Source organism: Sturnus vulgaris, chromosome 3, assembly GCF_052056855.1.
Source record: "Sturnus vulgaris isolate bStuVul1 chromosome 3, bStuVul1.hap1, whole genome shotgun sequence".
In the NCBI taxonomy this organism is placed as follows: domain Eukaryota; kingdom Metazoa; phylum Chordata; class Aves; order Passeriformes; family Sturnidae; genus Sturnus; species Sturnus vulgaris.
The window spans coordinates 76,676,935-76,749,023 of record NC_142245.1 but is presented as its reverse complement, the minus strand read 5'-3'; the positions used below and the strand labels follow the sequence as shown (position 1 = coordinate 76,749,023).

Genomic DNA, 72,089 nt, shown 5'->3' with positions numbered 1-72,089 from the left:
TCACCCAAATACAACTAAATGGACTGATGTGTACTTTGTTGTTTTTGGGGGGTTTTTTTTACCCTGGTTCTTGTCCTGAGGCAGCCAAGGAAACTACATGGAACAGCTGGATTTTTTCAGTACTTTTTCAATAACATAAAGTGCATTTTGTCTGTGATTGTTTTGGCACTGTGGGGATTACCAGTGCTATCTTTATGCTGAGTCAGAGTTCATTCTTCGGAGGCCTTCGAACTGTCTAGTGCTTCAGGGCTGCTGTTGCATGTATTAATTTTTAGTGAACCCTTCCTCTAATTATAGCACAGCCACACAGCAGCTCTCTGGACTCTGTATTAAACTTTGTGTAAAATCCTCATTGTCTCTGTCGGAACATAGCTACCAGGAAACTCAGGGGACAACCATGTCAGACCTTTGAACATTTCAAAAATTGAAAAACAGTGTGCTCCAAGGAGCCTGCATAAAATCTTGCACTTGGATTCAGCTGATGTTACCATGTCAGCATGAATTGCTTGAGGGAGGAAAGAACAGCAGTGTTTCTCTATTTCTAAACACTCTCTTTTACATTTGTTTAGTTTATGCAGCATAATTTCATTTCAATCTATGCAGTGTTATACTGTTGGCATGTTGCTTTCACTATTCACTTAAAATAGAGAATAAAAAACAGGGAAAGTAAACTGCAGCGAGGGGGACAGATGGAATTTTTCCTCTTATATAAAAAATACTAAGTAATGAATATGTATGCAATCACTTTTTTACATGTGACATACAATGAATAGGTCTTTGTGTCTCTGTCATAGCCTCCTAAAATGCTACAACCTCACAGAGATTCTTATATGAATCAAATTATGCAGAATCTAATGTCTTCTCATTAGCAAAAGGGAAAGATGCCCCTTCTTGCAGGCAGTGGCAAAAAAAAAATCCACGGATATTTCATTAAAAATATTAAAGCTGTATATTTTAATACTAAAAAAAATGAATGCTATAATAAAAACAAGTAGCCTAGGAAGGAAACAAAGCACACTTTCAACAACTGCTCTCTTCTACCCTCTATAAGTTCTTCTGCAGCAGCCATCATCCAAATAGGGATGAAGGGCTGCTTTTAAGCCTCTGACTGCATCTCTTTTTTATCTGATTTCTGTATTAATTTACAAAACCTGTGCAAGGAAATTTAATCATACCAACTAACAGTAAGATTCACATTCTGCGATATTTTCCCAGGAATTTTGGGTCTCATTTTGTAAACAGCTGGCAGAAATTATATGCAGTAAAGTATTTGATCGAGTAGTTTGAACAATCAAATATAGTGAAAAGTTCATTAAATATATCTTAATGAATACATATGTTGTCAGAACAGAGCCTTCAAATCAGTGCATATCTTTGAATACTTCTGAAGCTCCATTGCACATTCCAACTATTTAAATTAAGAAGTAAAATATGCAAAAGTGAATTTGAGTCTAGTGAGACAAGAATCAATCCCTTTTTTTGTCTCTACATTTGGGTGATCTGAACATGAATGATTTTATTTTCTCTCTAAAAATATGTTCAGATGAAGGCAATTCCTAGACTATTGATTCAATTGAAATTCAGTAATTGAGTAAACAGTGGTTCATACTATATCCCCTGGAATATCTAAATATGGCTCAGGAGTGCTCTTGGAAAAGCTAAACTCCAAATTATTTCTGGACTGAATTCTTCCTCCTTGCTTACCTGTACTGCCTGTGAACCCACAAACCTAATGGCCAGTAGGTTACCTGAAAGCAGGTGTGGCAGGTTCTTATCTAACATTAAAATCGTGAGACTCTGACTAAATGGAGCATAGTTCTTACACTTTCTGTTCCTTGGCCATTTTCTGTTTGTCAGGTTACTGTATATATGTATTTATTTTAGAACCTACTGTTCACTGTTTGGTTAAGTCATAATTGCTAAGCAAATACATCCTTTCAGTTACCATAACACTGAGCTATTGTTTTGAAAATTTGTGCCGCCTAATTTATAAATCCAAGATTATTTCATCTGCTGTCTTTTCCAGCAGCACAATAGGCTTTGCCAATCATTACACTAAATTTGCTTAGGAGATAAGAGTTAATATGAGCTCATTCAGCTTTGCCATCTATCATGCAGCAGCATTGAGTATCCTCTTTAGTGTGCAATATAATTAAATGTTGTCCTTGAGGAGTTGGCATATTGCTTATTTTCATTCTCCTGTCATAATGGGAAAATTGCTTCACCTTTTAAGCTTGAAATAAGAAAGATGTGTTTATTTACTGTGTTTTAAAATAGAAGAGATATATGCCAGGGGGTAAAGACCTTGTAAATATATTTGCTTTTAATTGAACAAAAGAGGTGGTACCATCATACATACCTGAGGGTGCTCCAAATGCTGGGAGTGCCCAGTGGGTCAGACCAACCCTGGAGAACTGGCTCCTGCACGGCCCTGCTCCTGTTCAGCTGCTGCAGTGTGCTGAGGCACCTCCGAGGCCAAGCCAAGAAATGAAGCATCAGCAGGGTCCATGGCCAGGTACAATCCTTGGTTTGTCCTCAGTGCAGCTAAAGGCACAGGCTCCAACTCCAGCATAGCTCCCGAGTGGAGGGACCTTGGCTTCCCACTGCTCTTGGTCACACAGCCCAGCCAAATCATCTCAGAGCTGGTCTGAGCACCCACAGCCAGAGCTCCAGGAAGAGCAGACACTGCAGAGCCTGTTGGTGCTCTCAGGGCCCCAGCAAAGAGTAGAAGCAAAGACTGCTGAAGCTTCCATAAAGTGCTGGAATGGTCCTGTATTTTGCAGCATCTCAGAATCATTCCCACAATGTTTCCATAGGAAAGTAGAGTGGATACTAAAGAAATATCATGCTCTTCAGCTTTTCCTGAATAAGGCTGTAAAGCCAATGATGATGATGTTAAACTCTACCTGTATATAGAGCTAAGAATGTCTATAATTGTTTCCAAGACCGCATTTCAGAAAATCATGGAGTCATAGGATCATAGAATGATGGAATCATAAAATCACAGAATCATAGAATGACTTAAGTTGTAAAGGATTTTAAAGATAATCTAGTTCTAATCCCTCTGCTGTGGCAGGGACAGCTTGTACCGAAACAGATTACTCAAAGCCTCATCCAACCTGGCCTTGAACACTTTCAGGGATGGGACATCCACAACTTCTCTGGCAAACCTGTTCCAGCACCTGACCACCCTCACAGAAAAGAATTCCTAATATCTAATCCATACCTGACGTCTTTCAGTTTCAAGCCAGTTCAGTTTTAAGGACACCTAGAGGTAGCCTTAACCTATAACTACATGCTCTTGTAAACAGTCCCTCTCCAGCTTTCTTGTAAAACTCCTTTGAGTACTGGAAAATTTCCATAAGTTCTCCCTGGCACCTTCTCTTCTCCTGGCTGAACAGCCCCAACTCTCTCAGCCTGTCTCCATAGGAGAGGATTGATCATTGTTGTGGCCCTCCTCTGTACTCAGTACAGTAGCTCCACATCTTTCCTATGCTGGGGACATCAGGACTGGATGTGATTGTTATTTTTAAAGTTCATTGACTGTTTGAGTTGCTTTGCTTTTAGAAAACCAGGATTAAATATGCACTGTACTTTGTTGTTTTTGCAAGCACAACCCATGTAGGACTAATACACTGCAAATACAAATTACTTACAGCCCGATTTTAAAGTATTCTTCATCTTGTGTCAATACTGAGGTCTGTCCGTATTTTTTACACAGGCAGATTTGTATAAATATATATAATTTATTGTAGTTTCATACAACATGAATGTCCTGATTAAAAGCAGGGGGAAAATGAGCAGAGAATTGCTCAATCATTAGTTTATTGAATGCTTTGAGAAGAATTACTATTATAGGGAATGATGTAGAAATACGAGGAAGTGTTTGCAGGAAAAACAAACAAAACCACACAAACAAAAGATCTGAAAAGCAACAAGAGAATCAATATGAAGTCACAAATCCATGATGTAAGAAAACTTCTGGTTCTCTGAGTGAAAAAACAAAAAGGGCAGAGCTTCCATACATGAAGACAATTCCATTGCAATGCCCTATTCAATACTGTTTGCTACCTCTTAAGAGAGAATTTGGTGTCTTCACAAAGGTGCTCATTGAGCATCACCCTCTATTAGGAGAAATATGTATAATGTGCCATCAAATAGCAGGAACATAAACATGTAAGGAAAAAAACCCTGCATTTTAAATTTTAATAGATTTTCTTCCTCCTTTGTACTTCTTTATTAACTAGGTAGAGAATTTTAAGTGTCGTGGAATATTTAGGGTCAATTTTTCTTTTAATGTTTGTCTAGGTTGCCGAGCAGATTCCCTGGTCTACAATATTTAGAGGCTGCTACTGGAATTTAGCCCCTGACACACCTGTGTCAAACCAGTATGACAAAAAACATGAAAATCTAAGTGCTGAAGCAATCTACAAGGATGTGCCATAGCGTCCTGGTCACTCTCAGATAATATTCAAGTCACATGTCTTTAAGTAATAAGGGCAACAATGAAAGTAATTTCTAGAGCTTTACAAAGTCTTTCAAGTAAACACATATCGTTGAATTTTCTTGATAAAAGGTTTTCACTCTCTTTACAAAAAAGGGGGGTAAAAGTATTAGTTGCTTCTGCTGCCTGGCCCAAAGAAGTAGGAAGGTTACAGACAAAGCTACAAGAGAAATTTCACAAAACTGGAGTCAGCTTTTTCAGGTATTGAACAGGGAGTTACAGAATTGCCATTCATATCACACAGCCTAGGCCAAGAGAGGAACCTGTTTCCTTTAGTCATTCTCTGTTTGGTCTTGTTCAAACCTGTCCTTTGAAGCCATAATTTTGAGAACTGTTTCACACATATCACCTTCTGTCAGTAGGTGGGACAGAAGTGACACGAGGAGCTCTGCTTTCCTTGATGGCTGAGCTGGCAGGATGCTAATGGGGCTGCTGCTTTCCACCACCTCCTCAAAATAGAAGCAGATTTGCAATTAATTATCAATAATTTGTTTTCTGTCGTTCCAGAACAGTGCAGCTGAGCAGTGGTTTTTTTTACTACAGATCTACTCTTCCTCAGCATTCAGGAGTGTCCAGAATTAAAGTCCATATGGAACCAGCTTTATGAGCATTCTTCTGAGAATATCTGTTTAAAGGGCTCACCATTTTTAGGTGTTGTTAGTCAACTCAGACCTTCACACACGGTTAGATTAATAAAATTTGCTGAATTACATATGTTAAAGATTTAGACAGAGATCCCCTCAAAACTGACAGGAAAATACATTGACAGCCTATTCTTTAGACCTGTTAATTGTGTTTTCTCCATATGATGTCAACACAGAGTTGCTGTCCCTCAGAATGGTCTGCTTCACTTTTAGGCCACCCTTTTTATAGATACCCTAACCACAGCCCCCCGCCAGGGTCAAAGTCTAACAGTAATTTAATTTATATGTCCTTTTTCACCTTCCTTATATATCGCCTTGTTTTTGAAGGGATGTGTTTACACTGGAGACAGAAGAGAATGCTCCTTCAAAATTTTAAGAAAATTTCTAATCATTTCTTTGATTTAAATGCTGCAGTTTTACCCTGACTTGAAATCTGAAGATTTCCATGAGGTTTGTTTGGGCTTTTTATTTCTTTTTTTTTTTTTAATTTTTCCTTATTGCCTCAATACCTTCTTGCTGACAGCTTTGCACAAACTTTAGATCTCCCAGGACTCTTAGACACTAGCCATGTTTTTGAAACAAATTCCCCACTTCGATAATTTCTTCAGGGGAATTTTTTGAGGTCACTGTGAGAACTCATTAAATAATAATTTCTTGTATATCAGGAATTTAATTGAGGGTTACCATCAACTTTGCTATATTGTCTTGCTGTTTTATTTCATGGGCAAAATTGATGGAGGATCACCATTAATTGTGGACTAGACAGCTTCTGTGCAGCTTCTTAAAAAAAAAAAACAAACCAACAAACAAAAAAGCCTCAAAAGCTCACAGACTAAATCTTGCTTTTCACCTCCCAAGAATGTAATTAGTGGGGTTGAGCCAAGAATAGTTAATTTTCTTTCTCAAGGATGATAGATCTATGATATGAACCAGAATCACAGTTGGCAATTGTACCTGGCTAGTTCTGTAGGTATCTATTTTTTCAGGTATAATGGCAGACTGTTTCTCAGGGTTTACAACAGCACTGAGAAGCAATGGCAGTGTCTGCATGAGAGAGGAAATGTCCTCTCAAAGTGGGGCTGACATTGATTCAAAAAAATTTTTGTGAGACTAAGATTACGAAAAACAGTGATTTCTTTCTCCTGATAGAAGAAATGAAATCATTGCTAATTTCTTCTGTCAAGGAATGTTGTTATCACATGACAGTGTCCATACACCATTCTAAAGAATAACAAACTGGTTTTAGATTGGACTGATCATTTCTTTCTGAATCCTATATCCTAGTTTGTACGTAATTAAGTCAAGGACAACCTAAATGTGTCTGTTGTAGGTGGGCTCAGATTCCATTGACCTAATAATCATTACTATATACCTATCCATACTGCTAGACAGAGAAAATTCATAAAGGTTTCTTCAGATTGGAGAGCCAAATTTCATCCATTTCCATAAGGTCCAATGACAAATCTCAGGCCCATAAAATAAACTGGGAACCATAACACCAAGGGGATTTATAAAACTATCAAGGTGAAGTGATCATTAATGGTAGTTTTTTGGTAAAATACAGGTACTATCTGAATGTAATTTATAGACAATATGTCATATGAAAAGGTATATTAACACAATTCAAATCTAGTTAATTACGATTCAGGTTCATTAAACTATAATTACTCAAATAGATTAACATAACTGGGACCTGAAATTAATGAGGATTGCTTCTGTCATGTGTTTGTTACCCTCAGCTGGAGCTACTTCAGCTGCAGAGGAAAGCATCTGGGATTTCAGGTTATGTTTTCAAAATATTCACCTTCTGCTGACTCCATGAGAATTATTGCTATATTTTCCTTACATTTATAATGTTATTTCTCAGAGATATCTGTGTATTTCTGTGTGGTTGATGTGATCTCATCAGCAGTCAGAGCTCATCTGTGCATTTTTTCGTGTTTTCAAAGCTAAAATTCAGTTCTCTCTCCTTTCCATTAATCCTTCTAAATTTATGAATACACTGAGGCAGTAGCGGCTGTTGTAGAATTGCCTTCAGCATTGCTGGATATTCAACATTTCCAAGATATTTCATCTAGGTGCTTAAAAAGGGACGGAGGCTTTGTTAGTTTTGCCCTCTGTCTATTTCGTAGCCTGACCAGTGTCAATGACATTCCCTTGCCAGAAACACAGGAACGGTACATCTTCTGTCAACAGATGTTTGTATTTAAAATATTTAACTGTTTTATGTAAAAGAAACTTATTGGTTTCTTTCATTTCAGCAGAAATAAAAACAGAACCAAAAAAAGTTTATTTGAACATCTTTGTTAGTTTTACCAAATTCCATTCGTATGGAGAAATAGAGAAGTTTATAGCTGTTTCCCAGTCAGACAAATGCTAAGTTATTATTCATAAACCACCTAGGTTGGATTAGTCACCTTTTTAGCCTCAGGCATATTTTTTCCAATGGCATAAGACTCAGAAGAAATCTGAATATAAGCAACTTTGCTTTGATCAGTCTTTGCATAAATGGGCAAAGTGATAAGGATTATGAGGTGAGATTCTTTTAGTTTCATGGTTGAGTCCATAACCCCTGTTATCACAGGCAAGCACAATAAATTTGACAAGGTAGATAAAACCAGTGACGGGGTTTTCATTGTTTTTTCCACCTCCACAGCATCCACAGTCACTCTCATCAGGGCTATAAGTGTTCCCTACCTAGCTACAATCCTTGCCTTCCAACAGGACAGAGGCTGGACAAAACACTGATAAGAATATAATACACATCATTCCACCTTAGGCACAGATGTGGACTACACATTCAAGCAGTCTTTTCTATCTCCAATATTCATTAAACAGATTATAATTAAAAGCATCAGCTAATAAATTAGGAACCCAGTACCTTGCCTTACCTTGCTAGTTTTATACACCTTATGCCTCCATGGATTATCTAGTACAGGTTAGGATATAAATTTCAAATAAGAGAAAGCACTGTCTCTTAATATACTTCCAGCCTTCAAAATAAAGTTTTAGCATGGAAGGAGACTATCAAAGTATAGATCTGAGCTGGGCATCATTAGCTTAAAGCAGAACAGCTTCTCTTGACCAAGGTACCATGAAAAGCTCTCTGTTATATACGTTGTTCATGAGCTTACTATTAATTTTCTTGGACCTTATACGTGCCGTGGAAGTTTTTCCCAAGATTCCTGCTGACAGTTTTCCATAAAAGCACAAGGGAATCAGCGGTCCAGGCTCTTCCATTATCTGTAATATGATACAAGTGCACTTCACCTTTCCAAGAATAACTATTCTCCCTGCTAAAACCAAGTAACAATAATCTTGTGGCTCATTCTCCTTGGAGATCTCCAGAAGAGGACCAGCCTTACAAATACTAAGAGTAATTGTTGGTGGATCCCTTGAATTATACAAAATAGGTAGATATTACACCCCTAAACATTTTGTTCTCCTGTAGAATGCTATGTATCAGGTTTCATTTCAACATTCTCTGCTTGTTCTACATTATATCTTCATCCTAGATAGAGAAAGTAAAGTCCAGTGCTGAAAAGATTTTTTTCATTCAAGTTTCAGCAATTGGAAGAGAAAGGAATCTTGGGGTATTGAAACTTCACTATCTCCAATAACCATTTTGTATAATAGAAAAATTCTGTGAGAATGCTTCCTCATAGCCCACTCCCAGTGTTGCATTAGCTATGTTTTCAGAGCCTTTCAGCTACCTAAATTTTTAATACACTTGCAACAGAACTTACTCTTTACAGAAGGTTCATATCCAAAAAGTAGCATTGGAGAGAATCTGCTGAAATAACAACTCTGACAAGCTGAGAGAACCTCTGACCATTTCTGTAAGATGCATTCTCCATGGGAAAGTGCTTAGAGTGCTTAGAGAGCAGAGGAATCTGGCTTGCATTCACTGTCCTTGCTTTAAAAGTTTCAAAAACACCATCATAAAAAGATACTGAACTAATATATTGGAACAGAAACATTATTAAAACACCTTTCCATTGCAATTTATTGGACGAGTTAATTTGGCTTAAATATTTAGTAAAATAAATTTATTTGCTTTATTAATAATAATAATATGAATAATAATAGGAATAACATCATCTCTTTAGTTACCTTGGTAGATAGAATTAAATCATCCTTTTCCTAACAATCATTGTCACTGAGTGAACTCATAAATGGAGGGCAACAATCAGCCTTTACATGGGATGAGCTGACGACTGTTATCAAGTCTGTTACTGAAGTAGAATTACAGAGTTCTCAGGAATGGAGGCATGTTTTTTCCATCCCAGTGAAAGGGCTGTCTGGGGGAGTGGTGACACTAAATGCAGTCTCATTAGACAATAATCTCTTCTGGAAGGCAATAATCAAAACCCTTTGGCAAGCAGCAAGAAGGATCTTTAAGAGGCTTCTGACTTGGTGAGTAAGGCTGCTCATGACTAATCTATTTCTGTACAAAAAGGTACAAGTCAAAAGTCCTCAAAAGTCAAAAGACTCAAAAGTCCTGCTTATCCTTGCTGTGTTGTCCCTCCAACACGTATTGGGGTAGTTGAAGACCCCCATTATGATCAGGGCTTGAGAACATGAGCACAGGGCTCCTGTTTGCCCATAGAGGGCTCATACACTCAGTTTTTCTGGGGAGGCAGCCTGTACAGATCCCCACTATGATGTCACCTTTCCCTGCCTTCCCTTTAATCCTGGCCAACAGCTCTCAGTCAGCTCTTCATCCATCCCCAGGTGAAGCTCCATGCACTCCAGCTGGGCAATGGCATAAAGGGCAACACCCGCTCCATGTCTCCCCTCCTGTCCTTCCTGAAGAGCCTGTATCCTTTTATTTCAACACTCCAGTCATAGGAGCCGTCCCAGGACATGTCCCTGAAGCCAACAAGATCACAGCCCTGCAGGCATGTGCATGCCTATAACTCCTGTTGCTTATTTCCCCCCCCCACCCCGTGTGTTTGCACAGAGGCCACAGTGAGGCTGAATTACTGGCTGCAGTGGTTGGCATGACCCTGAGATTGTCTCACTTGGTTAGAGCATGGTGCTAGTAATTCCAAGGGCCTGGGTTTGATTTCTCTTAAAGGCAATTCATTTAGAAGCTGGACTTGATCCTTGTGGGTCTTTTACCACTCAGAATATTTTCTGATTCTGTGAATTCCTGTACTACTCTTCAGGTGCTCTCCTGTTGATGCGTGATCTCTCTCCAGGCTCTAGGAATCTATTGCTGGCTCTGGCATCAAACTGTGGGATTAGGGATGAATTGAGATTCTGCTTCCTTAGTAACTTTAGTTGTAAGCCCTCTTAACCAGCTTGGCAAGTCTGTGACTGAAGGTAATGCTTTGCCTTCTCTGACAGATGGACCCCATCAGCCCCACAGAGAACAGGTTTCTCAAAATGAGTCCCATGATCTAAGCAGCCAAAAAAGAAAAGCCCTGGCTGTGTCACCAGTCCTGTGACACAAAAAATGGTTATTTGTTGATCTACCAGATTCAACTGGTCCTCTCAAACACATTTCCCTTTGATGGGGAGGATTGATGGAAAACCTACCTGTGTTCCAGAGTCCCTTACTGCTGCTGTCAGGGCTCTGTAATCCTGTGTACCTGTCAGGGTGCTCCTGGCAGTGTCCCCGGTGCCCACACGAAACAACAGCAGCACATAATAATCAGTGGACAGTATAAGACCTCAGTCTCAGTGACGACCCTGACACAAGCCCCTGGTAAGCAGCACTCCTCTCTAGGGGGCACACCAGGTCAGTAAATGGGCTCCTCTGCACCTCTGGCAATAAAGTTGCCTACTACTATTTCCCATTAGGTTTTCTTTGTTGTGCTCATTGTTACACAGGGAGCAGATCAGGCTGCCTTCCCAGCTCCAGCATCTCTCCTGAGTTCTGACAAGAAAGGTTGCATTATATCCTCATCCTGTGTCTCAACATAACATTCTTTGTATTTCACACTTCAGAGTGAGTTATATAACAGTTACTGTCATTAAGTAAAGCCCTTATATATGAGAGATTTAGTAGAAGGACCTTCCATTCTATATGCATACAGAAAGAATCAACTTACAGCAGCACACTTACTGCACAAAAATCCCCTTGATTAAATGTGTAGTCATAATTGCATACAGATCAAAGTGCTAATCATCCTGGCTGACAGTGCCAGTGATGCAAAGCACTAATATTCCTTCCAATATTCCCTTTGAAAAATGCCCTCTGACTATGAAATGCAGGCATGCTTTGCATTTGCTGCCTCAATGTTTTTGGAGGTTCCTAGAGCTATGTTTCTATCTTACAAGCTTTTCTTAGCAGATGTTTATCAATCAGCATCTTTTCATTAAGCTGGCAGCCACTGTAAAAACTATTAAATCTCTGAGCAGTTCTGTCCTAGGCAATCTGTCCTTCAGTGTGGGTCTTTGCAGAGGTTCTTGTACTAAAAAGGTCCTTGTAAAACTCATGGCCCAAAGCTCTAATCCTGTAATGATCTCTCTGTCTAAAGATTCCTGAACCAGTGAAGAATTTATTATTTTGGCCTCTCCCCATACGGAGGTATCAGGAAAATAGGAACTAATGATGAATTAAGGATCTGGGATTCAGAGCCACAGTCCAGGAAGGAAAGATACTAACACATGTTTTCATGTTTAGAGTGAAAAAAGAGGACTCTAGCTGCTCTGAGGTAGTTCATGTCAATTATAAGCCGGCAGGCATGCTGGCAGGGTAATGTGTTTTTTGGTACTCCATTCAGAGATCTGGTTTCTAAACAAATGTAAAAGGCACAGCACTAAATCAGGTACCAGCAAAGCTCGGGGGTGGGTGGACACTGCCATGACCAGGCTCATGGACTTTGTTAGCTTGAATTCTTGTTACAGGTATTTCATAAGAAGTTGAAAGGTGTTTCCAGAGCAAGGATCAAGCCAGGGAAAAATAAAAATATGAAAATATTAGAATATTCTGAGGATGAGAAAAATAAATAATACATTTTCTTAGACCAGCTGACAGAGCTTGTAAAAAGCATGAGCCTTTCCTCCAGATGGGAAGCAAGAGCTTCCATTGTCTGATAAGCACAAGTGGAGCAGAGCATGCAGCTTGCAAGAAAATAGGTGATAGCATCATTAGGTCTCAGTCTAGGAAAAGAGCAAGAAATATCACCTAAATCATGAGAAACATTGAGAAATTACTTCGGGATCAGAAGAGAAGGAAGAAATTTTATTTATTTTATTGACAAAACAATATCTCTTTGGGTCTGTGTTGGGTCTTTGACTTTAAGTATCTGGTAGAATTATGAGTTTTAATTCCCAGGCTGATCTTTTGAAAGTATTCTATAAGTTTCCTTTGAATATCAGGCTCAATTGTCAAAAATGAAATAGCTGGCCTGTGGAAAAGTTTTTTCCCAGTGGTAGCTTTATTTTTACATCCTGCATTGATTGCATGTGTGAATTCTTTTTAGTACACAGTGGGTGTGTTGTTTTATCCAAGTAATTTCAAGGATGCTGTTTTGTGCACTACATGAAAGTGTAGAGTGTACTTGTTTAGGTGTTTGCTGGGAGCATGAACACTGTGATCTATGTTGCTATGCATTATTAAATAGGATAACCAAAGATCAGCATACTTGCCTCAAGAAAACTCACTGCCTAAAAATAATGATTTAGATACTCCAGTGCATTTGATCTGCAAAGGGCACTCACAAAACCTCCTTCATCATTCTGAAGATGATACTCACCAAAAATCGGTGCTCTTCTAAGCAAATAAATCAGGCCTGAATATTGTCATGACTTGCTACAATATAAAGTAAACAAAATACAACAGACCCCACCGACTGTATTATTTGCACAGACCAAACATTTTGTTAAGCAAATTTCAATGTATATTGGGTTTAAAATTGAAGTATGCACTAGACTTGAGCTTTCTCTGTGCTGCATTCTGTGTAATCAAATCATTAAATATGTACAGCCTATTCTGGAAGATAACTCATCCAGAATATTCTCTGCCTCTGTCACCCCCACTACTCCCCTGAGCTTTCAAGTACTCTTCCACAGTGTATCCAACTTTATCAAAGGCAAGCTTTCCATAAACCAGCATACATCATACAAGTGAAAAAATTGACAACACTTATCCAGAGGCACCATAATAAATGTCCCACCAGACTGAACCTAGATCTCTCTACTCAGATAGCCCTGACTCCAAGTTCTCTTCCTTTCCTACGCTATTCTCCTTCCAAATAGTCCATCCATGTTTACCCTTTCCCCAAAGGCCCCATTATTGATTCTTATTTGCTACATGTATGATCATTCTCAAAATTCCTACTTTTGTCAGCATCTCTATCAAACTAGTGGCATCCTTGTGTTATCTATACTTTTCATATCAATGTCTTGTTCACAGCATCCCATGCAAGAACATAGGAGCACGAGTCAGTAGTTCTGGCTTAGCAGATCACTAAGGATATGATGAGATTAATTGGGTTTTATGCTACAATGCATAAATACTCACTGGAAGAAGTTGTCCTGGGCCATTTAATATCTTTTTGATCCAATGTTTGTGTGATTTTTTACCATGTATGATTTACCTTTAATCTCACACAACACTTGCAATGTAGCTTCTTTAGTACTGACCTTTCTTATTATAATCATTTTAACTGGAATGTTGCAGAGCACATAATTAAATAAGATAAAGAAGGTTTTTTAGCTTCAATTCAATTAGAAGCATTGGAAGGATAATAAAAACCTCAGAATCAGAGTGAAGGGAAAAATATAACAAGGTTTTTACTAGAATTGCAAATAAACTGTATTCAGGTACAATTTAGTAGATCAAAATCAAGGAAGTTGGCTGTTCAAAACATTGGAGCAAGGGGGAACATTGCCTCTAATTGTTATTGCAATGCACAGAAGACATTGAACAGGTAGGTTACCTACAGGCAACTTTATTAAACAACACAGACCAGAATGTTCCAGCAGGACATGTCCCATGCAACTCACCTTTCTCTTGTCATGCCATCTGTCCTGTCCTATACGATGTCCCTAGAGGAGCAGGAGAGCTGGTGAGGGGTCTAGAGAACAAGTGTTATGAGGAACACCTGAGGAACCTGGGGTTGTTAGAGCAGAGAAGAGGAGGCTCAAGCAGGACTTCATCTCTCTCTACCACTACGTGAAAGGATGTGATAGTGAGGTCAGGGTTGTTCTCTTATCCCAGGTCACAGCAGATGAGATAAAAAAGATCAGCCTCGTGTAGTCTCAAGAGAGGTTTAGATTGGATATTTGGGAAAATATCTTCACCAAAAGGGTGGTAAATAATTGGAACGGGCTTCCCAGGGAAATGATCTCTGGAAGTATTTAAAGAATGTTAAGGGACATGTTCTAGTGATGGACTTCAAGTCCACTAGATTAATGGCTGGATTTGATAATCTTTTCCAGCCTAAATGGATTTATGAGTCTATTGATATCAATATATCAGTGTTTAAAACCCTCCTATCACACAGAATGGTGAATAAAAAGATCTCTTTATTACACTAGCTGCAATAACCTGCTTCCTAGATATCCACTTCTGCAAATACTCTCTGTTGCAGACTAGGAAAGCATGGCCTGCTGCCCTGCCCATGCAGAGGAACTCTCTTTCCCATGTTCAGGAGGAAGTAGCACACCTTGAAATTTAGTAATAAATGCAGTGAAAGGACAATCAACAAGAGTGAAAGCTTGGAAGAAAAAGATTTTTCTTGTCTTGTTAGTCCATGCAACTGTTGCCTATTTCTGAGGCTTCTGTTGAGCAGAAAATTTCAGCTTCACAATGTACTGAAGCCCAATTAGGATATTGCTGCAATTTACAGTAAAGACACCCGCAGGAATGTGAACTTTCTGGACAGTTAGTGACATTTGTTGTTCCGGCAGCAGCTTGTCTCCCCAGAGGCATAAACATAATACAGAGAGTGTACTGCGATTGTGCTGTTACATAAGCCCTGCAGAAGGTGTGATTGAGATATCTTTATATTAAGGTTAGTAACCAGCCTTAGAAATATGAACTCCTCTCTACTCTGTCCCCAACACAAAAAGGCAAAATTAAGTATTTAGGAAAATTGTTCACTTAGTATTTCTTGTTTGTAAGTGGATAAATACAATAACTGCCACAGAAGTACTGAATTCTAGTATTTTCTGTATTTCGATCTACCTTCTGCAGCTCTCTTTTGTGCTGGATTGGAAATCCAAGAGTCACAGCTTCAGCTTACACTCTAATTATAAAGAGCAGAACATTTATAATATTATTTTTCTCATTCCAGTGCTCTTCGGAGTTTGGATTGAGTCCTTTGTCATTTGCTTGCACATGTCTATCAGAAACCATAAATAAATCTAATGTTACTGAGACCTTCTTTATTTCTGACTGTTCTGGATTTGCAATAAAAACAATCCAACACATGACATATTGACAAAGCAGAACATTTCGTTTTTCAACCAGTCCCCTTTAGGCAAATCAAAATGGGGCCTTTTTTTTTTGAGGAGGAAGCCTGTTGCCAAGCATCATTTTGTTGCAGTTTGATAAAAGCTGACCAATAACGCAAATGAGGTCAAGCAGAATCCACCTATCTAGTTATCACAATAAATGTACAATAGCTTATCATATTATTTCTACTGGAAGGCAATTCCATAACCTCTCCCCTCTAGTGGCTAGAAGTAGATCTTTTTCATTTTCAGTCTAAGTATATGGTTTATATATGCCTTGTTCTTGCACCAATATTTCCTTAGTTTAGATAACAATTTCTCCCTCAGCCCTGATAGCCTCACAAAATGTCTAGACAAAGCAACAAGTTGTGTATGGATTTTTCCTACACTCAGACTTGCTTTGAGGCCAAAGAAGCCACATTCTGACCTATTGTTGTTGTTTGTCTGAGAGGATCCTTCCATTTTTTCTTGCATCCCTTACTTTTTCCAGTTGTATCCCACATTAAAATGAGATCAGGTTTCCTACCACCCTTCATTAGTTAGTCTCTGCTACTTCTTTCCATTAAATACCAGCCTCAGAATAAATGGGAAGGTAAAGCCTGAAATTCATTTTCTCTGAACTTTTCTGATAGCTATCTACTCTCTGTTGCATATTCAATGGCAGAAGAATAAATTGTCTGGAACTGGCAAACAGAATCACAATTTTTCTGTAGAAAAGGGGAAACTGCTGCATTGTAACTAACTAGGCTTTCTGGCCTCCACAAAGTTCTTTCACACAAATTCATTTTTGCATCAATTTGTACGTACTTCTGGATACTGGTACATAGTCAAGCATGAAGTAAATCCTGAGAACAGGACCAATGCCTTATTCAGAAATTTCCAAATTCTGGGGTGTTGTTTCAAACCGAACTTTCAGTGGAGAGCAGTATTTCTTGTGGACAAAGAAACCTGATCAAATTATTGTATAATTGATTACATTTAGGCTTATTCTGCCTAAAGAATTACTCCAAATGTCATATGTAGAGATCAAGACCTGGTCTTTTGGCCATTAGGATCATGTGAGTCAAAGGATTTGCTTCTGTCTGTTTATTTCTTGATTAAAAGTTTGATTTGACTATATCATCAGACTTTGTTTTCTACATAATTTTGGCCTTCTAAATCACAAAGATTAATCAGAACTGAAGTACTAAAAAAATGGAAATTAAGATAAATAACTATCTATAAAATCTCTGTCCATGTTCCTAATACGTCTTAAAATTTTTATCTGTTGGATTATAAAATGAAATTTTTTTTAGATGAGAACAAATGGAAAAAAATTATGTATTTCTTCCCATTCTTCGTGTAGAATTAATGTCCCATTATGATATATTGCAAACAGGTTTTGAAATTTCAGCTGATACACACATTCTTCCCTACTTCACAATCTGTTCTTTCTTTTGACTTTTGTCTGTTTTAAAGGTCAACTAAATCATTTAGTCCACAAGCTGAGGAAATAAATTGTACCATTAGAAGTAGCAAAATTTGTATGATACCAGTTTACCTGTATGTCTATTGTATGTTTTATATAATGACCTTTCCACATAATCAGTTTAAAAATATGTTCTCTAAAATGAAAATTATATCCTAAAATATAATTTTCATTTTCATATCTGCTACCACTGCTCTGATTCCCATGGTGCAGGTGGGTTTTTTTACTTTTTTCTTGGTCTTCTTTACTTTTTTTTTTTTTGTTTCAGGCTTACAGTACTAATATTAAATTTGTCAGGCTAAAGAATGAAGATTGTTGGTGACTATGTATGAGATGTGATATGTTATAGAATGTTTATAATAGAAGCTGTTGGATGTTTTTATGTCAAAGATACGAAACAGCAATGGCACTGAAAAGAAAAACAAGTTTTAGAAACTCGCTGAGAGATTCCAAGCGGATCTATAACAAATGAGGCAGAAAGCGTCATCTGTCATAAGAAAAAAGTACTTGAAAGGACAAGGGTCTTGCAAAGTGCTGATTAAATGTAATATGCTACGTGACAATGCACAAATGTGAAATGCTTCAGTGAAGAAGATGAAAAACAGGTCTTCCACTGCATCAGAAAAGCAGATCATTCTTGCTGAGGTCCATTATCGTTAAAGTTGTTAGCATTTGTGTAACAAAATATTAAGAAGAAAAAAGTAGGCAAATAACACCATGAGAGGAATGATCCAGATTAAAAATGTTCTAAAAGACTAAAAGCTCTGAACTACTTGCATTCACCAAGAACAATCTCTTTTTTAGTCCTACTTACTAACAAGTCAGTGAACCCATCTCTCTCTGGGAAGTACCATGAAAGATGTTAAATAAAAGGTTCAACCATGAACCACATCCTTCACAAACTGAAGGTCAGTTTGAAGTAATGCTTCATTTTATCCATACCAACCCTGGAAAATTTATTTTCTATGCAGGATAAATTTGACATAGATTATCTAGTGCTACAAAATAAAGATTTGGAAGCAGCCAAACCAAAAGAAATGCCCACACAGTTTTGTAAGGAGCTGATTTACAGATAGGAGTTGACATTAAAGTACAGATAAGTTCTGATATTCTCTACCTTCATTTCTGAATCAGCACTCAATAAACTTTCATGATGAAGGATTAATCAAATTCATTAGCTAGGACTGGAAAATTGATAATATTATTTTGTCATGAGAGCTTCTACAGTCACTTATGAATAAAGCCATCCACAAAAGCATCTGACATTTATCCAGAAGTTAATAACTACCAGCGTGAAGTTCATTGAATACTAAAAGAGATGGAAGAGAGTGTCATTCATTGTACTGCAGCCTGAAATACCATTAGTTAATTTTATGAAGATTAAACAGAGATTAAGGAGCATCATAATGTTGTTTTTCCCAAACCAGTCTCCAGAGTTGCAGACAGTCTGTAACACCTGCCATGCAGATCTAGAAAGATCTAGAATCACAGAATATCTCTAATTAGAAGGGACCTATAAGGATCATCAAGTCCAGCTCCCTGTTTCTCACCTAAAACTAAACCCTATGTCTAAGAGCACTGTCCAGACACTCAACTCTGTTACTTCTTGTGCTGTCTCTGGTCACCAGAGAGAGGAGCTCAGCACACCTCTGCTCCACTTGCCTGTTTGAGAGAGTTAGTAACTGCAATCAGGTCACCCCTCAACCTTCTCTCCCCCAGGCTGAATAAACCAAATTACCTCCGTCACTCCTCTTAAGTCTTGTCCTCAAGATCTTTCACCATCTTTGTTGCCCTCCTCTGGAAACACTCAAATCATTTGGTGTTTTCTTTATATTGAAGAATAAAAAATTACACACAGTATTTGAGGTAGGGCTGTACCAGAGTAGTATAGAGTGGGGAGAAAGTGGAGGGAGATGATACCCTATGGATCAAAGAAGAAGTATCTTTTCAGATCTTTCCTTGCCTCTAGCAAAAATAATCCAAACTGGATTACATTTTACATTCTGATCTATTGTGTTGTCTCAGACAGACAAGATAGAACAGACTACCTGTCTGCTCTCAGTATCCCAGCACCAAAGATGCCTTTTATCCTTCTCTACTATGAACCAAAGCTACACGATGCAAATGTATGTTCAACATAGACAATGATGAAGGAATAGCATGAGACTTCTAGAATATATCTTCATTTTCCATGCTTCATTCTCAGAATTAATAGCTTGTGCAACATCAGCAATTTCATATGTGAGATGTTACTTTTTGAAAACTGTGCTAAGAATCTAGTTGAATTATCTACTCAAGGATAGTGGGCAGATGTATCAATGCTGAAGTTAGGCTTCATCAAGCCATACATGGGGCACATCTCTAGATGTATGGAAATAATTTTTCCTTGGTTACAAGATGATTACCTTGTTGATGGGTTTCATGCCTTGTAAAAGGCATTTCAATTCATCAGCAGTGATGACATATGCAAAATAAATGTAAATGTTGTAATTTAAATTTGTTTATTTTAATGAATCATGCGAATTTATGTGATTGCATGAACTACTGACAAGACAAAACATTTTAGTCTTCTTACATTTTTGTATCAGGCTGGGATTAGAGTAGTCTTGAGAGAACAAGGCTGATTACCCTATTGCATCTCTCAACTACATTGGATTTTGTATGTAAATTAAACTAAGCATATCCCGTGATAATGTAATAGTTCCTTATACCTGCTGCTCCATTTCCTAAATATAGGTGTGTCTCAATTTAGCTGGGATATTCAAGCTCTTTGTGAGAATCTCAGTGTTTCTATGAAACAGTTAATACTCAGAATCTAGGAAGCATGAAAATATTCATTTTACAGCTCTTTATGGCTAGACAGTACCAACATGGTATCTGAGATGTGATTCTCCATAGAAATCAAGAGAGAAAGATGATAAAATATTTTTATTTTAATTCAGATCTTCAGATGCTTACTGTTTAAAATACACGAAGGATATTGAAGCCTTACTTGAAATATTTTAGGGTAACTTGTTGATGTTAAAAAGTGTGTATTCTGAAGAGAGCTGTCAGGACTGTGTATTTCTTTATGTGTTTCTGCATGTGGAAATGTTCTCTGCCATGGACTTCTACCTCACAGTGATTCATGAATGACAAGTATTAAAGTAAAAATATAAAAGAAAGCAAAATACTTGTATCTTCTATGTAGAAGAAAAAACTTTAAGGGTAGCCTCAAAGTTTTCGAAACATTTTGGACTCTGGTTTGTTTCTAACATTTATGTCCAGTACACATTCCTGATTATGTGTCCATTGACTTTCAGCCTTCAATAACACGTCTCCAATCAAGCAAATTTTGCCAAGTCTCTTGCTATGTGGTACCACAAGAGTAAGACCGAGAAAATAAAATATACATTTCGGGTTTTTTGCTTGCAACAGAGTTTTTAGCTTCTAATATCGTTATAAAATGGAAAAAAAAAATTGTAAGTGATAAATCATGGCTTATAAATTTTGCTACTACCATGATGCCTAAAGCAAGACAGAAAAACAATGCATAACTGCTAGATTTTTCTGTGGGACAGACATTAGAGATTAAATTACTTGTATTAAATGAAAGTGTACAGATTCAGTCAGGGAAGAAGATTGGCATAGGGAGCAGCTGCAGCTGAAATAGTAAAAGAAAATCTGAACAAGAAAAAGCTACTGGAAAACACTCTGTCTTTTAATTAATAAGAGAATCAATCCCTTTCCACTGCAATTCTGTGGAATATCAACTTTAGAAGAGTTGTTTGAAATCCTGAGGGGGAAAAAGATGTGAGTAATCAATACACAAAATATGTTTTTTTCTTCTTTAATATTATATAAAATGGAAATACCAGTATTTTCATTCTCATATTGGACATTGATCTAGTGACACAAAGGGAGCCAGCAGAGAATCACGGTAGTTTCTAAAGGCTCAGATGTAGCTGATGAATGGTCCTGTCTAAGGGACTTTCAAACCAGCACTGTTGCCAGAGCTACAAGTGATCTGAGCAGAGGTTCCAGAGAACTTGAACTGAGTCACAGAGTACTGTTACCTGAGAAAACTGCTAATGTACAGAGCCGGACAAAAAGTATACGGGTTAAAAAAAACAAATGCACTTGCATATTTTCCACGGCTTTTTTACAGAATCACAGAATCACAGACTGGTTTAAGCTGGAAGGAAGCTCTGGAGACACCCAGGTCCAGCTGCCCTGCACGGGTAGGGACACATTAAGTCAGTTGCCCATGACCATGCCCAGACAATATTTTAGTATCTCCAAGGATGGAGACTCCACAATTTCTCCAGCCAACCTGTACCAATTCTTGGTTATCTTAATAGTGACGAGGGTGTTTCCTGCTGTTTAGAGGGAGCCTCTTGGGTTTCCATTTGTGCCTGCTGCCTTTGGCCTTGCCATTGGGTACCACTGTAAAGGGCCTGTCCTTTATGCTGCTTCCCTTCGGATGTTTGTGTCTATGGATGGGATCCCTCTGATTTTTCTCTTCTCCATACTGAGCAGTCCCAGATCTCTCAGCCTTTACTCACAGGTAAGATGCTCCATTCCCATAATAGTCTAACTTGGCTTTCACTGGACTAAGTCCAGTAAGACTGGCATCTCTCTTGTACTGGGGAGCCAGGACTGAATGCTGAATTGTATATTTCATATAAAAGGAAAACTTTTTATCTGAGTATACTTGATAAAATTAGTAACAGGATTCTTTAGATAGGGCTTTCCTTCAAAGCATTTCCTTTGCCAAGTGTGGATTACAACAAAAATCAACAGGTTTCCCAGCCTTTGGGCTACATGGTTTTAATAATGCCTTCTGAGTAGCAGGAGAGATTTTTGAAATTTTTCGTGCATCTGGGGAAAGTACATAGTTTGATAAATAAATAAAGTTTTGCGTTGTTGTTTTCCTTGATGTGCAAAGTTCACAGGTGTTCATTTCAAACAGAAAACTGGCATCATGATTAAAGCATGCTGTGTGCTCTTTTATTTGGCTACAGATAGAAATGCAGGGGAATGGTGTCACACAATGATATAAATATTGCAGAATAAGTTATCTAAGAAATCTTTAGAAAGCTGATATTATGTATTTTCAAAAGAAATACAAGTAGGAGGAAACACTTGTTGATGCTCTCAGACTGCTGCCATTATTGCCTCACTGGCTGATGAACAATGCATAAAGCAATGTTTGTGGAAGTCATAACTATAGGTATGGACTATTGCAAATACTTGGTAGACTGTGAACTTCAAATAAAAATGAACTATCTTGTTTCATCAGAGCAAATTAGGAGAATAATTTTCATTTCCAAAGCATTCCGGATGGACCCTTAGACCCCAGTGGCTCCACATGAAAGCAAAATTTTTCAGACAGAAATTGTCAAATGACAAGTTTTGTGTGGAAGGTTGAAGCAGAGCACTGAGTGTCTATTAAGGTGTTCTGAGATATTTTAATATAAAGTATAATTTTTAGGGAATTTAATTTTTGTCCACAGTAGACATATATTTTCCAAAGACAGAACACCTTCTAGAGATCAAAGAATGCAAAGAACATACAGAAAATCAGCTTCATTAGCTAACAGAAGTCTTAAAATATTTCTTAAAAACTCCTGTTTGTGGATAAATGCCGATGGCTAGGATTACTCCTCCCTGCAAGGTAAAAATAAATTTAGGATAAATATGCCTAAATGTGTTATGATGTACCTATATTTACCTGAACATGAATCAAAACCCATGTATTCAACAGCAGAATGGGTCTGCTGGAATATGATTGTGATTATCTTGCAGAACCAACATATCAGTTTTGCTGGTAATATACCTGCATTGCTGACTACATAACTTTTATAGTCTTTCCTTTGATCAGTAAGATATGCTAACATTGCTACACAGAAACACAATCATCACCATACACTACACAGTTCATCTAATCTGCAGCTAAGGCTCAGATATTCACAGAAGTTCAGGCACTTAATTTGGGAGTGAGTCTGCCTGAATCTTGTGTGTCCCACTGTGTTTGTTTCACAGAATCATGGAATCATGGAATCATAGAATAGCTTGGGTTGCAAGGGACCTTAAAGATCATCCTGGAAGAATATCCCTGCTCCTCTTATGTATCACTGGATTATCTTTCTGATGAACCTGCTCTCTCAGGTTAGTCTGTAGAGAAGCTCGTGGGCCTGAGACTCCGAAGGTTTCTTTAACTGACTATTTACTCAGTCAAAGTATTTAAACGTGAAAGTGTCAGTGACACTTCTATTCTGGCTTCCTTCCAGCATTCTTTTTGATTCCTATCATACTCATTGGGGTTTCAGATATGAAAATGGAATCTCAAGAGAACTTTTTAATAATTTTATATTGGCTGTAGCTGGCACTTACTCAATCCAGGAGAAACTATTTGTTTTATAATCCATGAATAAAAGTCTCCTTTTAGAAATATTTATGTCTTATTATCTCAAGCATTAGATGCAAGATTTACCAATAATATATCAGAACGACATTGAATGAAAATAAGACTGCTGTGTGTTTCCATATTGTCTGGCCCCTGCCTCTTCAAGAAGAAATAGAAACAGCACACATGACACCCTGACTGCCTTTGCAGACACTCACTAAAACTACTCAAACTCTAAGAGGACTTGAAAACTGTTAAAGTATTGTTTGTGTTTACTCTTAAACTAGAAATTACTTACAATACAGTTCATTTTTAGAACCAGTTGTATAGTTAGCAACTTGGAAAGTTCTTTGTAAATTAGTATATTTACTAAAATCAGACCCTTTTTAAATTCTCTTTTTCTGCTGTTTCAGTGAAGGTTTAGATGGCTCATATTTACTGCTCTCTTTGAGATACAGCATAGAGAGCTTTAACCTCCTGCTGCTGGTTTTTCATTAAACCACAAAGCACGAAAGCTATTGGCCTTCTTCCTGTTGTTGTTTAGCTTCTTTGGTTGTCGTGCATTCACCTAGATGATCTTTTCAGATCTCCTCTTTCCATCAGAGAATGAAAGTAGCCTTTCCTATAATTGTTTTTTCAAGGAAAAGAAGGGCCCTTTTCTCAGTGGATAATAAATGATAGTAATCATCCGATTCCTCCCATAATGCATAGCAGTCTCTTTTCAGACAAGAAAAAACTAATATTTCTGGAAAAATAATTAGAAATTAATTTGCTTCTAAGCATTTCTCTTTCAATTAAAACCTCTCTCACCTTTAGTTTTGTTCTGGACATATCTAATCATCAGCTGTCACTAAGTAATTGAATATCCTTGAGTTTGAACTGTTACAGGGACAATGATATATGTCTGTTCATGTTAATTTGGCTTCACAAAGAGATGGATTATATGTAATTGCCCCAGGTGGTTCAGCATTCAAGCTCACTTTGCCTGCCTGCTATATATATGCAGATAAACACACATTAACACAGTGAAATCAATGAGGGCAGAACATACTGTAGATTATAATAAATGAATATGTGTACATATAATGTATGCACTATTTTCTATTCTGTTTTGACATACATTCACCTCTTTTGGATAACTCGTTGTGGTGGTTTGAACCTGGCTGGATGAACGGTGCCCGCCAAAGCAGCTCTATCACTCCTTTCCTAACAGGGCAGGGGAGAAAAAATATAACAAAAGGCTCATGGGGCAAGATAAGGAGAGAAGGTGATCAGTGAGCAATTTCCATCCTGGGCAAAAGAGAGCTGACTTGGGAAAAAATTAATTTAACTTATTATCAAATAAATCAGAGTAGGGTAATGAGAAACAACAGTCCTCAGGAGGCTGTTCTTAACCAGTTAGTTCCAGGCAGAGATGCATTCAGCATATTGGTAGGTTAGAGTGCTCATCTCTTCCTAAACTTTTTTTTTTTTAATTCTAATACACAAATAAAATGTGATGGATTTCTCACTAGCACAATTATTAGTTATAGAGGTGAGAAGATGTTCTTCCTAGGGTCTATTTTTTAGTGCTAAAATACATCATGGCATTTAATTGACCTAATGCCCTTAGCCACAGATTTAATATGCTTCTACATGCAAATTTCGTGTGCCAAAGTTCGTGCTATTTCAACTCCTACTTTACAAGGACAAAAATTAACATGGTGATTAAAGAGACATCCCAGATTTGCAAATTTAAGCATTTCAGTGATAGCATGACAGTATGGGTGCAATTTTTGTCCAACAGTATATCACAGAGAAATGTCCCTCTGCATGGTACATATGGTTAGCTGGGAAAATGCAGACATACTGCTGAGAGGAGAGGAGGAAACTAGCCAGGTGAAAGTATAACACAAGCTATGGAAGAAGATTGCTGTGATACAATAAAACTTTAGTTCATCTAGTTAGCCTAAGCACTGCACTGCAATCACTAGCAACCTGGATCTCCTATTTCCAAATTCTAACTTCTAATATTTAAATTCTCTAAGCTACTACAAAAAAAATCTGGACACAGAGAGTTGCAGATAAAGAAAAACAATTTTTCGCAGATTATTTAAAGACAGACAAATAATAAATTGCTTAAGAGAGTCCTGAATCTCTTCTTTGTCAGGCTTGATATTTTAGGCACCTAAGGACAAACCAGACTAGTCATGACTTCAGTTCATGAGCAATGTTATCCTCTGCTGCTGCTTGCTCACATTTTATATAATATCTTGGTGACTCACCAGTGAGTTAAACAGATTACTATCTTCTGCAGCCTGGAACTTAGGCACAAATGTTCCATCTACACCTTATGTGCATAAATCTGTCTTTTATGGGATATCTCCCCTGCAGAGGTAGGGAATTTTCTATCTTATCAGTGGTTTTTTTTAATGCATTTTTATTTTTACACCAACAGAGTAGACCTTATTTTGTTTATTCCATTGCCTGCTTAACTTTGTAATGCTGCTTTTACCAGCATGTGCTGACAGTCTTTAAATCATTGGTGCTTTCCATTAAATCAGATTTCCATGATGCAAGGCAAGATCCTGGATCAAGTTGTTACCTGATATGCCTTTCAGTATTCCAATTAAATTATTGAGGCCACTTGCATACTGAAAGTAATCTAAATGAGCAACTGTAGGAACAAAGTTAAATTTTTACCCATGGTTCAACAAACAGGAAATAGGAGAATGCTATTAGGGGATCTACAATAGAGTTAATTATATTCACATTATGAGGTCAAATGAGTCCTTCTACACTTTTATTTTCCTTTCCATCTATGAATTTAGTTGTCCAATAAATACATGCACAATGTAACTGCTTGTGCAATGCCTAAAATAAGAAATATGATCTTAAGATATATTTGCACAGAATGAAGCATATTTTAAAAATTATGTATGCTGTATGCAGACACAGAGAGGAATGGCAAGGTAATTTTAGGTATTTTGTTTTGAAGTCAGGAAGGCTAATCTGTGCAAGCACGCAAAGTTTGGCCAGTAAAGATTATTCCAGGAAATCCCCTGAAAATTAGAATCTGAAAATACCTCTTTGGTCAAGTTAAATTTAAAATAGGCACTTCATAATTTTTTGAAAGATATGATTGCACAAGCTTTTTTTTATCACTACACTGAGGGTGTTATTTATAAGTATGTTTAACCACACTGCAGTATATGCCTTCAGGATTTGGAACAAAATACCGGAGTTATTATTATCTGACATAGTTCTGTGTCTGTAGTGCAATATACAAGGACTTGTTTGAAAATTGTTGCAAGAAAGAAAAAACTACATCTTAGAGCAAATAATTTAGCATAGTTTTCAGAGAACTGTAGAACTACTGTCTTAGGGCGCATAGAATTTGGTAAGGAGATGTCTCATCTCTACCTTTATTTTTGACTGCAGTGATCACTCAACAGTGATATAAATTTTTGGGATTTCTTTTGAAACAGTTGAGGTATATTCCCTTTCTATAATTTTCCGGAGTGTGTATTTTATTCCAAGATGAGAATACCTTATCGTCAAAAGTCAAGGGATGAGTTTGTCCTGAAGCTTTTGCTTTCATCTACAGAGGCAAAAAGAGAGTATCAGCTCTATCCAAAGTCTGCACATAATCTCTTGCACATGATGGAAGTAGCATGTGAGAATAACAAGTTAAAGCCCTTTCCCAGCTTTGCCAGGAAAGAAGAATTACAGTAAGTTAAGCCCTGTTACCTGTACTAAAGACAGGCAATTATCAGTTGAAGACAGCATGGAAGACACTGATATTCCATGCCAGGTGGAAGACAGACTTATTGAAGATAATATTAATCAGACTGAGATCAGACTGAGCACCTGTCTATGAATTTGCAAAATTCTTCTCACGGGGGGGGGGGGCTCCATTCCTTGGTAGAATAGATGCATTGTATTGAAGGAATCAGTTTAATGTTTACTAAGTATCCATTCTTTAGTGGTGAAAGCTTTATTGGATAATAATTTTAAATGTCTTTAATGCTATAGAAACATTAGCTACCAGTAGATGTTATGTTTCTCGATCTCACCTAGAACTGTGATCTATAATACTAACTCTGGACAAATAAAAATACATACCTGTGTTATAAGAAAGAAGAAAACTACTCTGAACTGAATTTCAGTGGCAACTTGGCACTAAATTTTCATGTATATATTCAAAAGATCATAGTATGCATTTTCAATGGAAATTTAATATTATATCTCTAATTATTTTGATGTTTCTGCTTAGGGATGGACAGCAACAGAAGATAAATACATTCTTCTGCTGAAGAATGGAGTGACTGATGTATAAGAAAAGCAACATATGGTGGAAGGTATAAAAAAATTATCTAGCAGAGTCCAGCCTTGATCTTGATGATTTTTGACCATCATCACCTGAATCAGCATTTCGTCAACAACCTCCAGTGAATTCTGAATGAATCTTTCAAAAATACCTTGAATATTAAAGAGTTAACGGAGAAAGTTTAATCAGTGCAATGATTTATTGCACTAATGATGTAGGTTATCAACTGATATCTTAATTGTCTGAAGTATTCATCTACCCAAGCACGACATCAAAGTTTTTTTCATTCCCACAATTGTTCATTTTTTTCTAGTGCTGTCTTAGACAGAGTAATGATTAATTTGGAAGAGATCCAAGAAAAACATTATTTAAATCACTTGATCCATTTACTAAGTTGTTGAAAAATTAACAGGAACATTGTTTAATATATCATTTTTTTAGTTGTATGGGTTGAGATAGGGAACTTTTGTAAAAGCCTGTCTACATAAGAACACAGAGACATAAATTTTACAGTAGAAGGTGCAAAAACAGTAAGGACTGTGGTCTGTGTGAAAGTTATTTTTTCTGGGGAGTTGGCTGAAAGAAAAAGTCTGATCACAAAAGCGGTTTTTTTTCCCTTAAAGTAAAAACTAAAGAAAAAATGACTGTGTAAAAATTTAAAACTGGAATATGTCTTCAAGTGATTCTAAGACCAAACGTTTCAATTTATTTTCAGGTAAGTTTAGCAAAGCAAAGAAATAGAAATTAAGAGATATATTTGGCAAACCCTCCCAAAATTAGACATAAAAAAAACCCCAGTCCCTCCCATTTTACTCAAGAGCACTCACCTATAGCAGATATAGCTCAAATTTATTTCTCTCTTGTGCCTCAGGGAATATAACTTTCCATGCAGGGTGCCTCAGCTGCTAAAGAACTCACTGAGCAGAGTAGGCTACTCTCCATCGTTTACTCTCAGGCTGCTTAATTTATTCCAAAATATTTACAATTTATTTTGATCAGTGTCTGGAAACTAAGTGTTCTCACTTGCTATCTCTTTACTTAAATCCCTCGAGTAGCACCCCAGACAGCTCTTCTGATTCTTTTTCTCTCTAACTGAACTAATCTTCAATTATTCCATGCAAGGTGGAACAGTACAGGAATAAGAAATGAATTGGCCTCGGCTCAGTCACCAGTATGTGATAATTTAGTTCAAATGTGTCTCAGCTCTAAACACAGAAGGACTTTGGCTCAAGGGCAGTCGGTTTTTACGGGAACCTTATAGTACAGGCTTAGGAGATAAGCAAAGGAGTAGAGACTCCCTCAGTCTCTCCTGTTGGAGGCACGAAAGAGATAGATTAATATTTCTTTTGGCAGAATAAAACTATGAAGCAGAATTTCTCATAGGTATTCAAATGATTCAACAATCATAGAGAGTGGGGAAGCTTTACACACTCCAGGTTGGTCATAGAAATGCAATCTTGAAAAAAAGAAGCTATCTAGATAGTCACCTTGCAAACAGATTGAGGAGGCCAGACCAGACAACTCAGATTTTTCAAGGAATAATCTGCTTGTAATACAGACTTGAAATAAAATATCTTCTTTCAGTCTATGTTTTTCTCAATAAATACATACCAGTCTTGTTCTAAATTTTTATTCTCCAGGTCAATAATTTATTTATCTAAACATCTGAGAAATTACCATTTCACACTCACATGGATATTTTGAAAATAAAATTACTAATTAAAGACATCTTAACAATATAGCAGCTCACAATCAAAGGATATGGAACCAAAGGGAAACTTCCATAACTGTCAGATTTTTGAGGGACACCATTTCCATTTCAAGGTAAGAAAATTAATAAAAATAAATAAATTTTAAAATTATTTTGTGTTCAATATTTATTAAGTTTCCTATAGTATGATTAGCTTCAACACTTGTCTTCAGTATAAATGTATGCAGATTTTTACAGACACAATTTATTTAATTCAAAATATGCTTCTAGAGATAGAAAGTAAATAAATAAAGGGGGGGAAATGGCATATACCAACAAAGTGATAAAGGTAGAAAACAAACTCTCAGCAGTACATAATTAAAGAGGCTTCACTCAGAAAAAAACCCTAGATGTGTTACTAGTGTTTCTATACACTATCCCTAAAGATGGGCACCAATATATTTTATACAAAACTAATCCATGAAAACTGCTGTTAGTGTCTGTTAATCTGAGCCTGGACAGCTAGACCTTATTCCCTACAGATTTGCCCCAGAATGCAAGTAATTGCATTAGCTTCCTGCAACAGCAGCCTGATACCTATTTTAGGCCCTATTGTTTATTTCTATCTATTCTTACAGTGAATCAATATTTAATTTTCAATTCCTCCCACAAAGGAAAAAACAATGGAAAATGCTTTGTCATAAAATGTCATTACCATTAAAAAAAAAATCAGGTATACTTCATATAACAGGACACTAGAAAATTACATTATTTCCGAGTTGTCAAAGATATAGTTGCAATATCATTTCCCACTGGATTCTTGACTTAATTTTTTTCCCAAAGGGTTTACAACTTTCTTGTTATCTAAAACACACAAAGACAGATTTTATAAATCTGTCCATATATAGAAATATCAACATGGTGCAGGTGGAAGATGGATTTTCTCTCTGGCATGCAATCTTTTATGATTTATTTGAAATAAGCCGGACAAAGAACATTTCCATATCTATATTAACGCATTTCCATATTTTAACTTTTGTGTGCTCTGAGCACCTATACCTGAAAACAAAAATATTAGATTCAATGAAAGGACAAAAAGTCTAAAGCACAGTTTTTCTACTTAAAATCAACCCACATTTTATTTAAAATATGATTGTATCTTATAAAATAATGTCAGTTTAAGGAAATGAGAAATGTATCAGTCAGGGCTTGTCTCTCTCTTTCTTTCTCACACACATTAAAGGTAGAATAACCAGAACATCTCTCATTGCCGTACATTCATTCCTACATGCCCTTAAAAATTGACTGATTCTTCCTTTGACTCTCGGTGACACTATATTAATTCCAACAAATAGTGCCTCCATATCCAAAGCCACTTGTTCTGATTTTCTGAAAATTTAGGACGGGAAGACAGACTTTAAACAGCTGACTGAGTTGAAATGTCATTTTGACATCCACAGCTTAAAAGACCCTGTTTGAAGAAATTACATTACAGGAAAGCAAGCTCTCTAGGCCAGCAACAAAACCAGAAAACTGTTGTTTCCACATACACTTAATATAGCACATCCTTCATGATGTGACAGAACACGGTAAACACAGGGATTGGGTTTTGTTTGTGGGGAAGTTTGTTGGACAGTGTGGAGCCCAGCTCATCAGATCTATAACACCAATAGAATTGCTTGCTCTCAGCTGGGGATTTCAGGCTGAAATTACTCAGGTTATTTGGGGAAAAAAAAAAATTAAAAAAAAAATTAAAGGAAAGTATCTCTATTCCCTAGATTTTCAGCAAACTACCCTGAGAAACTATCTGTTGTCAAATGTAGAGCTGGAACACAATAAGTTTCCCTCTTTCTTTATTTGTAACTTTAGCTAGCACTGCTGGAACAGTAACTTTCTCTGCCTTCCAAGGCAATCACAAGGGCAGATTAATTATTCTAGCTCCGGGCTTCAGATTTTTAACATTTAATAGTGCCGCATAATTAATGCGGGTGGTATTTACACATCATTAGATTTTATAAAGGTTTTACCTTTCTCCTGAAGCTACCATCCAGCTTATTTGTATGAATTATACCCCTTGCTCCCCCTGCTTCAATTCTGGGTTTCCTTATCCTGTTTAGCCTTGTAAAACCATTCTCTGCAGAACACTTAGCATCATTTATTAATTCATGCTTTTTCTTTCTCCCCCACTCAGAGTCTAACTTTTAGATCTCATACGGGGCTTGGGGGTCTCCTCACAACTTCTTTTCTTGTATTTTCACACTCCAACCCTCTCCCATCCCCCCTCACCACGCATATTTTCCAGAGAAGCTTTGAGTCACAGAATCTGCTGAGACCTCAAGCAATCCCCTGGTCCATGTACTACCCTCCTGTTTAGAAAGATCCAAACAGCTCAGATAAATGCTTTTGTCAAACATTGAACTGTCAGAGTCAAAATGGGTAAGGCTGCAGCCATCCAGGACAGAAAAAAGGATATTTCAATGAAGACATTTTGAGCTGAAAAAAGCTCACACAGGCATTTTCTGAACTTGACAGGATCGATAGAAACAAACTGATTATTCTCAGCCTTTTGCGAGGATTTATTTCAGGTATCTTGGATGTTTGTTAGGAACTAGTGGTAGAAAAAAACAAAATTAAATATATCAAAATTCTTCATAGGGACTGGATGTGCTGGTAAAGAACACTCTGTTAAAAAGAACAATAAAATTGCCTGTCTCCCAAAAGATGCCTATAAGAAACTGCTCCTTTCCCACATTGTTTGGCCTTCTGATGGACAGGATATTTTCTCAGCCCACCACAGCAACTGCGTGACTCCTCTTGAGACATCATTCTTTTTCTGTTTTCTAACAAAAATAAGCTGAAGGTCTTCACTATCAAGGCCCTTTGCAGATATCTTCACTTTACCTATGAAGCCTTCACTCATTGCTGAAATGTCAGATCTCACTTACAGTTAGTTTGAGGAGTCAGCTTCACTAACATTTGGCTTAAAAAAAAAAACCAAACCAACAAAAACCCTACAAACTTTGATCTTTTTATCCAAACTCATACCTCAGATTTACTTCTCATAACATCAGCAAAGCTGTTTATTATCATTTTTTGTCACAGTGCCTGCAAGCTTAACAATATTGAAATTGCTATCCTTGACTTTGAGAACAAAGTTATTGTATCCTGAGTTATTTTTTCAACTCCTCTTTCTTAGTGCCTAGTTCATTTTTGCCCTGACTTTTTGCATACTTAGAAATCTGTTGAAAGTAGGGACTGTACCTTTTTGTTCTACAATGTCTAGACATAATAAATGTCATGATCCATGACTATTTCTGGCTTAGCAAGCTCTCATAGAGTCTAGATAAAAATCTAGCTCTAGATCCACCTATTCATATATATATATATATATATATATATATGTTTATATGCATCTATTTCATATCTAATGAGTCTATGTAAACATTAATATCAATACTTACAATTATTAGGAAAGACAAGCAAGGTGACAGGGCTTTCAAATTACAGAAAATCAGTAATTCTGGTCAGGATTACTACTGAAGAAAAAGGCAGATGACTCAGCTTCTTTATATCTCAACTAGAACAATGAAAATACAAGTTAAAAAGAAAAATGACAGCCTCATCTTGATTTATTTGATAACGCTAAGTCTTTATTCATACCACAAATGCCAGAGGGTAGAAACTTCTGCAGCAGAAGCTGAACTAATTTCTTTTACTTAGCATGGCACTGACTAACTGAAAACTTTTAAATCTATTCTTCACAGAGTTTCTAGTACTTTTACAGTGCTGCTTGCAAGAGTTCCAAAATGCTCAAATGGATCTACAGAACTGGACATCTTTTCCAGTCTTAGAGGTGTTGTAGGTAGTTAAAACTACTTCTGGGAAATACAGATAGACTTCCAGCATAGTCTTCAGGTGGAAAGATAGCCTACCAAAGGAAACCTAATTAGTTCTGATCCAGCCTTGTCAAACAGGGACATTAAAAATTACATTGAGAAAATGACATAATATCTTTTTGAGCATTGACTCATAAGATCAGATAAGATATATAAGTTGATAAATTGTAATAAAACTCTTAACCTAAGAGAGAAAAAGCAATCATGCCCTAGGAGATACCATGAAGCCACAGTTCATCTCAGGCAATAACCTGAAAGGGTAATGGATCACAGAATGGGTCATGTAGAAAGGGACTGCAGTGGGTGATCTGGTCCCACTTCCCTGCTCCAGCAGGGTCATCCTACAGCACACAGCACAGGATTGTGTCCAAATAATTCTGGAATATCTCCAGTGAGGAATCCTGGAATTGCAGCCGAGTTGCAGGCAGTGATTGGGTGTGACAGACACTGGACCCATACAGGGTGTTCTTTTTCACATATCAGCACAGGTACTGTACACTACATATTTTGTTCCAAATATCATGAGGACAGGAAGCTGAGAAGAAGACTGTATATTTACACATAGGTCCTGGCCTCTGAGCCACACTGTGCATTCTTTCGGTCTGGAATGACCCAGCTTGCAAAGATCTGTTGTGGAAGGGCTGTTTGTTACTTTTATTTTCCTCCAGGATGTTCTTTAATTTGTTTCATACAGTGGTTGTAAACCATCTCCCTGCTTGAAAGAGTTATTATGTACCAGACTATATTATTTTGTGCCCTAATAAAATCTAGCATAAGAAATTTTGGTTCTTTTGATAGTTTCACTAACAAGAAAAGTCTGTGGAGCCTTTTCCTCCTCTTAGCTCTGGTTAATTTAAGACCTTCTGAGTAAATACTTTCTAAATTCTTGTCTTTCTTTCAAATATATCTGATGTACAAAACATCCCTTTTTTACATATGGCTGGCTTGCATCTTCAATGTGATAGATAAATCACTACTGAAGTCACTGAAAAGTTCAGCCTAAAATAAAAAAATCAATCATATGTGATTAGTTTAAAATATTAATGTGTAAAAACTAAAGTTTTCTGTAGAGCTAAAAATATCTTTGATTCTTAAATGAAGGAGATGGAAAAATCAATGGAAATTAAATATTGATTTAACAAAAATAGGCAGTTAATCCATTATGTACAATTTCCTATTCATAGATCCACCATCATTGTACAAGCAAAGTAATTAACACAAAACACGATTTCACAGAAAAAAATTCTCCTCTTGAATCTTGTATGGAGGACTCAGGACTGCACCAAACCCAGCTCTCCATCCAGAGCCTGGTCTCACAGCCAGACACATGCTCTGCTGGCAAGGGCAGAGGAACACTCTGCACCTCTGTCCCTCCTGGGCGCAGCTCAGCCTCAGCACTAATCAATCTTCCCTGCAGTCTGTCCTACTAAGTCAGGCACTGGCATGGCTCAAGTATTGGCATACTTTGTGATGGGCTTTGTTGCAAGGCTGGAGACAGCCAGCTGAAGCTGGTGACTTCTTTAATCACCCCATCAAAATTCAGTGGAAGTTATTTGCCTGAGTCCTGAAACACTGAAATGAGGCGATTTGGCCGGCATCCCATTACAGACAATTTCAGGAGCTGAGAAGAAAATTATGGTCTCCTCACTTGCAGACTTCCATTCTGCAGTCTAAGATATTCGCTATAAAGTGAATACTTCTTTCATTAGACTCAACTGAGAAAATCCACACAACCCAGCTTCCATCAATTAAACAAATTGAAGCAGCAGATTTAGCCTAGCTCCCCATTCAGGACTGCAGAGCAATTGTTGAAAAAAAAATCAGCCCTCAAGCTTGAAAACCTTACTTCATTAAAAAAAAAAAAAAGGGGGGGGGGGAAGTTAAGAAAGGCTTTAGAGATATTTAAAGTTAAATCTCTGCTATAGTTGCAGAGTCACCATGCTCTCAGGCAGATTAAATAACATGCTGAAGAAACTTACAGGAGGGCTAGGAGTTCTTTGTGATAAATTCTATCACCTAACTGAAGACAGATTTGGGATGGTTTTCTTGTTTCTGAGGGAATTCAGCCCAATCTGTTTATTATTACATTTTCTCTGCCTGAGAGGGCTGATCATCAAGATGAAGATTAGTACTATAACTACTATATATATGTATTAGTACTGTAAGGAGTACTATTTAAAGGTATTCCCCCTTTGGAGCATAGAGTAGCACGTCAAGTGGCAGGAGTGCAGGTTTCTATGTGAAGTATAACTATAACCACTTAAAATGCACAGATCTTCTGTATGATTTTAATATGTACATTAAAAACTATCCAGACTATTTTTATATTAAACCACAGGATTATTAGTTTTTTAGGAAATATATGTGTGTGTATATATATATGTATAGTATAGAGTATATATGTATATATGTAAATACTATATATGTAATACAACTGCACTACTCCTTCTATGTCTGAAATAGTTTGGAGGAAAGTCTTCCTTTCTCAAAGATACCACAATGGAGCTTTCTATTTTTCTATTTTTCAGAATTTTCTGTTCTGTCAGATGATATGTGTGCTGATGTGTGGTGCTTTTAGGAGTTCTTTTTAAGATAATCAGAAGAGGTTTCAGGACAGGATCCTAAAGCAGAGAAGCACCTGTATTACTTTGGCACACAGGCCTGCTTTTCTGACTCAATTAATGTATTAATTGATTTGTCTTTCAGATTTAATAAAGAATTTTATAATCTACTCTACCAAATTATTTAAACAGTCTTTTCATTTTTAGTAGAATTTTTAGCTTTTCACTGTTCATTTGATCATTTCAGCAGGGTACAAATTTCTGCCTTCAGGCACAGCCTGTTGTGGAAGCTGTGTGAAGATGCACTGCCTCATGGGGCTGGAAAAGATGCTTCCTTCATTACTGAGTTATCTCTCAAAGCAGCCTGGTTGCACTATCGGAAAATAATTGATACTCACTTTTAGATGGCTGCAGTATATTCTCATTTCACTGTTAAGCCAATTCACTTGGAATTGAGAGGCAGAGATAGAGGGTTTTTTCTGACCCTTAACTGGCATCTTTCCCACAGGATGGCAATCAAATGAGCTTTCACAAGAACATGGGTTTCTGCTCCGTTTGGCCCTGATATGATCTCTGCCAGGTCTTTACTTGCAGAAGTATCACTGAGTCCTCACAGGAGACTAAAAATAAACTGTCACTGGTTTTTCAGATTTTAAACAGAGAGTTAATTTACTTTGGGCTTTGCTTGAACAAGTCAGAGTAGCTGCTCTTTCGGTTTTCAGGTTTAAAAAAACTCATAAAGGCTATGTAGTGATTCCTGAAAAAGTCTCCCTCAGACAAGATCATATTATTTTCAGCTCAGTGAATTACCCAATATTGGGCCCTGCATCTTGCTATCACTAGAAAGGAGTGTTAGAAAGCCTGCCTTTGATCATGGGCAAGATCAGCCAGTATCTACCTTTCCTGAGCCTTCCAAGAGCCCTCCTTTCCAGCACTTTACATGAAAAATATAAACCCTTTGCCTTCTCTCTCCCAACTTTCCTGTCCCATCTTCTTCCTGTCTGTCTGTCTGTGACCCTTACATCAAATATTTTTTTTTAATAGGAGAGACAATCATTTCATTATAACAATAACTCTCATTAGCATCTGAACATTTATGTTTTGGCAAGGCCATATGTTTGATAAATTCACTGAACACAACTTATTGCAAAATCAAAACAGTGGTCTTTAAATGATTCAACATTGTCATTCACTGAGGTAGAATGTATCCTATGGCCTTACAAAGGTCACCTTGAAATTTAAAGAAGCAGTTGCACGGCCAGCTGAAATTGGCAATTAAAAAATTAATTCCACAGTCAAGATACCAGACTGAATTAGCATGTTATTGAAGATCCATTTAAGATTACATTTACTACTCTGAAAAATGATTTGTCATTTCCATTGCTAACTATCACAGAGAGTTTATTCCTAACACAGCAAAATTCTTGCTTCTCGTCACCAGCAGTATTAAATGGGACAATCCTGCTTCCACCGAGGCTTTGTCTCAAAGATACCTCATATGCAGAGCTTTCTTAAATAAGTTTTTGAACCGGGTACCAAATCTTACCCATTGATCTTGTTCTGTAATATAATTGCAGCTTTATGGATTTTGATGGAGTTACGTGAGTGTAATGTACCAACCTCATTAGAGGTTTTTGAAGTCCAGTCCAGTTGGACTGTATGTATTTCCCTTAGGTCCAACTGAAATAAATACTTCTAAAGGGGTGCAATATTAAATCCTATCTTTTTCTATTCTAATTACCTAACAAAGTCCTAATGTACAAGCTAGGGATGATAAAGTTTCATTTAATTAGCAGATGGATAACCTGGCCTCCTGAAGGAATTATTTGCTTTATATTGAGATTTCTAGGGAAAGAGAGACGTTCTGAAATACATGTGAAAAACTGAAGCTACGATAACTGAAAAGAAACTGAGAGAATTTTCATCAACTTCAGTGGGAGTGGGCAGGATATCATTATAAACCTATAGGTACTTTCTATGCAAACTTTTAAGTCTAGGGTGACAGACGATGATATTTAAATTCTAGTCTGTTTTCCCTTTTATTATCATTATTATCTCACATCCTATATTGCAGTTCTATATTCCTAAATGTATTTTTCATTAATTCTCTGTTTATTTATTTATCTGTACATTTATTCAAAATGTATATTACCCAAGCATATACTCATACTAACCAACGTTTGCACACAGCACATGGTGAGACTGAGATTTCGGTTTAATTGTTACCTTTTCTGGCTTGCGCATATTGCATAAAGGAAAACTTTTCAAAAGCAGCTACTTGGCTTAGGAATTAAATTCAATTTTTAAAAAATATTCATGCACTTAAGAACACTTAGGCTCAGTGACCTCTAAGTCCATTTGGAAAGATGATTTGAAAATCACAGATAAAGCCAATTACTTCAGCACAAACTGAGATTCAGGCAGGCAGAAAAAAAAAGTATGAAGAGAGGATTGAGAACATTACATCAGATAAAAGAAAACATATAAACTGAAAATTAGGTATAAAAAGCATCTCATACAATTTGAGAAACTAAATGCAGGGTAGCTGAAGAGAGGAGAAAAGGCTGTGTTGTGGCTACTGATTGAAACTGTCATTGGGGCTTTTTGTGTCTCTTTTTTTTTTCTGAATCCTATTTTTCTCTTCATGCTGACAAAATTAACTTGTATATACTGGGTCAGACATTTGTTCCATAGCTGCAGACCTTGCTAGTAGCCCTGTTTAGAAATGTAATATGTAATATATGTTTAGAATTGTATGTAATTGCATTTAGAAAATATGTAATATAAAAATATGTAATTACATTTAGAAATGTAATATATACATTTCCCTCACTTGCTAGGCCTATGCAGAGAAGTGGCTGCTCTTGAAGACCCATAGAGGCTGGACTAGATGACCTCTAGAGGTTCCTTCAAACCAAAGTTAACATGGAGTATTCTGAACATTGCATTTCCCATAATGTATCTTAATCTTTGGGTGAAAAGGATAAAGCACTGTGATCTGCAGCTGTTGTGTCTATCTGAAGCTACAATGAAGCTGTGACCATTTGAAAATTCATTGACTCCATTTAACACAATTAAGAGAATAGTAAGATTATGCACACCATGCTGGAGGTGTTCAAACTAGAGAACTTACATCCCCTTTTCAGAAAAAAAAAATTCAACAAAAATTACAGAACTGGAAGGAAACCGCTTGACAGAATGATTAATAACACCTGTCTCATACATCATATGAGGGGAGAGGAAAGCAGCACCTTCTGTCACTCAGAACTGGAAGAAAGGAAAAGAAAATGGCACATTCTCTCTCCAGAAACACCCTGTACTTCTCAAATGTGCAGTAATGTCTGTGAGCTCTGTTAGATCAGGTTTGGTTGGCATAGAATGGTACTTGTAAGGAAAGATCAATAAAGCCAAAAAGGCAGTATGTGTGAATTGATGAAAGAGAAATGACAACAATTTCCAGGTAAAAAGTACAGGAAATCAATTGGTCATGCATGTCGGCATGAAATTAAGACAACTGCATGCAGAATCAGATCCATCTCTGTCATATTTCTATGGAAGTGTTACCAGATATCACACCAGGAATTGGCATAGTTTCCTAAACTTGTCCAGAAAAATAACTTTACTTGAGTAACATTCATTTGTGCAACTCAGTTTTTATTCTGTACATCTGAAAGCTCTTAGGTCTTAAATTTAAAATGAACTATGTACAAACAAGGAAGCAGGCTGGAGTTTGTGGATCTTTTTTTCCCTGGTTAACGCAAAAAAGCATTTATGTCTTGAAAGCCCACTATTCTGTAGGTATTACACAGCCTGTTTGTCTTTCTTTTAGTCCAGAGTTCTGGTGACCTGTAACCAAGCCGTGTAACACTGAGATTACATGCCAGAGATTACCCTGTTTTAATGAAGGTACTCAGTGCCTCCAAACACAATCACAGAAAATCAGGTGAGTTCCATGTTGCTGGTTGACTTTCCTATAATTAATTGGTGATGACTATTCACTGGTACATGGTGACTATTCATCAATTTACTCCTTACCCCCCCTTTCTCAAACTATCATCTCCCTTTCTTTAAATCAGAATACGTTTCAGTAAAATTGATTTTATCCAGTTAATATCTTCATTTTTCTTTAATATCTGTAGAGGAAGGCAGCTATAAAGGCTGATTGTTTCCCAGTTAGCATAGCCTGTAATTTAGTGGGGCAATAAGAATCCTTCCTATCTTCGTAGGTTTGGCAGAAACAGGAAATTTTCATTTAAAAAGAGAATGTACTTCAACTAACACGACTGAACTATTTTAAGGGTTATTAACTGTGTTTACCATCCCTGTTAGTCCTATTACAAGTGATAAAAATTCTTGCTGTTCCTAAATCCAGAAGGAGACTAATTCAACCATAAGCCTGTGTGGATGCTGGGGTGCATATGTGTGTGTAGGTGTTTGTATTGATGTTTTCCCTGAAGGTTAGACTGTTGTTTTGGGGATGCCTGTATGCTTCCCCCTCAAATGATAAAAAGGAGGGAACTGCACTGGTCGGAGCCCATGCCCTGACTGTGACACCTGTAGGGACATACTCGGGTGGGGTGGCAGTGTTTGTGATCCATGGGCCTGGGGCAGACTGGGGATAACTGGAGACTTGGGGGGTTGAGGGGAGGGGGAAACAGGAAAGAGGATGTTCCTGAGGATTAGTTACTGGGGCTGGGAAATAAATAGTTTATTAATGCTCTGTACGTGTCTGGTATCATCAGTTATTTGTTGAATTGCCAATATTGACCCTGAATATATAGTACACTGATTGCCCTGAATATATAGTACACTGATTGTCAGTTAATTAGGTGTCATTAGTAAGTCAATAAACAACTTTGAATGAGTTGAATTAAGCCACACGAACTGAGATGCTTTTCTCCCTGCAGCAATAGCCATTGCAAGAGCTGCTTTGCTCAGACAACAGCTAGAGGGGAAGCTCAGGAGCAGTATGTCACAAGCTGGATGCCTCTGGCTCTGCTCTGCAGGGCTGCAGGAGCCAGATCACTCACTACCCTCAAGACTCTGTTAGTAATGTGGCTTTTCAAAAACTGCCAAATTGTCCTTTTGCCCCACATTTGCTTCTGGCTCCTCCTGCACAAGGAGCTGAGAAGTGTGCCTATTTCCCATTTCCGTTTGCTGAACTCATTTGTATCACTCCAAGCCTGTATATAGTAGAGATGCTCTTCCCCATCCAGAAGTGTCTTTGATGAGTGATTTGGGTAGGGAAAGAATTCAGTAGCCAGTTTGAATTTTATTAGCTCACCAAATCTGAATTTTGAGACTCTTTTGGAGTGCAGGTCATAGGAAATAGCCTAAACCCTACCCCAAGAGCAGCTACTCTTTAGCCACAGTTTGGGTTTCAGGTCAGTCTGAATCCTTTAAAGATTCTCTAGTACATAAAGATTTTTGATCCTAGCAGTGGATTTTCAGCTTGTAAGGACATCACATATCAATTTTTGCTCTGATCACAGGTAAACCAAGAAGTAATTTCTGGGAATTACACCTATAGTCTTTTATCCAGCTTGAGTGGAAACTTCCTTTAGTGGGACGTTTCTAAACCCAACTCTTATTTAATCATACCTTGAACTCTTGCCTTTGTGAGAAATAGTGTAAAAAAATATCTTAACTGCCTGATATTTTGATTCCAAGAAGGAAAATCCATGTTGACTACCCTTTGCCTCCAAGATACAGAGCAAATCCCCAGCATCTTATAGAATAATTCTTGCATAACACATAAAGACAGAGTCAAAAAACTAAAGAACAGACTTTTAAAGCCTCAAGTGGAAAGTTAAATGATTAGAAGAAAGAATAAGTCCTTCCTTAGGCCTCCCTGCTCTTAAAATGAACAATGGTTAGGAAAATTACCTTTAAAAAATATGGTGTCATTTACTCCTGCATTCACCAATGTGTGCTCTTCTGTTCCTCTGAGACAGTTCAGGGTATTTCAGCCTGATCAAGTCTGTCTCTCCAGGAATTTGAGATGTTCTTGCCATTATCTTCATTGACTCATCCCCTAAAAAGATGTCAATAAATTGAATATTAATGCTTCACAGTTCCAAATAAAATAAACCAATACCACTAAAGTACAGAAGAGTTGATCTCGTTGATAAAGACTTGGTTTTGAAGAATGTTGTTTCAATTTCTTCTGCTACTAGAAACTGCTGTTCATGACTATTAGACTGATCACTGAGCAGTAAAGGTTTATCACTAAATACTGTCACAAAATTATAACAGTAGTGTATTTTTATTTTTTCTTTAAAATAAAATCAGTCACTTCTTTGGAGACTGGAAAGGAAATTATACTAATTTCTAAGTTAGTAGGAATTCTCTTGAATGGAGAATAGCAAAGGATAGTTTGCCAGACATATAAAGAGTATCGGCTGATTGCTAGGGGTGTTGTGAAAGTATAGAATATTTGCCAATTTTACAACTGCAGGAGGAACCATTAAAGAGAATATTTAAAGTCAGATTTTCAGCTTCCAGACAATACTTTTGGACTAGCAATATTTTCATAGTTTGCCTTGTTGATGTTTCTGCTTGGTCTATAATCATTTCCTGTTCGTCCATTTCCCTCTGTGAAATCACCCTGAAAAATATCTCCACTGAAAGACACAAATCAGGCTCAACAACTCCCACTGAAGAATTAGTACATGTTAAAACTTCAGACTGCCTCAAGCCCAGCAGTCTGATTTGCATACCCTTCTTTATAAAGTGAAAAAAAGACTATTAACCTCCACTCATATCAAGAGTAATGAACAGTTTTAACATAAATTTTAATTATAGAAAATCCCATTTCTTTTCAATCTCTGTGTTGAAATAATTTTAGCAGTGATGTTTTAAAATGTTTCTTTCTTCCCATATAGGTTTCCTGCCAATATTTCTTATAAATGGAGACATTTTATATACTGGAAATGATGGATATAAACTATATAGTTTTACAACTGTTCTCAACAATGTGTCAGGGGAAAAATGCAAGCATGACGGAAAATGCAAACTTCCAAAAGTAGGAATGTTCAGAGGTATTTAAATATGATTCAGTACATAAGAACAAAAATATTTCATTTTAGAATAAATTGACCTTTCATATTAAGATTGTCCTTATTTCAAAATTGCCGTTAAAATACTCTAAGAATTGGCCATTGCTTTCAATATATTCATCATTGCTTAAAGTCAGGACTTCTAGATACAACCAGTATTAGTTTCGTAGGAAAGAAATGTTGTAGGAGATTGAAAGGGCTGTGACTTCTTCCTCCACAAAGAGGGAGCTGTGAGGTCATTAGCAGTCTCAGTATACAGAATATTTTTACATCTGTGTTTGCTCAGAGAATAGGACATGTCACATAGGGACATCAAGAGCTGCCAAAAACAGTGAAGACAAAGATATTGCAGTGAGTGCTTGGGTCTGGAATTTGGCCTTTTCCTCCTTGAATGAAGCTTTTAAAGATGTATGCAGTCATATTTGACAGAATAGTGGCCAGCAATGACCTTGTTCCTTAAATTCCTTAAATTCACTCATTCTCAGAAATTCATGGTGTGACCAAGGAGGTATGAACTTAAATTAGGTGATACATAAAGTCAAAATTATCCCTCATAGCACAGATAAACAGATTGTGTTGCTTTCATCAGGTCACAGACAAAACTACACAGAAGTCTGCTCTCAAAAGCAGCAAAGCATTGCATGGGAGGCTTGTTATTCACCTGTACCTAGGTGAAGCTCAGCAATGCTTTGGTAAACTACAGGAAGAAAGACTGAGTGCTGTCCTTGGAAAATGACAGCTCCTGGGAAGTTTAAACCAAGTAATACAGCAGGCAAGGGGACAATTTTAACAGCCTCCCCCTTTTGTCAATTCTTACTGAAAAAGCAAGGTAAAATCTTAGCCATAATTTCATCTTGATGGAGAGGAAGAAAAGTTACTCTGTGGGTACAGAAAAGTGAAAAAGTGTTGGTTTAACAAACAAATACTGAAACATCTTCCCCTGTCTTTTAGCATATATTATATCCTGTGCACCTACATATTCTGTTCTCAGTGGGGCTCTTACTGGCTGAATTACAGGGTAAAAATCAGTAACTTTTTATGCTTTTGGTAACTCATTTTTATGATTCTTCTGCTGTATCCAAACATTTCAACCTTTTTTTTTTTTTTTTTTTTTTTTTTTTTTTTTTTTGGATAAAGATTTCAAAAGTGATAGTAACTCACAGTGAGATGGATTTTTTTCCTTTCAATGAAAAATCAAAAAAAACCCACAGCGTGATAGTAGCATTGTCTTCTTCATTGCTCTGGGAGACAGCCAAATGTTACCTACAGATACTATTCATGAGACTCTTTATCATGTTCAAAAGGGGAAAAAAATCTCTATGTTCCCAGTAATACATTGTAAAATACCAGGATAAACAACAGCTTAAAAGACCTATTAAATCATTTGTACCACCAGGAGAGAGCAAAGCCCAGTTAACTGTCCTTTGTAACAGAAAGCTTTTCTGTCTGTTCTGTTTAGATGGCTACTATGGGGAACAAACAAGGCAAAATGCCTTGTTTGTTCTCAAAGTGCTCCAAAAGCAGTTCTATAATCATATCTCTATCAGAAATGTTATTTTTCTTTTAGATGCAAATTTCTCACAGATGAAGTGTATAGGTTACATCCAAATAAGAGCAGAGCATTTCTGTGTATTGCAGTCATTGGCATTTAAAACTAAAGACTTTTTATCCATTCCCCCACTGACCAGGAAAATTGTCTTTTATTTTTTCTCAGTTTCCTGCAGGTACTGCATATGTTCTTATGCCCACCCTCGTGGTTAGGAACAAGACATTATATCAGGTGAGTCAATGAGTCAAAGCAGTGCTGCTTTCTCTCTTTTTAGGAAGAAATTCTACTCCTTAGACTTAAGAGGTAACAGATATACAGCAAGTTATTGCCACAGCTGCTGATGTTCTCTGCCTTCTGTAGCCTGAAGGGATTCAGGAGCTTACATAAGGCATATGTACACCCCTAAACACAGTCTGGTTAGGACACCCCAAGTCCATGCCTTGAGTCTCTCCTGATTTTAACAGCACAAAAGTAGCAGCATTTTGGGCAACAAGCAATGCATGGAGAGGCTCCATTTGAGGGCAAGATTCTCAGACTTAGTTGTCCACGTATAGAAGTCTGTATACATTAGATGCTTACATTTCCACTGCTGTCAGTGAAGTTGGACAGGATCTGAACTGGGTGCCTGCCTTACGGTGAACTTCACTTTTGTAGCTTCCTGATCTTTTGGGAGCAGATCTGACTGCATGGGAGCTTTGGCACCTTGGGCCCTAGGAAAAAATAAAAGACCACAGGAATCTCAAGGTTACAGCATTTGCCTGGGAAGAGGGAGCTCCCATCCCTTTGGCTTTGGCTTTTCTGGTTTTGTAGCAAGCACTGTTCAGTGTAAGAAACAGCACTTAGAACAGTTGCTCTCAGATGAAAGAAGCCAGTTTTTCTCTTCTTTCATGCCAGTTTTCTCCACTGCTGTGTCTCGTCACTTTCTAGGTGGTTATTAGCTGATATGACTAGGACTCGCCTTACAAATTCTTTTATTCTGCATTTCTTCCCCGAAACAGATTTATAAGCAATCAAATATCTCCTAACTGGTAAAAAAAAAATGCTTTTCACTCTAAGTGAAAGTTACAGACAATCACAAACAGCTCATGGTTCCCAAATCAATTCATTTCACTACTGGAACAGCCTCTGAGAAACCTCTGTCTCCTGCAGACAGAACTGTAACTTCATAGTGGTAACTCCACTGTGAAAATAGAGTTTGCCAGAGTGAAATTGTTGAATTCAGTCTTTGTTTCAGACCACAAGGATCCTATTTCATGCATTAAGTGCCAAGGAGCTCAATTATTTATTACTTTATAGTTGAAACTGGAAAATTTCCCAGATCACTTATCTATTCTCAAATACTTGAACAAATGAGGAAAGCAGGGGAAAGTTATTAGAATGAGTAAATAACCAGTGAGTGGAGAGCTTTTTCTCAAAAATTTGTGGTCAATATCCTAGATGACTCTTAGTGCTTGGTTGATTCATACAGTCTTTAATATCCTTGTTTCAGCTAGAAATACTGCAAGGATACTTCTCTGTTTGCTATTGTGTAGCTCACTGCTGTGCTCTTGTTAATTTAAACTGGGGAAATGAAGGGAACAGAAAACCAGAGAGGCTTGGTAAAAAGAAGTTTTCAGTTACTAATGTTAATTTAAACATTTACTAACTTTAGATGAGTGAATAAAAATTCAGTCCATATTATAGCTTAATCTGATCTACCCTTGCAAAATGGAACAGTTTTTCAGTTATTATCTATTTTTGCATCAAGATAATTGTACTTTATTTTTTCTTTGCCTAGAGCGTTGATAAAAAATAAAAGCTTCTCTGCAGTGGCACTAATGTCCATTAAGGAAATGATCTTTAAAAACACTTCTCTTTCATTCAAATTACAGAAAGGAGAAGTTAACTAAGCTAATACAAAATGATGTAAAACTTAGATTCTGTTGTGAGAATGTCAGCTTGTTTTGATACATACAGGATTCAAAAGAACTTATTTTAATCTATAATAACGTTTGTCTACAAAACCCTGGCTGTGAGAGCAGTGCTGACTCATTGCACAGAGCTTACAGCCAACCTGGGCAGACACATCAGCTTTCTGAGGGGCAAAAGTGTGAAGTTTAACACAATCTGGGGTTGTTTCCAACCATCACCAATTCTTATTATCAGCAGGCTTTTTCTTTGCCTCTCATCCACAAGACTTTTACTGTCTGGAAACCCACAACTGCTTGTCTCAGGGTTTTCTGCTTCTAACTGCTCCTCTCCTCTAACTGATTAGAAGGTAATGGTCTTTCAGACTTCATCCAGAGACCCACATGGAAACTCCTATTGAGCCAAAGTTTGCAAAATCCTTTAAGATCAAAGAACTTCCTTCTTTTACAGACAGACACTGCATATTTGGTGATGTAAATAGATTAAATCTCTTAAGTCTCTTTTTCACAATTCTTTCAAGTGTTACAAAATTTTGCTTCAATACTAAGTACCTGTTTATAGCAGTCTGATGAGAAATATTATATCAAAAGAAATGAAAGCTTATGATTCAATAAATGACCGTAATGGTTTTCAGAATTATAACAATCAATAGTAAAATTTGTCTGATAGATTCACCTTCACAAATTGATTAGCCTCTTTCAGTGACGATTCATGTCAGAATTACCAATGGTAATGGTAATCATCAAGGTTTTCTGTATAATAGAGAAAGATTAAAAAGTAACAAAAGTTACTAATTTGGAGGAATTAAAAGAAATACTTTTTCCTCTGTTCACAGAGAATTACACTAGGGTCATGGGGATCACAAATAGTTAACACAAAAAGATGCAAAACACCTGTCATCTGCCTTTGAAAAAACAAGTCCCTGGAAGATTTGGGTCCCAAAAATGTGAGGACATTTGTGCCTAATTGAATGAATGTGATGTTGCCTATTATTCAAAGGTTATTTTCCTTTCCCATAGACAGAACCTAAAAACTATACAACCAACAAAGATTTGTGAAGTTATTAGCAATAGCACAAAATCTTCCTGACCTACAAATTAGGAAACAATTCTGTTTTTACTCACATACTAACAGTATGAACAGTACTATCAACACCTGCAAATCGGGTCCAGCCTGCACACATTCCCCTTTCTGATGTTTCTTTGGACTCCCGTTCACCTCAGTATTTTATTTCCCTGCCAGCTTCCTTGCCAGCCCCAAGATTTCTTTATTTCAACTAAATTTATCTTCTTCCTTAATTATACCAACCTCTTTTATCTCATGGGTTGATCCAAACTCTCTTTTCTGTCTTGATTCTACAAATTCCTTTAAGTCAGGTTTCATTGTCTTGTTGTGTGACATAGTGCTTTGTTGAGAGGAGAACCTCAGGAACTCAAGGACAGTTAATAAGGGTCAGATGGAGCCCCCCTAAGTGAGAGCTGCTGGCATACGTGCAGATGGGTCTGCACCCCTGACCTTTAGCCACCACCCAGAAACTGATCTTTTGTGGTTCTACCATGAGGTGGTTCACCAACAAATTGGAAAAAAATGTAACAAAGACACTGGATATTTTTTCTGAGCTTTAGCACCGTTTAGTCAGTTTAAATTGGCTCATTATGAGGCTGTACAAGAGCCAAGAAAAGGGAGCTGGTGGGAGTCTGCTGCCAGGGACAGGCTGGGATGGGAGCACTTTGCCATCAGATGGGCTCAGCCAACACTGCACTGGGAAAAAGATGCCCAATCCCTTTATCCTTAGAATAACAAGACTTCATATATTAATAAAGAATGTATAAGAAGGGAGTTTGCAACGGATTCAATATGTAAATTATTTCACTGGACTACAGCATTAAGCTATTTTACAATGCTCAGTTTTTTGTTTGAAATCATAGCATTTATTTATGTTTAACATATGATGTCTGTAAGATAATTTTCATTGCAATTTCTACATAAATTGCTAGACTTTATAAGAAAATCAGTGCTTCAAAGAGATATGCAGAATTTCCTGGATCAGCTTTATTATGCTCATTTATTAATCAAAAGCATGAAAAATGCCATCTCCTTTCAAATATAAATTATGTCTTGTCCTCACTGCAAAATATCAAATTCTCAAAATGGAATAAGCGTGTCAAGCACAAAATTAAGTTTTGATTTACACATTTCCCAGGGTAACATCAGTCTTTATTAATGAAAATTAATATGGTAAATCTTCCTTACTTTTTTTATATATGTAGCCTTGTTACAGATTTGCTCTGACATTCCTAGAAAGATTTGTCATTATTTCCAAAGTCCCTGAATCAGTCTCAAAATTATTATTTTTTATTTTCTTCAGAGACAATCTGCTTCAAGATCTTTTGAATTGGGCAAGTAATTAGAACTTTTAGTCTCACAGAATAACAGACATGTTTTAAATGGCTTCATCATGTGATATTTACCCTAAACCAAAACAACCCTTAGGAACAGGCTAGAGAACACCGCAGAGTATTTGGCAATATTTATAGTCTGACAGTAAAAAAATATTCATATTGCTTTGCAAGTTGCTTTATTATGAAAAATGCTGTGTGAGAGATATATCGCATTTTCTGTGATATTTCCATTGTTTCTCCTTCTGTCTGCTCAGGAAATAAAAGAGGCATCTTTACATTCATAGCCCTTCCAAATAGTAATTTGAGACTTTAGGCTTATTCTCACTACAGTTATTGATATTAAAATTACTCTTGATTTCTACATGAGTCAAAGATTAATTTGCCTTACTGATTTTAGAAAGTTTGTTCCTGGCTTCTGCTTTTGTGACTTAAGACACAAACCAGTGCAATCAATTTTATTGAATTTTCTCTTCTTGCTTCATACAGCCTATAATTTTTTTCTTTCTTCTTGTCTACAGAAGTATGGAAAGCTGTTTGAAGACAGTAAATGTTTCCAGACAAGTCTGAGGCAGAGAAGCAAACAATAGACATCAAAAAATATACAATGTCAGTATGATCATTTCACACTGTCACTCCAGACTTGCACTTCCAGACACTTTTGCAACTGTGCTGACTGACATTATTTCAACACAGTTACAAAATGTTTATTAGACCTCCAGCTGATCTGTGATAGTGTATGTGGGAAGATAATCATAAAATTGTATCCAACTTGTTCTACATTAAATATTAAATCCTTTTTTTTTTTTTTCAAATATTATTCTTTTGAGATCTGATCGTACCAAGGGAGAGGTATGCTGTTCCCAAGGGAGTTAGTCTGTGCAGAATGCAGCTGGTAAAACTCTTTTGTCTAAATCACACAGTGGATGTGCCTTTGCATTTTCTGCATATGGATGACAGTGACTACAACAAGACTTGATGGTAAGTTGTCCTAAAACACAAGTCAGACACTTCTACCTTTTGCTGATTTTTTAGGCCCTGAAAGACGTACTGGGAGCTACATAGGTTGTAGGCTCAGATCTAAAGGTCACAGATGTCAGCAGGATACTTAATATTTTCATCTTCAATTGCAAATCATTGCATAACTGTCATTTGTTCCTTTGAAAATACACCCTTAAGTATTTTGCTGGATCAGAGCCTACATGTGTTACAGCTCACATCATATGGTACAGGGTGAATTCTATAGCTAAAAGCTTCACAAGATTATGGAAACAGCTCTTTCCTGATGCACAGCTCTTTTTCTTTGCTATCTGTAACTTCAGTGAAGACAAAATCTTGCTCGGTTCCAAGAGATAACAGAGATTGAAAATGAAATAAGGAAAACTTTGCAGGACAGCACAGGGATACCTGTGATCGCATTGCTGACAGGGAATCTCAGGGAACAGAAATAGCTTACCAGAATCAAAGCAGCCTTAGCGTTTACCTAGACTTGTTGGGGAAAGAAAACAGAGTTCCTATTAGTCAGCTGTCAGTGACAGATCCTGCCCGATTACAAAACTGATGAGACGTAGGACTTCAGTGCAATGGGAAGAGTTGAGGTTCTTACATTCCTACAGCCCCTTACTTCTACCTGTCTTATCAGGTGCTGCAAGCTGGGGGTCAAGATGCCCTGGGGACTTTACAAATCCAGATATTAAATAGATGCGAATAAATTATTCACAGATAAATGTTGATAACAATATTTCTATTAAGGAAATACATTTGGTGGGGAAAAGACACGACTGTAGCAATGAACAAAAATGTTCCTAGAGTTTGAAGGCAGCCTTTTAGATGTACTTTCACACTGTTGAGTCCCTCTTCACTGATGCCTATTAGCACTCCCTTATCCATTGTTGTTAATGCTCTTTTCCTGATCACACAATGGCAATCTCACCTCATTCTCTTTCACCATATTCTACTTTGAGAACTGTTTGGCAATTTAGACCCCTTTCAGATATCCAGCCCATCAAATAGTCACAAATGGCTTGTCTCTGTTTCATATTAATTATCATACACAATATTTGAAAATTATAATTCACATACTTTAAATTTTCATAACAAAAATATCTATATTCTATTTATCTTTTAGTTTAATCTGTAGGGTAAATTCAAATAAGCAGGACAAACTTCTGAATTGCAGATCAAAAATTGAAAGTGAGTTGTTTTTTTCCCTTTTTTCTTCCCCAGGAAAAAAAAAATCATATTCAGTGGGTTTTGTCATCGGCTTTGTCATGTCTTGACAAATAATTATGAGCTCCAAGTTTGATTGCTCAGCTTCAGTTTGTGGAATTTCTGTAATGTGGGTTTAGCAAGTGATTTATTTCTTGCAATTGGTACATCAATCTTACACCATTCATTCAATTTTACTTGATCTTATTAAGATATTGCTCTGGTTTCATCTAGAATAGAGTTAACTTCTTCTCAGTAACTATTACAGTTCTGTATTTTGGATTCGGAATGAGAATAGTGTTGATAATACACTGATGTGTTGGATTTTGCTAAATCTGGTTTATTCTTAATCAAGGACCTTTTTCCTGGTCTTGTGTTCTGCCCGTGAGGAGGTGCACAAAAGAAAAAAAGAAAACTGGGAGGAAAGATTGCCAGGACAGGTGTCCCAGACTGGCCAAAAGGATATTCCACACCACAGAGTGTCATGCCAAGTATCTAAACTGGGGGAAGTTACTTGAGAAGGGCACTGAGCTGGACTGAGGAAGGAGAATCTGGCATTGGTCAGCGGGTGATGAGGAAATGTATTATGCATCCCTTGTTGAGGCTTTTTTACATTATATCATTATTAATAATAATAGTAATTATTTTTATTACTAGGATTATCATTAACCATCTTTACTCTATTTTACTTGGTTTTCTATTTTTTAACAGTTCTTATATCAACCTACAAGTTTTACTTTGATTCTCCTCCCCATTCCACCAGGGTGGCAGGGAGAGGGAAGGGTGTTGAGGGAGCAGCTGCCTGAAGCTTAATTTCCAGCTGGGCTTAAGCCATGACAGATACCAAAAAAGTTCCTGGGTGGGACTGCTCAAAGCAGTAAATGTTACATTACTAGCAACCATAATAATACAGAATATTATCCTATCAGTGGTCAGCTTGGTGAACATTCCCAGTGGAAGTGTAAAACGCCATCTTATTATAATTTTTTTTATTATATAAGCAAAAGTAGTGTTTATAAATTAAATTATATTATAAATTACAATTACTATTATACTATAAATTATCATTTATACATTAAATTTACATTATTAAGTAAATATATTCTTTTAAAAATAATTTTAATAATGCTGAATACATCAAATGGGAAAAGGGATGGAACTATCCTGTGCTTATTAATAGTAGCTGTTTCAAGGCAGACAGCTCCAGATTAGATTTTTCTAGTACTGTTTTTCACTGTATTCTACAACCTTATTTACACACATACAATAAAGTCAAGCACAGAGAAGCATATTTATTCATATGTTGTCTTTCCTTGAATATATCTATATCCTTTATGTTGCCCTGCTTTTCCATTCTTAGGTGTCCCAAGCACCACTGGACATGACTTTGCACAGGTTTATTCCACCTCAGTTTAAGCAACTCAGCTGCTGCATAGGCCAGGCCAGAACAGAACTAAGAAATTTTGTCATTTGTCTTCACACACTTTCTTTGGGAATGGCTATTAGCTTGGGCTCCTAGAGAAAGGTAATGGTCAAAAGACGAGTGTCAGACTTTCTGGGATCTCAATTTCCTTTAGAAATGTCTGCATCTTATAGTTTTACAATTCAGAACTATGTTTTTCCTCTAGCCAATATATCTGTTAAACACTAGAGGTAATGGAACTCTTTACTGTATTTCTGCTACCTGGCATATTCTCATGCAATTTTCCAGGCAGACAACCTGTGGAAACACCTGCCCACATATCACACCCTTGCCAGACCTGCCTTTGGCAGATACTTCCCCAATCACACAGCAGAAGCAGCTGCTACCAGAGTCCAGGTGCACCAAATCCTCATTCCAGTGAGTGAAAATCAAGGTAAACACGCCTGTTTTGTATATCTTGCTGAGATTTACACATAGGGATAACACCAGTATCAAGTTCTTCTCTGCTGTTAACTCTGGGCATACCCAAGGACACACCAAAGAAAGTCAAGTTGCAAATAACCAGAAATTTCTAGCTAAAAAATAAAGCATCTTCTGGATAATGCACTATTGTAATAATGTGTACATTTTCTACATTTTTGATTTAGGAATACAACATTTGCCTTCTTTTTGTACAGCAAAGTCTGTTGTAAACCTACTTCTTTTATCCTTTTAGAGTCTTAATATAGAAGACATTCTATTTACAATGAAGCCAGTACCTGGAGAAGCAAAAATTTCTCTCTCTATACAGCATTAAAGAAGGACAGAAAAGTCGGTATTTCACCTTCCTTTTTCTTTGAAGTCTGGGGCTATAGCCTTGTGATATGAACACCCTGTGTGGAGGAAAATCTTTGCTTTTATTTGACTCTCAGATAACCTATTTCTAGTGCAAGGTGATAAGCTCCTAGGAAGAGTTCAGACAGGGTTCTATGCTATCATTTCCTATTGTTTATCAGTAATGCTATTGAAAAAAGTGCTTCAAAGTTTATAATGTTTTTATTATTATACAGTATCCGTAGCTGGTCTGCAGAGACATTGGCTCTTTCAGGAAAACAGCTGCACAATTTAGTCTTAATTCCATACAAACAGAGGATACAAGCCATAAAGAATGAGTAGCCAGCAGCTGAACAGCATTTTGCACAATTATGCCCATGCTTTCACTTCAAAGTGTTTGTAATTATGTCTTTTCAAACTCAAGAAAGATGTGGAAAAGGTATTAGGGAACTCTCACTGTAGTTCCTCACTGTATAAGAATCAAGGACATGAAAAGAAAGATCAGGTAATTTCCCCCAAATGATTGTCTCATCAATGTCTCAAATATGAAAACTTACAGTTAAAGTGATGAAAATTATGCACATAAGAAGGTAATGGCATGTAACAAGGGAAAAAACACTCTTTCACAACCATAGCTATAAAAGCATCTTGCAGCAAAATTGCTATTTTATAGATATGGTATTATTCAATAACAGTAAGAAAAATAATCTAAATGTCTTTTAGCATATAACTGCATTGAAAACCACAATATAAAAAGCCAAGAATCACTTTGGATCTCTTTCTCAGTGACTTGAACCTGAGTGCCAGGAGGGGATTCAGCTTCAGACACTGTCATCACAGTATCTTTGTGTGGGTATTTCCACACAAGATAAACATTCAAGCCCCACCTGCTAACAGATTTCTAGTCAAATGATTTAGAGTGATCCAGCTAAGGTTTCAGCAGCCACTAGCATCTGATCAGCTGAATTGTTGCCTCAGCTGTATCTGACAGAGAACTACATTTCATTGCCTAAACACAACAATCTCATAGTGGTTTTGATGCATTGCAACATTCCCCCGGTTTCTGCCTATCCTTCCAAAGGACACAGGGTTTTTCTCATCCCATGCAGAAGGCTCAGCTACTACAGAGAGCTTCAAATGGCATGAGGTGCCTATAATTAGACTTGTTTATCCTACCTTTATGAATTGAAATAGGAATTGTTTTATTCAGCTTTATGTTTGTGCTTCAGATTGTGCAGACAGATCTTTCTCCAATAATCATGAGGGACCTTGGCAGTTAGGTTTTCCCTTAGGTCCCAAATGTTTAGTCATATGTATCTTCACTGCAATAAAAGAACAAATTATAATCATGGAAATATGACCACTAGGTTTTATAGTTATAAAGCTTTATCTGAATGCAGTGAGCATTCAAATAAGAGTAATTTATTTCATACTACTTCTGGCTACTGCAAGTTCATGACTGCATAACAGATATAAGACCAGTGGAGATATTCATTTAAAAAAGGCACAAAAGACCCACAAATATTGAATCACACAGCAGAACTACACTATGACTCCTCTGAGGTGTATGGGTATTATATTCATTGTACAAATTCACTTCCTTTAATTTGTTTTATTAGTTTGTTTTATTCAGAGAAAAATTGTAAAATATATCAAATCAGTGCTGACATCTGACCATTAAGGGGTCTGCATCAGTAATAAAGAATAAATTCTCATCTCAGATAATTCCCTGAATATATAGCAGAAATAACGAGTAGAACTTGATTTTAGATTTCAGTATTAGTAATGGGTGTATTTAGTTCAGAACTTGATTGCCCCTAACCTGAGGATGGAGTTAAGGCCTGTCTAGGACTCTGACTCATTTTCATAGTACAGTTCCTGCTTGTAGTACAAGCTGAAAAAATTCAGATGGAATTCTTGATGGAGGAATAATGGTACTGTAACTTATTTACCTTGTGATAGCTCTGATTCCATGGACTGATCACACTGATAATTAAGATACTTCTTGATTTTCCTTGAACTCTCTATGTGAGCTGCCCTTCCTTGGTGTGTCATACACTGGGACTAGGACAGGGGCCAGCCACTTTGTGTGTCTTGGACCTTCTGAGGAGTCAGTCTAAGAAGGTCCAATCCTTTCTGAACTGTTTGCAAGGAAGGACTAAAAGTCAGGGGAAAATAACTATGGGACAGCTGTTAGCTGGCAGTTGCACAGTGTGATATATTTTGAGCATCCTAAATGTACCTGAAAGGTAAATAGAGACACAATAATTCCTACATGTTTTGTCTGTTTGAATAATTACCTATAATAGCATTTTTATTGTTGAGTTGCTAGATTAAATTAGGTACCTATTATATTTCTTTGGCTACTTACACATCAGTGTGGCTTTAAAAACCTTAAGGGTTTTTCTCAGATCCTCTGTGCTTCCTAATGAATAGAAATATTGCAGTATAATCACATCTCTGTTATCAGTTGCAATATTAACCTCTGCCACTTTAAAAAATGTTTTCATGTCTCTGATATCATGATGCCATTTTCTACCCAGGCAAACAAATGAAATTTCAATTATGAAAGCTCTGACAAAGCTGTAACAAACATGTCATATTATGGAAATTACTCTTCTCTAAAAACAGTCAGGAACAAACTCCATCCCTTTTTCAAGAGCCTGTCAGACTCTTTCATAAGAACTGTTCATACAATTACTCTCTTCTTTATTACATTTCCATATTATCACAGAATACTCTATCTTTCATAATTTTTTAGCAATATTACAACAGATGTGATTGATTGTATGGCAAAGTGACATTAAGAAAGTGATGTGTTTGTTTCTGGGATGTTTTAAGGAAATTAAAGTGTTGAAAAAAATTAAAATTAACTAATAGAAGATAAAAGCTGTTATAAAGGCTCCAAGAGCACTTGAATTTAATTGCTCTGACCAGTTGTGTACTCAGTAAACAATACTGAGTCTGGATTTTCTATTTTGATACTTAGACATTTCTGAAGCACAACAGTTAGTACCATACATGTATATACTTTTTTCTTTTTTAACTAAATAATATGGTTTCAAAAATATTTTTGCTACTCTGGAACCACAGTGCCAGAGATGTCCTCTTGATGCCCTCTCTAATCCTGATTTTTTGATTCATTTTAACAAGGGAAATTTTTTTGCCCTATTTCACATTGTCTGCCATTTCTCCATTATACACTGCCAGTTACACAGTAACATTTTTTCATGCCAATACATTTTTCAGATGCAAAGAGGTGGATTACAGGTAAGTTGCAGAAAGGATGCCTTTTGTGAAATGCAAAAGCTTCTCATTGTCTCTTCTTTTCATCAAAACTATTCGTCTTTCAATTAGCCCAAGAGTGACAATTCCTGAGCAACATGCTAACTTTCTATTCTATTGCATTTATATTTTTCCTTTTTATTTCACTTAATTCACTTGACATATGAACAGTTGGGTTTTTTTTAAATTCAGTGCATATGTTTCACTTGGTTTTCTCAAACTATGCAAACTCTTTTTGTAAGGAAAAGAGTCAAAGATGTTGATCATACCTTAGTTTTCCATACCTGCACATTTGCCACAAATTCCACACCAGATTTTTTTATATTTCTCTCTTTACAGGAATTGTGAAAAGCACATGTAGCATTTATTTTCCCATCTAAAAATATGTAATATCTATGGGGCAACTCTACCAAACTGTAGAGAGAAAAAATAGAAAAAGGACAGTATACCTTGTTTGCAGTTTCTTTTACTTCTGTGTAACAGATAAAAATAAGGAGGCAATAATTTATGGTCTCATACTTGTAGCACTGCTTATCTATGCTGCATATTGACTATATTTAAAATTTAATTTCATACTCTAAATCAGAAAATAAAGACTGTAAGAGTGATGGTCTAGCTTGAACAAAACTATTCAGCCTTTCCCCATTGTCTGTTTCATTTCCCAGGTAGCCTTTTTTAGAAGGGTGAACAGAATTTTCATATCAACTTTCATTGGTGACCCATGTAATTGCCTTTGGTCTTATGTTACATGAAAATCCATCTTTTGAGCTGTGTGATGACAGAAAGGCAGCTTTGTTTCCCATCATTGCAAGCAACCTTTATTAGAAAGAAATCACTAGAGCTATTCTGCTAGTGATTCTGATTTACTCAGCCAAAAAAATTTTTTAAAAAATAAAAAAAAAAAATAAATAAATAAAGGGAATGAGAAACACCAATTTTAAACTGCCTCTTTTTCAATAAAACAGTTTTATTATCAGTCTTGAAATGGATGTGTCTTCACTCGCAATAAAGTTTGATAAAATACAGTCTTATTGACCTGAACAAAGCTTTTGCTGTTTTTCCTATTCATCATTTATGGTGATATCTGCAGAGAGCATTAAGGCCTTTTTATATTTTTAAATGAAAGCTCTTCCTACAGATAACCTATCAGTACTCCAGCTATCTGCATGACTTGTCCATATAGTCACATTATTTTAATATATTCAAGACATTTGCATATTGATTTATTTATTGTGAAAGACAAGATCTTTATTCATTTGCTCTTTACAGGTAGGAAAGCATCCCCAAAGAGGAGCATTCCTTGAGACCCATAACAGCATTAATTCAGTGCACCAGAGTCCTTGGAATTGGTATCCTGGAACACCATTGCATATCAGTCTTCTGAGGGTTCTCTTGACACCAGAAGAGTTGTTATATTTAGATGCTTATCTGCTTTTGACTGCAGTGCAGTACTTGCAAAGATGTCTTTCATTTTGAGGCTTAACACATTAAATATCACCTGATCTGAAGATGTTTGGGGGTGTAGAGCCTCTTGCACAGAATAAATGTCTTGTCTAAAAATAGCATTACGTTTCCGCATAATCCTTCATTTTATGTAGCTCTACACTGTACATAAATTAAGGCACAAAGAGAAACTAAAGGTCTGTCTTCAGACTGACAGAGGGAAGAAATCTCAAAGCTTAAAAAGATCCTCTGACATTCCCACTCAAAATCTCCCCAGTATGTCCAAATACTGCACTGAATAGCAGAAGCTATCCTTCAAAGGCTTTTAGATGGAAAACAGAAAAAATGAAAGCTGTAGTGTCATGCTGAATCACAGATATAACAGCATAGATTAAAGCTGCAATAACTCACTGAATATTCACTTTGATTATGTGAGGCTTAAATAAGGCCTTTTAAACCAAGATTTCTCTGTGATTAAATCTTTAGTGTACACTCACTTAATCTCTTAAATTATTATTTCCTAACATTTTAGGAAATAATGGATCACTAGAATAAAATTACTAGTCTGGTAGATTAAAGGAGAAGAACCAAGTAACCATAACCACCACAGGCTGTTTTGAATAGTATTGTGGGTTAGCAATGACAAAGCACTGGACAGCAACAGCCTGTTTGCCTATGTCATATGAATATCCCCCAAATGAGGAAATGTGTCACCTGAATGTCTACCCACTGCAGTTCTTTTCAAATCACAAAAGCTTTCTCTCACCCATATCTGAAAACATCCTGAACATATCCCTTTCAGCACAAATAAAAAAATATTTAATACTATGCTATGAAATCATTGTCTGCAAGTTGTCCATAGCTACCAGTCCAGTTCTCCTAAAGCACACTCTGGGGTAAGGAGCCCCTGCATCCCCACAGAGAACTCCTTATCTTCATTTTATTTACAGCTAAATGTATAACTTCATGTTGTGCTCATTTAACAGTGGAAGAGGAGAAAATTTAGCACGTCCATAATGCACTGAAGCTGTAGGACAAGCTTCCGACTGACTTATCAAAGGTGTCTTGGAAAAAATCTGACCGTCACAGCACTGCAGAAACATAAGATTAAGATTTCTTTACAATATCGCCCTGATGTCTTACCATGACTATTAAAGAAATGAGGATTTTCTTGCCTTGCAGTCTATTCTGTGTTCTTTCCTTTGGTAGCACTGGTGCTATTGGCAATGATAATCATCACTTTTTCACTCCACATTAAGGACAGAGGACAGCATTAAAAATATTTAGGAGTTTCATTCCTATGATTTCAGTGGTTTTCCTGTATTGAGGCTAAGCAGACTATGAGAGAGAAAATGAGAAGGGAAGGGAAGGGAAGGGAAGGGAAGGGAAGGGAAGGGAAGGGAAGGGAAGGGAAGGGAAGGGAAGGGAAATATAAGAATATAAGGAATTCTCTGTACTATTAAAGAATTAGAAAGATAATTACGTCCTCCAGAAGCAGTTTTTAAAGATGCTGCTTATAAAATATGGGTAAAAATAGTATTGCAAAAATCTTACATATAGAACAAACTTGCAATTCCAGCCTATGAGGTATTTCCAATCAAATGCCTTGGTGAGTCATGAATTAATTGAAAAGATAAAACTAGAAACACAGTCCTAAAAAAATATAGTTATACAGCACACATCCCAGCCTGGGAGCAATAACATAGTTTAATGAATTGCCATCATCATACCTTACTTTCCCTATCAGTATTACAATTTGTAGTAGTGGATAGGATCAAGGTGGAAATTACTTTTCCAAATCACCCTTTTTTTTCCCAAATGTATGACATCTGTGTTCTTGCCTCATTCATAATGAAGACCATGAACATATTCCTCTCCAGTATGTACATTTTTAATTCATTTACCATACCAGAATGTAGACATCAAGGAATGTTTCTCACAACATAATTATTTACATTGTGTTTGGGGAAGCAGCTTTTTTTGTTGTTGTTTTTGTTGACTTTTTTTCCCTTGAAGTCAGCTCTGATTTCTTCCAGATGTTTGTTATACTAATGGAGAAAAGTAAAAATTCAGTAAAGGAAAATAAAACCAATTTATATTTTACCTGCTTTAACTGCTTTAAAACAATTTCCACAACTGCTACATACTTTGGGAAGTCTGTAAATTCCATTTTAGCACTTTTATAATCACTAAAGCCACAGGCAATGTGTATGCAAAATATGATGGAATTATGAGGTGAAAAATCTGACAGAACTGCAAAGATAATGTGGCTGCTCTGCTTCTGCTTTCCTGTAATTTCTATCCCCTTTTCCATTCTCCATCCTTTATCTCAACAGGTAAACTGTATGGATAATGCGTAATAAAAGAGAATGGTACCAATACTGGCTAAAAACTTCAGGAAGGCATTACATAATAAACCCAACATGAATCTGTATTTCAGACATTATTTTGTAATATGATGAAAAATGTATTGGTATGTATAGTTTTATGATTAAAAAAAAGCCCAACAAATTTTGTAGTGGTAGAATAATTTTTAGCAACTCTGTAAGTGTAACAAATGAATTCTTGACTCTTTAGGATAATGTCAAAACTGTACCATTGATTTGATTGGTGATACCCATACTATGCAGGGTAGTGTATTCATAAAGTGTATATAAAGTCAAGAATAGTATATATAAAGGTAAGAATGACATCCAGCAATACTTAATCTCTTTATTTTGCATTGAATTGCCCAAGTGTCTATGAGCCTCTCTAATTCTAAAGACTTATTTTATTGTTTTATTTTAATGCAAAATGCTTGAACAATTCCAAGAGAGTGTTCGTGTGTGGTGGTTTCACATTTTCTGCAGTTTTCTAAATCTAGCCAAGAACTTACATACACAGTATCCATCGATCTATTTAATTAGGAAGCAAAGAAATCACATCTCTGGTATGCAATGCTAAGTGTCTTTATGGACAAAAAGCTTTTAAGAATTAGAATAAAGATGAAAGGAATACCCTCACATTAAAGCTTAGAGTACCTCAGGGCAAGTGAAATACATTAAATGGGCACTTACAGCAATTAAGTTTAAAATTAACTTTTGATATAAATCAGCAGAGGTCTATCAGATCAAACACTTGGATGAGACTTTGTGATAACTAGGATGCAATCTCTACAGTCTATTGCAAATCATAACGTCAAGCACTGCAGAGTTACAATTAGCCTATCCAAATAAACAGAAGTTTTATCAGTCAATAATCTGATGATTTAAGGAACATCATAGACATACACATTTAACAGAACAAGTGTTTATATACTATTTAATACCGGTTAGGTTTCTTTAACTAAAAGCAATTTTACTGAACTCTACAAGAAAAACAGTCTTTGGACTGTAAGACGTCAATGTGTTCTTGAATAGAATCATTAATGTCTTACAAAACAAAATTAAAATATATGTGTATAGTAAACATGAAAACATGAGTTTATAGTCAAAGCACTAGAAATGACAACTTCCAAGGTTTTTTGGAGGACTTTAGATTTTCACTTAAGAGACTGCTGGTAATTTTCTTCATTCTGTAATGCACATTACCTCACACAGAGGAGTAAATACAAAATGGTAAGCAAGATGTGCCTGGATATGTGTCAAAACCCACCTCTCAAAACCCCACCTTAAAACTCACTTCTCAAACACATTTAGAACTGGAGGCTAAAGGTGGTCAGGTATAAAAAAAGTGTACTGTGCTCTTAATGATAGCAGCCTTTCTTGATGAAACAGACAGAATCTGGTTAGCTTTCCTACCCATTTGTGGATGAAATCATTGGTGAGATGAAATGATTTTGGTAGAATAAGTAGTGTGTGGTACTAGACATCATGGGGAAAACAGGACATCAGACAAAATCTGTTCCAAGACTACCAAGTTTCCAACTCATGCCATCAAGTAAGAATCTTGTTTTCATACTGGATTGTTGAAAATTATCCTTTACGAGACACCAAATACCCATTTGAAGCACACCAACATATTAATCCGAGTCACATTTCTCTATAACCGGGGTTATGATGTTTGAAGCCTGTCTTTCCATATCTGAATGTTGAACTGAGTGAAAATTGACATTTTGTGTAATTCCTGTCATTATGTAAAGTGAAACATGTCTTCATCTGCAAAAATGCTTAAAAATGTATCTAAAAATAAACTGAGAGACACTGGTCTTCTGTGGCAGTGCTTTCAAATACCTGATAATGAAGTGTTAATCATCAATGAAAAAACAACTTTGTGGATTTTTTTTTAATCCGACCCAAATTTTAGACTGGGATAACAGCAGTTACCAAACAAAAAGGAAAGAGCAGTTACTGAAAAAAAACCCAAAAAACAGTTAACAAACAGAAATGATAGGGTATCTTAATGAATATATTCATCCTTCAATATAATTTCAGCCTAATTAAACAATACAACAAATTAAATTGCATAGTTGATTATAGGACTTGCTTTTACAAACTTCATACCAACTGTTAACTTTTTTCCTTGGGAAAAAAAAAAAGTGCACTGAAAAGATAGTTCCTAATGTAATTTTGCTTTTGCAGAACTGGCCAAAAGCCAAATTTGGATGGGTATGTTTTATATGTAAAACTTATCATGCAGTTGTAATTAAAATCTACTGAAGCTTTCAGCTTCATTTAAAAGAGTTTATCTTCTGAATACTTTTCCTTTGGTTGCATTATATTTCAGGAGAAACTACTACACTTTCTTAAATTAAATAAGATGGACTCATTTTTAAAACATTGGGAAGCAAAACCCACAATTTTGTTTCTTATGGACAAAAATCTATGCATATCTTACAGGATTTTTAGTGACAGAAATTCTGCCTTCAGTAAATATTCAGCATATGGAGAAATAAAAAATATTTCCAAAGAGACAGTATTTAATTATTTATTCTCATTGATAGAATATATGTTTTTACATATGAGTACATCTTACTGGGATTTATACTTAACGTAACTCGTTTGACCACATGTACAAAGCACCTAAGTCTGTTTCTGTCTCTTAGTACATTAATTTAAAATTCTACTTAGGTGTGTGCCACTGCTGAAGTGGGCAGTTTTACTAAGAAATATATTTTCTAAGAAATCTCCTCATTCTAGTAGGTAAACATTAACTGGCAAGATAGCAGATATTTACAGGTATAGACCATTTCTATTGTCTTCTGTCTATACTATATGTATTGAGCATGTACATCTCTTGTATATAATTTATATTAAATTAATAATTAATAATTAGACAGTAATATACTGCAATGAAGAATAGAATGAAAAAATGAATAATGCTACAAAGATTGTAACAATTAAGATACAGATATAGAAATTATATAGAATTATATAGAGATACTAAGGAAACATTAATTTTCTTTGTGCCCTGTGGAACGAGTAAGTGAATTGGTCACACAAGATAGACTGAACTACCACTGACAGTGCTGATAAAGCCTGTCTCCACCCCTCCTTTGCCTCTGAGGCACTGTCTGGCCCACGGCTGGCTCGCTGTTAATGGCACCCAGCTCAGAGCCACAGCCGTGCAAGGCAGGCAGGAGAGCCCTGCAGAAGAGCTCATAGCTAAGCTAGTCACCGCTGGCAATCTAGTGCATAGTTTGTGGGTATTTTAGTATTTGCCAGGTTAAAAATCCCCCAAAATAGCTTTCTTTCACCTGTACTTGAGTAGGACATCCTGACCTCAAGAGATCATAATGGACTGGTGACACATATCAAAGCTGGAATCTCTCAGGCTATACCAATGCAAACACCTCTGCACCTGCAAAACTGCAGTACCACTGCTGGCTGTAGTGCAGCTCAGCACCAGCAATGTCACCAGGGGTAGAAAGCACAGGGTACAAAATAGTCACTATATTGGATTTCTAGAGAATTACAGAAGAAATATGAGAGTTCATTCTTAAATTTGTTCCACTGCCTGGAAAAGTAAAGAGGTCTAAGGAATGAGCTAAAGTAGTCATGGCACTGGTAGTGTCAAAAGAAGTTCTGCCAGCCTGAGTCTCACTGTGAGTTCTCCTTGAAGCTGATCTTTTTTAAATATGTATTAATGATGCAATTAGGTTTTAATAGTGGTAAGTAGGAGCAGACTGTGAAGTTTGCTGATGATATAAGACTGGGAGTGCACTAATAAAAGAAAATTTCAGGACACCATGCAGGAAGAGCTGAGTGATCTTGCAGAATGGAGAAATAGGAAAGGGAATAAACATGAGAACTGATAATAAGCACTTCTACTACAGGTTAAGAATTGGAAATGACTGAAAAGTCATGACTGTCGATGTATTAATAAAGTATAACACTACAATATGCAAATGTGATCTTTGAATGAGTCAGTCAGGAAGGTCTTTTCAGGAGGTATGAAGTAAGTGCTTGACCCTTTCTACTTCCACCACTTTACTCTGTTCTTCCATATTTAAAACATTTGAATTCAAACTGAAACAAGTCCAAGAGGGCTATATGAAAATACTGTAATTCAAAGAGAAGAGTTGTTAATTTTTTTTACTATAGCAAAAGTCTGTCTGCAAGGGAGTATGTTAATATTGATGAGTAAATCCTAATATTAAATATCTAAGTGGTAAAGAAATTCTTTAAGAGATAATGTTGTGCCAAAAATATAGAGATTATATATATTTTCAGCCTACATGTAGGCTGGAAATGAGAAGAATGTGCCTTAAAGGAGAGACTTTTGAAACAGTTTTCATTAACAAGCAGTGGAAACAGAAACCTAATTACTTCTGAAATGTATAAAGATTACCATTTTTTATTGATTGTCATACCAAGAGATTGCACTCAATGATTTGGGAAGAGCTTTCTTATTCCATTATATTTGTACAATATTTAAACTACAGGCTTAAACTTCAGGGTTAAATTTGCAATTATCAGCTTTATTCTTCTAATATAAATGCACTCTACAATCACAGTAAAGGTCAGCTTTCCCAGAGTAAGGATTCCCTTGGCATCAGCAGTATATGAATAATGAATTTCTCCAGTATCTACAAACTGAATCACTTCTCCTAAATTCTTATCCATTGAGTATTTTGGATAAGATTGTCCCACATGATTAAAAAAAAAAATAAAAAATCTCAGAGGCTTTAGTGTCCACACTGTAGAGTCATTGGACTCCAAGAACAACCTAGTCCTGCACTGTCAAGACTAAAGTCAGACCACAGCTCTGGGGGATGGTGTTTCATCTTAGCAGAAACAGTTGAAATATAATTTCTGCAATGCTTTTTTATTTGCAACAGGAGCAGCTTTTATTTGTTCAATATCTTTGGATAAAACTGGCTCTGCTTACAATTAAACTTTTCCTTCTTCCCTCTAGCTAATGATTTTTCACCTTTGCCATTGAAAATGAAACTCAAATGTTTATTTCAACTGGGCTGTTTCTGATATGACTATTTTAGAGAAAATCCTTCTTCATTTACATTTAGAGTCCCAAGGGAATTTTTCCTTTTAATATAAAGAGGGAAAACTATATTTCAAAGATATTAATCCATTTTACTCCAGCTGAAGTCAATTGAAGGTGTGGGAGTTTGGAGGCTTTGGCAAATTAAGTCCTTACACAGCAGCCATGTTAATGATGGTGAGTCAGAAGGGAACCCATACCACACTCCCACAACTGCATCATCTCCCTGCTTCTATCATCAGGATGTAGAATACATTTATTTTTGTCACTGAATTCAAATGTGACTGAATATAGAGCAGATCTGCTGAATAGGAAGGTGCAATTTTCCATAATGCCTTTTCAAAACTGAATAAAGGTCAAAGCCTGTTTGACTTACATTGCATGAAATTAATTCAAAGGAGATAATTTAGGACAAAATTCAGCCCCAAGCTCCTGTAAGACTACATTTACAGATGGCCTTTTTAGAAACAAAAGAACATGCTACAATGTCTCTCACATATGTCTTCTAAAATTTTCCAAACCAAATCCAAATAAAATTAATGTTAGATACTAAACAGTTATTGCAGAAGATCACAAAAATAATAATTCCATCCTAATGGAGCTAAAATAAATGAACTAACTTGAGACGAGATTTAAATCTTGGGTACCTTTCATGGACTACTCCCAGTTAGAGAGAACTTCATGAATACAGTTAATGAGGCATTGCATAAAATTCATCCTGGACAGATAGGATGGTCACAAATATCTAGCATAAACCTAAGGATTTCCTCATTAGAATTTATTTGTTTCAGCCTGAATGTGCCATTCCAAAACCTGCTGATTACTTAAACATAGAGGGCTGGTATGCTTCTCATTTCCTGAGAATTCTCTCTGCTCCCAGCACACTCACACTAACACTTACATTGTGATGGCTTAAGTCCAGACTGTGAATGATGTATAACAGAAGGAGAAATCAAATTCCCTTAAAAAGCATTAAAGTCATATTTTCGTTGTTAGTTTGTGGCACAATACTCCTATGACCAATAATTCTACCTGCTAGGAACACATAACGGTAATACTGTAAGATTGGTTAAAAAATAATTTATACTGGGCTACTTCAATTAGACAGCACAACTATAGAACTAACAGATGTTCCATTCTGTGATGCAATATCATGGAACAAGAGTATGACACAGCTACATTGATTTTCTCTTCACTACCTTTCCTATTTAGTATCAGACTACAGGCAGGATAAAAGATCAAATGCAATTATGAATCTTTAGAGTTAGCAGCTGGACATGGCAGAAAATATTAGGAAGCTCTCTTGCCCTTAGAAAACCACCATGTGGAAGAAAATAAATTATTATAAAGTTTTGGATGGTTTCCCAGATACACTGCAAAAATTGATAAACACTTAAAAATTTTTCAACCAAAAGAGGACAAGTGTCAGAGGAAAGAGGAGACTTATTGAAGCACTTTTACCCTACTTTACAGCAGTGCATCATCACAGCAGTGGCCAACCCCAAACCATGGCACTGCTCAATGTCTATCACTATATATAAATTCATCAATTCCAAGGCCAGAAGCATCCTCTGCAAACACAAGTCTTAGTTCTTATTGAAAACAGGACACAGGATGCCCAGGATGCTGTATGACTATTCAGTAAACTCACGGCTATATACAACCTTTTTAGTTTTTTCCTGTTTGGAAAACATCCATAGCTTTCTTTTGAAATGAATTTGTCTCCTTTTATCAGATCATATCCATAATAATTAGTTTCAAACTTCTGCTTCCTATGTAAATGCTTTAGCTTGCAAACCTTTGATTCTTTGAATCTAAATAATTAGTTACTTGATAAATTTAACTAGATTAAAAGAGATTAAGCTGCTAGAGTTAAGTACTGTAGGGTTTATTTCCCAGTAGGATAATTCCAAGGATTATAATGTACCCTCTAAACTATTTACGTGTCTGTTACAGCAGATGTGAACATATTACTGCTCTGAAGTAGTAATATTCAAAGGTGACATAACTTACTTCCTTCTGTACAAATACTGAGAGCAATAACATCACAGCTCATCCTCATCTGAGCTTTGACTCCTCGGAATTGAAAAGTTTTCCTGCTTTATTGGAAATAATATTCTTTCATGTAGACCTATGACTTTAGGCTTAGCCACATGTAAATTCAGCTGTTTGTTTGCATCTAACTTGTAAAACAGTCTTGATCAACTTGCATCAAAGACTTTCCTTTTTATTATTGACTACAGTCCCAACATTTTTCGTCTGCAACTCTACTAGTATCATCATTGTGTATTTTCTTGCAAGCATTGAAAAAGAATATTAAATATAATAGTCAAATACTGATCCCCATGGCACTTGTAGGCAAACATCTGAAGAATAATTCTTCATTTACAGTAATATTTTAAGACCTTTTACTTGCCCAGGTTTTAATCACTTCAGTATGTGCCATGTTGATTTTATTTCTTAATCAACATGTCATGTGTTACCAAATGAAATGTCTTATAGAAGACTAAGTGTGTTCCATCAGTTTTATTACCTTTATAGACAAAACAGGATTGTAGCATCATCTGTTTCATTATTCTGCCTGAGATCTTTATCAGGCTGACAAATCTATAATTATACTTTTTTTCTTGTTTACATTAGAACAGAATGGGATCTCCTATTTACATCTGGGATTATGAAAATGCTTTGGGTGTTAAAATTCCACACTGAATATCAAGCCTAACAGTTCAAGGACATCATCAGACAGCTCTGTTAAAAGTCTTGGATAATGATTGCCCGGATTTGCTTATTTAAAATATTTGTTTTTATTGGTCCATGTTTAATATATACCTTTGTTTTTTGAACTGAAATACTTTTACCCTTATGCTATACCTGATTCAACAGCTGAAATATTGATATGGGGCTGCACGGTATTGCAACCTCTTGACAAGACAGGACAAGACAGAGGATATGTCTTAGATGTGGTCTTGAAGGGCAAATGCCCCTTCTCATAGCCATCACTACACTCTGATATACCTTATCATCTGTGTCTCGGTTTGAAAGACAGGTATGGTCTAAGGAAAGGCAGGAGCCCCTTTTCTGCGATGCAGAGTGCAATCCCCCTCCCTTTTAATTATTTTAGGTCCAATTCAGACACCTTCAGGCAGGAGATATGGGGATGAGAATAACAGTTCTTTACTGGTATTTAACAAAGCAGAAAAAAACAACAACAGCTATAAAAATTGGCAACAGAAACAGTCTAGCTCCGCTCCAGTCCCTTCTGGCCGCAGGCCGTCTCCCTGTGCTGTTACCGGTGCTGTGGGGGCAGGGCAGGTCCCGCGCAGTTGAAGAGGGCTGGGTGATGGCGGCCGCGGCCCAGGGGAGAGAGAGGATGGGGAAAGTTACTCCCCCCTCACGGTGTCGGTCGTGGTGCTCAGCAGAGTGTCCGGAGGTAGTAGGGTGAGCTGGGAGAGCAGCGGAGCGATGTCCAAAGGCAGGGAGCGTGGATCTCAGCGCTGGGATGACAGGGGAAGATGCCAGAGCAGAGCCCAGGTTCTCTTCCCACTCCAGGAGCCAAGCGAGAGCCAGTCCCCCGCTCCAGACCCCCCTATCCCCCCTTTCCTTTTCCGGTTCCCCCCCCCCCCCCTCTCCCTCCAGCCACCCCCCTACGAGAGAACATTATCTGTCGTTTTAAGGTGTAGCCACAATTACTTAGCATAACAATGGGAGAAATTCCACAGAAAGAAAAGCAAAGCATTCAACCCCCAACATTATCCACCCCTGAATTTCTCCCATACTAATATGCTATATCAAATTAAACTGTTACATTATATATACATACATGCAGTTAGAGACATAGGCACAGTACTATAGGTATTTCACCCTAAAACAAGGTCTCCTTGGGGTATGCATCTGGTCTCTCCATTCTTTTGCATTACCCACCAGGTGCAACCTGGTCCTTGAGCGAATACAACTCCATGGATGGGATTGTCTTTGCTGGAGGCAGGATTCACCCAAACAGTTTTTCCTAGCATACCTCTCATGTGTACCACTGGAACCTTATCTCCATTCGATATTCCCAAGGGCTCAGATTGGGCAGGGCCTGCTCGGTTAGTGGAACCTCGGGTGTTCACTAACCAGGTGGCCTTTGGTAGATTAATCTCCCAGTTCTTGAAAGTTCCCCCACCCAGTGCCTTCAAGGTGGTTTTAAGCAGGCCATTGCACCGTTCAACTTTCCCTGCAGCTGGTGCATGGTAGGGGATATGGTACACCCACTCAATGCCGTGTTCTCTAGCCCAGGTGTTTATAAGGCTGTTCTTGAAATGAGTCCCATTGTCTGACTCAATTCTCTCAGGGGTACCATGCCTCCAAAGAACTTGTTTTTCCAGGCCCAGGATGGTATTCCGAGCAGTGGCATGAGGCACAGGGTAGGTCTCCAACCATCCAGTGGTGGCTTCCACCATGGTCAGTACATAGCGCTTGCCCTGGCGGGTTTGAGGCAGTGTGATGTAGTCAATCTGCCAGGCCTCTCCATACTTATATTTGGACCATCGCCCCCCATACCAGAGGGGCTTCACCCGCTTGGCCTGCTTGATGGCAGCGCATGTCTCACAGTCATGGATAACTTGAGAAATACTGTCCATGGTTAGATCCACCCCTCGGTCTCGTGCCCACTTATATGTGGCATCTCTGCCCTGATGACCTGAGGCATCATGGGCCCATCGAGCCAGGAACAACTCTCCCTTGTGCTGCCAGTCTAAATCTATTTGCGACACCTCTATCTGTGCAGCCTGATCTACCTGCTCATTGTGTCGGTGTTCCTCATTAGCCCGACTCTTGGGGACATGGGCATCTACGTGACGGACTTTCACAGGCAACTTCTCTACCCGGGTGGCAATGTCTTTCCATTCATTGGCAGCCCAGATTGGTTTTTCCCTACGTTGCCAGTTAGCCTTTTTCCACCTTTCCAGCCATCCCCACAGAGCATTGGCTACCATCCATGAATCAGTGTAAAGGTAGAGTTTTGGCCACTTCTCTCTTTCAGCAATGTCCAGGGCCAGCTGAACAGCTTTGAGTTCAGCAAGTTGACTCGATCCACCTTCTCCTTCGGTAGCTTGTGCAACCTGTCGTGTGGGGCTCCATACGGCTGCTTTCCACTTCCGGTTCATCCCCACGATGCGGCAGGAACCATCAGTGAAAAGAGCATAGCATGTTTCATCTGCTGGCAGTTGGTTATATGGTGGGGCTTCTTCGGCCCGGGTCACCTGTTCCTGTTCCTCTTCGTCGGCAAGGCCAAAGTCTTCCCCTTCCGGCCAGTTGGTAATTATCTCCAAAATCCCAGGGCGATTCGGGTTTCCAATACGGGCACGTTGTGTGATGAGGGCAATCCATTTACTCCATGTGGCGTCAGTGGCATGGTGGGTTGAGGGAACCTTTCCTTTAAACATCCAGCCCAGCACTGGCAGTCGGGGTGCCAGGAGGAGTTGTGTTTCTGTGCCAACCACCTCTGAGGCTGCTTGGACCCCTTCATAGGCGGCCAAGATCTCCCTCTCCGTCGGAGTGTAGTTGGCCTCGGACCCTCTGTAGCTTCGGCTCCAGAACCCCAGTGGTCGGCCTCGCGTCTCACCAGGCACCTTCTGCCAAAGGCTCCAGGACAGACCATGGTTCCCGGCTGCAGAGTAGAGCACGTTCTTCACATCTGGTCCCGTCCTGACTGGGCCAAGGGCTACTGCATGAGCAATCTCCTGCTTGATCTGGGCAAAGGCTTGCTGCTGCTCAGGGCCCCAGTGGAAATCGTTCTTCTTGCGGGTGACCAGGTAAAGAGGGCTCACAATCTGGCTGTACTCAGGAATGTGCATTCTCCAAAAGCCTATGGCACCTAGGAAGGCTTGTGTTTCCTTCTTGCTGGTTGGTGGAGACATTGCAGTGATCTTATTGATGACCTCACTGGGGATCTGGCGCCGTCCATCTTGCCACTTTACTCCCAGGAACTGGATCTCTTGGGCAGGCCCTTTGACTTTGCTCTTTTTAATGGCGAAGCCGGCTCCCAGCAGAATCTCAATGATCTTTTCTCCTTTCTGAAATACTTCCATTGCCGTATCCCCCCACACAATGATGTCATCAATGTACTGCAGATGTTCTGGAGCTCCACCCTTCTCCAGTGTAGCCTGGATCAGCCCATGACAGATGGTGGGGCTGTGTTTCCACCCCTGGGGCAGTCGGTTCCACATGTATTGCACACCCCTCCAGGTGAAAGCGAACTGAGGCCTGCACTCTGCTGCCAGAGGAATGGAGAAGAATGCATTGGCGATGTCAATGGTGGCGTACCACTTTGCTGCCTTGGACTCCAGCTCGTACTGCAGTTCCAGCATGTCCGGCACGGCAGCGCTCAGCGGTGGAGTCACCTCATTCAGTGCACGATAGTCTACGGTCAATCTCCATTCTCCTTCCGATTTACGCACAGGCCAGATGGGGCTGTTGAAGGGTGAGTGGGTTTTGCTGACCACCCCTTGGCTCTCCAGCTCACGGATCATCTTGTGGATGGGGATCACGGCATCTCGATTCGTCCGGTACTGCCGGCGGTGCACTGTCGAGGTAGCAATTGGCACCTGTTGCTCTTTCACCCTGAGGAGTCCCACTGCAGATGGGTTTTCTGATAGCCCAGGCAGGGTGTTCAACTGCTTAATGCCCTCTGCTGCCACAGCAGCTATTCCAAAAGCCCACCTGAGTCCC

At 37.3% G+C, this 72,089-nt stretch overlaps 1 long non-coding RNA gene across 1 annotated transcript; it reads left to right on the top strand.

The window, feature by feature from the left end:
- The first annotated feature begins 16,219 nt into the window (after positions 1-16,219).
- Positions 16,220-59,302, top strand: LOC148224428 (uncharacterized). The gene is made up of 9 exons (XR_015802593.1): positions 16,220-23,179; positions 27,004-27,127; positions 27,673-29,550; positions 38,714-39,333; positions 39,703-39,816; positions 44,646-44,711; positions 49,618-49,768; positions 52,707-52,851; positions 57,786-59,302. It is a non-coding gene; the product is annotated as an uncharacterized LOC148224428 (long non-coding RNA).
- The last annotated feature ends 12,787 nt before the right edge of the window (positions 59,303-72,089 follow it).